The 72,089-nt window shown below is 34.9% G+C and overlaps 1 pseudogene; it reads right to left on the bottom strand.

The window, feature by feature from the left end:
- Window positions 1-14,418: 14,418 nt before the first annotated feature.
- Window positions 14,419-60,370, bottom strand: LOC149204742 (phytochrome pseudogene; annotated as a pseudogene).
- Window positions 60,371-72,089: the final 11,719 nt, after the last annotated feature.

Below are 72,089 nucleotides of genomic sequence, written 5' to 3' on the forward strand. Positions count from 1 at the left end.
GCTGAACATTCCTAAGGGTAGATGCTGCTGGAATTAGGACTCCCTTGTAAAGCTTGAGAGGAGAGATTCCCATCCTTTCCTAGCCTTATTTGAGAGTGGGTGAGCTGATCAAAGTAAAGGAAAACTCTTGCTGGACCCTAGGAGGGACTTGCACAACACCAAGGCTCAGGTTGTAATGGTTCCTTTTGTTACCTTTTAATGCAAATGAACTTATTTTTCTCAACAAATTATTATTCATGGTTTGTTTCATATACTCCTTGGTCTATATGATAGATATGTATTGTTTTATGAGTTTATCATGTGCTATTTAATCTTTTGGCTTGTTAGTGAATGCAGGTTTCGAAGAGAAGGAGGAGCTCATCCGGATCGGCGAGGCTGGACTACTACAAAGCGTTGGACTAACGGTATGTTAAAGATCCCCTGATTACTTGTATTTGCAATGCATTTTTAGAGAAAGGTACGATTCATTTGTCTTGTTTGTCACTAGAAAGCTTTTGCTTCTAGTGAGGTCGGTTGTGTCCGCACTAACGACTCTTTCCGCATGACATGGTGGTTTGTCCAACTTTACAACATTCTCTTTTACACTTGTTGGTGATGATCTAGAGGGAACACTTAATGGCATTGTTGAGGTGGTTACTTGCAAGCTTTTTCCTTCAGCTATGGTAGCGCATCACCTACTTTTGATAAAGAATCTTGATGAGTTTCTAAAGCTACACTCTTGTGAGAACTTTCTCCTTTTGATGGATGGATCTGCCTATCCAATATTACATTTGCAGTTTGCATAGATGCACTTGTTTGTAAAGATTGATTTTGCAGTCTTTGCAATAGTTGGGCTGGTGGAGCCAGTCTAAGTCCAAAACCCTGAGGAGAGAGAGGGCTTGATGACTGGTTATGACCAAAATGAGTAACTGAAACATAAGGTGAAGCAGATTCGTTGGGGTCAACAAATGCATTCTGCTCACTAAATACAGTGTGCTTTAATGTGTCACTTTCATTTGGATTATCTAACTTGCTTAGAAGGTTAAGAATGTTTTGGCTAGACAGAAAAAGTTTATATGCATAAATTGAACATCTCAGTATATTGTAATATAGAAAACTAGTAAAAGTTGGTGGAACAACAAATAGACAAATTACTTAATAACAAAACATGAACCAAAACCTTTCCCTAATAAAGATGATGGTTTTTTTGAACCAAATATGTTTGTGGGGCTGTCAAATACATATGAGTTTTCAGAAGCATAACCTATAGAAAAGTCCCTCGGATGTCCTCCTCCCTAGATGTTCTCTTAAATTGGTTTGCAAATTTGAATTCAGAACATCCTGCAAAAGAAACAACTACTTACTACAAAAGGGTTGCAAACAAATCAAGTATATGATATCAATCTAAGCGCGAAGTATTTTCGATTGAGATAAAAGGATGCACAATACTGAGAAAGTGAACTGCTTACAAGGATCCACAATATTCATAGATTAGATATTTCTTTCAAGTCCAAATAATGGTAATAAATTTAATACCTCTCCTCTATTCATAGTACTGTTTTGTGAGCCTTTCCTAACCACCATTGAACGCATAAAGTTTTCTTGTTCAAGAGCCTTTTTCCCTTGAGAATACATCTGCACTATTCCTCTTAGAAATGAGTCTTGTTTAACACTTTCTGCATGCCACTGGTTCATTGAATCCATTCCTACTGCCTGCTGGAGCATGTGCCTAGGGGGCATTCTCAGCATATCATTTCCAGAACTTTCACCAGAACCAATACTCAATCACTGGGACCTAAGTAAAATGAGTCTTGTTTAACACTTTCTGCATGCCACTGGTTCATTGAATCCATTCCTACTGCCTGCTGGAGCAAGTGCCTAGGGGGCATTCTTAGCATATCATTTCCAGAACTTTCACCTGAACCAGTACTCATTTTACTTAGCTCCCAGTGATTCATATTACTTTAAGATTGCAAATCATCTTCCCTTTGAGGACTTTTCTTAGTGTAATCACTTTCAGATTTTACACTCTGATTAGAATTCCCCTTGCCTGTTATCTGACCAACACTTGTGCAATCATTTTGACTATATTGTGACCTATTTATATCATTTGTATATCTCTGAGAATTGTCACAAATTGGGAAATGTATTTAAAGCTATTGAACTATTTCCCTGCTGATAGACTGAAGTGTTCCCAACACGTTTATTTTTGGCACAAGAGTCCCAAATAACATTGTTATAATTCAACTGGTAGTTGCTTTCTATTTCTTGCTCATATTTTTCTACATTTCTCTCTTGATTATCTACATTAGGATTCCTAGTAAATCTACCCATGTGAAAACCTTCTTGCTATATTATCTGCCCATTCTGGCTTGAATTAATGTTTGGATCCTGATGCTAGAATGACACGATTGTGTCTTTGCCTACCTCATTTCTTCCGTGATATGTTTGATCCTCAACTTTTTTCACATGACTACCCAGTTTCTCCAGTTCTAAATGTGTGATATTATCATTTTCATTCTTATCATGCCCTTTGTTGGCATTTACTAAAAGCTTATTCTGTTCAGATCCTTGTGCTTCACTTTTTCTCCAACAACTCTACTCCTTGGATGTAAGATGAAAGATTCTGTCAGATTCAGACTTTACCTTGGTCCCCTAATGAGTTATATTGTTGCCTCCCATCAAAATTCATATAGTGGGAAGATACCCTACCATCAGGAGGAAATTTTTCAATATCCTGACTTTTCCAAGAATTCTGTTGTTGGTCATCAAAATTAGTGTGAGAGTGAATATTGCGACTTTTTTCAGAAGGTTGATAAAGAGTCTTTTCTTGCAATCCACCAGCTTTCTTAGGTGTTTCTTGAAGAAATTGGGAGAAGGACAATTTAACATCGCATTCATATCTCCTTTTAAGTTACACCATCTTTACATGCCTCAGAACTTATAAAGGAAAGTTTCCTATCAAACGAATATGATCCAATGTTCGGCGTAGACCATACTGAACTACAGCTGCATTACCCAATCTAAAACCTTCTCCATATGCTAGTGATGTGTCCGCTGAAATCTGGTGCATGAAGAACTCCCCAAGTTTCTTTTCAAATTGAGACCTATTTTCCTTTTTTGATGAAGAGGAAGAAGCTTCCATTGATGTTGAAGCTACATTGCTGCTTGATCCTGCCATGACCTCTGACTCTAGCCACATATGAGAAAGCACTTGACAGATTCCCTCCTCAACCTCAGGGTTGAGATTACGAAAGCCTATAAATGAAACATGTTATAGCAAGTAAAATTCTTTGAAGCAACAATAATATCAATCTTAAGAAATGTCAAATAGATTACAGTTCTTATTTTGCTTCAACAGGAAAACAAATAGAATTCCAGGAACATATAAAGATAACGTTACCACAAACCAAAGAAACAACAATTGTATAATGTGGTGAAGGGAAGATGTAGGTGACAGAAAACACTCTGCCTACTCCAAAAGTTAAAACGAGAACATGCATACAAACTATTTGTGGTCCATATCAACATATGGATATTGCATGTGTTTGACCTCTTAATATAGTGGACCATGACCAAGGAGATCACAAAAGGGTGGTTATATGATTGATGATGTGTCTTTTTGCAATTTTGGCTGGTCACTTACATAATAGAATGCAAGTGACAATATCTGCTTCTTTGACTAAGAGTTGGGTTGTAGTGGGATGCAGACTTTGATGAATGGAAATAATCAATATTTGCTATTTGATACAGTTTTACTTTATAGCTACATACAGAAATGTAGATGAGTATTATTGGATGCATTCAATATCTATTGTACCACAACGTAAATACTCATAATGATTAGCAGAAGCCCTAAAACTCTAAAAGTTTATGGCAGAGTTTACAACAAAATACTCAGAATGGACCTTTAAAAGATAACTGAATGTCAGATTCTTTATTTCATATTCCTGAAGAATAACATGTGGCATCTTAATAGATACACAACATCTGAATTATGAAATATTCAGGTGAAACCTGGTCAAACTATCCCTGGATTCCAAACATTGTATCTCAACCAAAGAGGACCATACACAATATGCTTCAAGAAAGCAAAACACTAGTAATAATAATTCTTCCTTGTCATCTATAGCATATATATAAACTCCCTTTTGTGGACACATTGGAATTATGACCCTAGCTAAACTTCACACAATTTATTGCTTAAGAGCCAAACTGCCAATGCACATGATAAAATTGGGCACATTTGGACCACATGAAAAAATATGCACTCCAGTAACACAGGATGTAACAAGATTGTGTAGCACAGAGATATGTGTGCAATAAAAATTCTACATTCTTTGAGCATCTTGTGGGTATATTGTGCCCCTTAAGGATTCATTCTAGACCTGAGGAAGTTGTGGGATTACACTTGAGAATGGCAAGGTTAGGTTTCTGTCCTCTGCAAGTTCCAAAGGGTTAGGTATCAGGCCATTCGATTAAAATAAGTTATGGGAACTGCAAGATGGGGTTATAAGCCTATGGAAACACCACAACGTTAGATTTTAGGCCATCAGGCTGCATACATAAAAGAAGACAGGGATCAGTTAGTTGGAGGCCCCCATGTTGTACCACAAGATTAGGTTGCAGACTGACAGGTTGCAGAAGACTAAACACCCCATAAGGTTGTGTTGCAGGTTAAAGGATGCATCACAGGGTTTGTGAAGATTGAAGAGAGTGGAAGAAAAAATAGATCAACAGGAAAATGAAGTGGAAGAGATCAAGAGGGAAGCTGAAGAATCAGAAGTTGAAAAAATATATGTAACAGATGTAATTTGTAGTTGATATGTAATTGCAGTGTATTTATAGAAAAGCTTTTGATAGTGAATATGTGAGAAACAATATGATTGTGTTGCGTACTTGCCATCAATGAAATATTGAAATGCATATTTTCACTGATTCTCAGTGTTCCATGTGATGTTTTTTACTTGGATAGAATGTTCTTCAATTGTTAAATACAGATGTTGATGTGTTCTGTAAGTGAATTTTCTTTAACAAGCTAAGGATGGGTACACTGTCATGGGAAATCACTTTTGCATGAATGTGAAGAGTATAAGTTGAAAATACAATTGTATTGCTCGTCTTGCTTGAATGAGAGTGAACACAAATTGGGAAGCTATGACATTTATCCTCATCCTTAAGGTGAGAAACTCGAGTGATGACCTTCATGTTAGAGAAACAGGGCAGTGAAATCTGGCACACCATGCCTAAACTCCATAGTCAATTTTTTTACTAATCAAGTTAACATATTTAGAGATATAATTTGGATAGGAGCACAATATCAACAATGAAAGGAGATACTCACACCAAAAAATCGCAAGAAGGCAAGCTTGAAAGGAGATTTCTAGAACTGTATACATAGTTTTCACTCATTTGCATTACTATATCTAGGGTACAAAAGTGTGTGGAGTGTGATCAAAGTTGACAGCGTCTTACAATAAAATACAATGAAGTGGGTGAGGGATCAATTTAAAATCCTACTAAAGTACATAAAAAGTACAATTTTAGTATATAGTTCACATGTTCATTAGACCAAGTCTCATCACAATTTCAGTTTAACTTATTGCCCTGTTACTTTCTTGTTACCAGGCTGAAAACAGTAGCCTAATATCAAAAGAAAATAGTTATTCCATTCAGTGTTACAATATACATTCAAGGGCCAACAAGAAGCTTGAAATTATCTGTTATATATGCTAATGTGCAATCAAAAGTGACTTTCTTGTCCCTATCTTAAACTGTGGTAACCTACTGTGCAGATTTTGTACCCATGGTGTCGCATTGGATCAACTGCTTAGTTTTTATATTTTTACATTCAGTTACATTTAGTAAATTACTATATTTAGTATATTCCACCTTCTTCTATACAAAAAATGCACTAGCACCCCAGGCTTGTAAATGGGCAAGAAAATTACAACATATATTTATCTAAATTCCATATAAGAATTGTTGGGTTGATAGTCTGCCACTATAAAATTATTACTTTTAATGGCCATATGAGACATCAAGCCACCCAAATGCATAAATTTAGACACATTATGCATTGAAGAATGATAGGGTGATGGAGAAAATTGGTTCCCTAAACTTTGTTTGTCACCAGCAAGAAGATGTAGTTTTTGTTGCCCAAAGTGTTGTTCTAACTGTTGCGCTTGTTGTTGTTGAGCATGATTCTCCAACTGGTGTTGTACATACTACTTTAAGAGTTGGTCTTGATGTTGTCTAGCATGCTCTAACTACAGGGCTTGCTACTGTTGAGCATGCTCTAACTGTTGGGCTTGCTATTGTCGAGCTTGTTGTTGTAACTATTGGAATTGTTGCTAGGAAAAGGGTGCTTAAACTTTAAGAGGTATCATTGGGATGGCTAGGAAAAGATAACAAAACCTAAGGCTAGGGGAGATTGGGGATTGAAGGATATTTTACCTTTGGGTGTTCATTAATGGCTAAATCTATTCATTTCCTCTAAAATACTTTGGAAAAAATTCTTGTGCAAAATTATATTGCTCTTGGTTCAATGACTAGATCCACTAGGAGCTAAAATGATTTTAGGGAGGTTCTAATCATTGGAAATATTTTTCATTAGTGTTCCCTCTTGCAAAGAAATTTCTAGCTTAGAGGGTTGGGAATGGTTCAAAAATAGATTGGGAAAAGATACTATTATGTGTTATAGTAAATACATACTTTTGTTAGATAACCTGATTTGTCACCTACATGAATCCAATTATTTCATGTTAAATCAAATCAACAAACTAAAGTGCAGCAAAAAATGTAGCATGGTATGTGCACTACCATATAAAATTCCCATTTTAGAGAAGGAGATATTTCAGAGCCATGACCATTAGTCCTCACTAGGGTGCACTGCCCAAGCTAGGGCCAGCACATGTTCCTGGTTCATCAATGTGATTTAAGTTTACAACTTGGTAGTTTTTGTGTGGCAATGTTATTTTGTATGCTGTTTTGCAAAATTTGCATGTGAACTGGGACAACTTTCCACTAGACATCAGCTGCTGCATATTGAAACATGCATGTTGTATTTCATCTGAATGGTTGCATAGACCAGTAATGTGGAAATTCCCTGTAGATTCTAGGAGTAGATTCTTAGGTTGAAAGCTACATGGGAAAATTTCTAACATTGGATTAGAAGCTAGTTGGTGTTGTTTGGAGATCTGCCCTAGGTCTTTTGAGGCTTGAGATTCTCTACTCATGGTCATTTCACTCTTGTTCATAGTGCTAACAATCAAATCCATTCACAGTTGCAGAGCATTGATGAGGGCACTATTCCACATAAAAAATAGGGCAGAAATGAGGGACCAAGTTCTGCCCAAGTTCCTCTCCAAAGCCAAACTTTTTGAGCTCACGGGTTTTTGAAGGCCCTTTAGGAAGATTCATGTTGGACATATAACTGAAAATAACTACTAGACAAGCATGGATGTGATGAAGAAGAGAATTTGATTGCATCTAATCAATCTTTGATAGCAGAAGCTGAAGCCAAAAAGGAGGGCATTAATGGTGTCTCAGCTAGAGATCTCACTTTCATGGCTCAAAAACCTCTCTTTGGTTCCAACCTGAATGAAGCCATGGCCAAAGTCTTGTTAAAAATAATAGCGAGAAAGGGTTCCTTGATTTGTGCCTTAATAAAAGGAACCCCAATGAGTTTCTTCTTGTGCATGCATGCTCTAGTTCCTAGAAATTAGGAGATTCCCTATAAATCCGGACGAGTTCCTAAACCACAAGCAAAAAAAATTCCCTTTTCCAGTGTTATTGACCTCTTTATCCAGTGAATAATTAGAAAAATTCCAAAATTTTGGCTTATTTCTACATTTGGAACTATTATCTTACATGTATTCTAACATTATAAATTATGGTTTAAATTTGAATTATGTCAGTTTTGACTGAAAGCAATTTACAAGAAGGAAAAATTATGAAATACTTACAGTTTCATTGGTTCGTATGTTTCCACCCTGTGATTTTTGCCCAGTTGTTGAAGATGGGAACATGCCCTCGCTCCAAGTTTGTTCCCAAATATTTGGCATCTGATACCCTCATCTTCCTTGTTAGATTGTTCTTCATGGCCAGGCTTTGCACCTTTAACAACAGAGGCACCCTCAAAATAAGATGTGTAACCAGTATCTTGTTTAGTATTCCAGTTCCTGAACTTTGGAACATGTGTTGGCCGCTGCTGTAAACAAATACAACAAAAACACCCTAAAAATGTCAATCTATAAAAACACATACAATAAAACATCCATAGATATCAAAGTTCACAAAAGAGAGGGGGACTCTAAAATCCCTTGCCTTCACCTTTTAGGGTACCATTGTTGTTTGTTTGTTGTAATCCTTCATGTTCCATGATGCTCTTATTTGATCTATGAAGTATATTTGCAACATTTCTCAACAACCAAAAAAGAGAGGAAGACCTTCTATGTGACAAAAGAATACTTCAAACTATGTCAATGGAACTAGGAGGACAACATTTGACAATAGCAATAAGGAGTGCCTAGAGCATCTATCAACCAGTTCTAAAATCTAAGAAGAATGAAAGAAGAGTAGATAATAAAATAGAAAAGGAACGGAACCCAAAAGAGTATCCCTAGAAAGTGGAATTGATAATAGATAATACTTGAGAGAGAAAATCCTCCAAGTCATGACTAGTCCTCTCGAAATAAAAAACTATGGAGGTGAGGAAGAGAAACATCATTACTAGCATTTGAAACAAAGGCGAGCCATCACCATCCACCACCGTAAATGTGTCAATGTTAACATGGTTATCCCTTGGTTTCTGCAAGAAATCACAGGGCTAATTGAAGGTCTAAAGGATTTTTAATGACTTTCATAAGGTGAATGAAAAAAATATGCAAAAGGGCATATGACTGGTATGGTTCTCAATTCAAGTCAAGCAGCACAAATGGGTTAAATGTGCATAAATAAAGTTACATGGGCTATGTTTCAAAAGTGACTTTGCAGCGACACTTGCAGAGTTTTCATGGCATACAAAACTTGTGATTGGAGGAAGTTTGATGCCATAGCAGAATTCAAACAAAGACTTTCTTAATGTGGTCACAAATGTTCTGTGTGCTTGGATAGTTTGTTATGAAGTAGAGAATGATAATGTCCATATCAAACCAAAAATGAAAGGTCTACAGGATACACTTATATTACAGAAAAAAGCATTCTTCAGTACACAAGTCAAAGTCTGACAGAAAAGCCCAAACGAATAAAAAAAACACCAGATTGGATATGGTGTATATAAAGGAAAGTGACCTATGAAGCACCTGAAAAGAAATAAGGTGAAAACACCTGAAATTTCACTTGAATCAGTATAAAGGGATGCTATTAATGTGTTCTGGGCTACTTTCAGCCACAACACAAAAATACTGCTCTCTTGAAGCATGAATTTTGGTGTGATATGTTGTAATGAAGTAGGAAATTGTGGCAAAGCCTTTCCACAATGAATAATGCTTGGATCGGATGCAAACTCAAGCCTCCTCGGGGATATCAAAAGTCTATCTAAAATATGAAACCAGTAATCTGTACCTATTCCAGATTTTGTAGCAGCAAGGTCAGACACTTCTATTTGTATTCGTCAAAAGGGCCGCTTAGGTTTTATATATATATATATATATATGTGCATCAACCACTTAAAGGAGTAAGGTTTGACCTATTTGAGCCAACCTACAAGCTGTATTGAAACATATTTCATGGAGGACCAATTTATAATGTGTTTTGAATCAACTATTCTATATGGATCCGGCCCACGTCATTGCAACAATTAGGTGTTGACCTCTGTTTTGGGTGGATTATAGATATGAGAAGTAGAGCTAAAGCCTATTTGGGAGTATTGTTGGCAGATTTGTATGTTGAGCATTCACCTTAGAATATTTTTCCCACATTGGTGGACACTTGGAGGTCTCATGTACATGATAAGAATAGTTGTCCCACCTCTTGAAAGTTAGATGTGTCCACTTTGAAGCCCCTGTGCTCATTTTGTAGGAGGGTTTGGGATCATTCTTGATAGGATTGGAGGAGAAGACCCACCACTAAGGGTGGACAGTTTACTTTGGAGCCCATTCTTTTACTTTGGATGACACCTAGGGAGTTTACTGGCTGATTTGTAGAGGAGAAGTACCTTTGAAGGGCCTTTGGAGGCTGGATGCTGCACCAAAACCTTTTTTCCCCTCATTTGTTGGAGATGGGTCACTTTTTTGGGCCTACTACCTCTCGTGTAAGCATGGGTACATATGAACACTTCGCAATATTTATCACCATTATTGTAAGCCCAAGGTCATGTTACCCCTCTTTCAGCAGGGGTACTCCAAAAAATATTGGACACACCATATAAGCCCAAAGAATGTGCCTTATAGCCTTGTAAAGTCATGTGGGTGTGTGTTATTTTGTGAAAGTGACTCTAAGATCCCCATTGGTGTGGATGTTCATGGCTACTTTTAGTTTTGTTTTATTCATGGTATGTCTAGATCTGTGGCACTGTTGACTTCCCCTTGGTGGGAAATAACTCCCTACCTTGATGGGTATCATTGCAATATTTCTTTTCAAATTTATTTTAATTTCCAAAAATGTATTCTGTGAAATTTTAGGAAAAGAACATAATCTTGCAAGAATTTGAGTGATTTGAATTTTAAAATCAATAATTGCAAAGTTTGTACACAAATTCTATTGTAAAAATCAACTCCTGGTTTGAATCAATAGCAACACTAAAAACACATAAACATGTTCAACTTTCAAAGGCCCCAAATGAAAATGACCAGATTTATTGTAAATACAACCTATCTTATTCAAAACTAATTACTGCTGACCTTTGGGGTGGCTTGTTACAAGATGGAGTTTCTGATAGTATTATTGGAATTTTGGTTGTTCCTCTTGTCTTCTTGTCTTCCCGTGCTTTGTTAAATATAGGGTTTCTTTCACTCAAGGCTCCAACACTAGGGATAGGTGCACCTCTGCCAAGCTACAGCATGTTGAATAACCTTTACATCAATGAAATATAGAGTTGTTCCTTGGAGAGAGTTATTGATTTATGAAATCTTATGTTAATGCCATGAACCTTGTAACAAATATTCATAGTGCTCAATCAATTTGCTTCAGCCAAGAATCTGCCTAACCAAATGCTAATGGATTCCTCTCACCTATCAGATAATACACAACAATATTTTAATGTTTTCCTAGAAGTATAGGTATAATAAATATCCATATTATAGATTATGATGCAAAATTAGGCCCTGCTAGTACCTAACTTAAGAAGGCTTCACAAAGACCTATATTGTCTCACAGAAGGTGCAAAATCATTGGAATTTTTAGAATAATGAGTTTGAACAATAGATGGTGAGAAATGTCCTCAGTCAACCTAAAATCTTTAATTTCAAATGTTACAGATGGAAGGGCCTTTATTTTAATCAACCTATGCCATTAATAATTTCTCAAATCAACTGTGTGCAGACTTGGTTCATAAGTACCTAAGATTTGTATTCATGGCTTGCAGGACGTTGACAAATTTTGCATGCCCATTCTCCACAAAGCATGTAATTTCATGGCTTGATTTCTAAAATCTGCATGAAAGTAATAGCATACCTTGGTCCTAGACACACAAATTGGGAGTATATATATATATATATATATATATATATATATATATATATATATATATATATATATATATATATATATATATATATATATATATATATATATATATATATATAATAAATTATTCTATTTAGACAGGATATTTATCAATCCAAGATCATGGCTATTCAAACCACAAGAAAAAAATAATGCCCTTTTCCAGTGTTATTGACCACTTTATCCAGTGACTAATTAGAAAACTTCCAAAAATTTGGCTTATTTCTACATTTGGAACTATTACCTTAACAGGTATTCTAACATTATAAATTATGGTTTAAATTTCAATTATGCCATTTTTTACTGAAAGCAATTTACAAGAAGGAAAAAATATGAAATATTTACAGTCTCATTGGTTCGTATGTTTCCACCCTATGACTCTTGCCTAATTGTTGAAGGTGGTAACATGCACTCTGCTCCAGGTTTGTTCCCAAATCTTTGGCATCTGATACCCTCATATTCCTTGTTAGATTGTTCTTCATGGCCAGGCTTTGCACCTCTAACAACACGGGCACACTCAAAATAAGATGTGTAACCAGTATCTTGTTTAGTATTCTAGTTCCCAAACTTCGAAACATGTGTTGGACGCTGTTGTAAACAAATACAAGAAAAACAACCTAAAATTGTCAATCTATAAAAACACATACAGGAAAGCATCCATAGATATCAAAGTTCACAAAAGAGAGGGGAACTCTAAAATCCCTTGCCTTCACCTTTTGGGGTACCATTGTTGTTTGTTTGTTGTAATCCTTCATGTTCCATGATGTACTTATTTGATCTATCAAGTATATATGCAACATTTCTCAACAAAAAACAAGAGAGGGAGACCTTCTATGTGACAAAAGAATACTTCAAACTATGTCAATGGGACTAGGAGGACAACATTTGACAACAACAATAAGGAGTGCCTAGAGCATCTATCAACCAGTTCTAAAATCTAAGAAGAATGAAAGAAGAGTAGACAATAAAATAGGAAAGGAAGGGAACCTAAAAGAGTATCCCTAGAAAGTGGAATTGATAATAGATAATACTTGAGAGAGAAAATCATCCAAGTCATGACTAGTACTCTCAAAAGAAAAGACTATGGAGGTGAGGAAGAGAAAAATCCTTACTAGCATTTGAAACAAAGAGGAGCCATCACCATCCACCACCATAAATGTGTCAATGTTGACATGGTTACCCCTTGGTTTGTGCAAGTAATCACAGGGCTAATTGAAGGTCTAAAGGATTTTTAATTACTATCATAAGGTGAATGAAAAAAATATGCAAAATGACATATGATTGTTATGGTTCTCAATTCAAGTCAAGCAACATGAATGGGTCAAATGTGCATAAAGAAAGTTACATGGTCTGTGTTTCAAAAGTGACTTTGAAGTAGCACTTGCAGATTTTTCATGGCAGACAAAACTTATAATTGGAGGCAATTTGAAACTTTGGTGCCATAGCAAAATTCAAACAAAGACTTTCTGAATGTGGTCACAAATGTTCTGTGTGCTTGGATCATTTGTTCTGAAGTATAGAATGATAATGTCCATATCAAACCAGGAATGAAAGGTCTACAGGATACTCTTATATTATAGAAAAAAGCATTCTTCAGCACACAAGTTAAAGTTTGACAGAAAAAGCCCAAAGGAATTAAAAAAACATTAGATTGGAAATGGTGTATATAAAGGCAAGTGACCTATCAAGCACCTGAAAAGAAATAATGAGTAAACACCCAAAATTTCACAGTGTTCACAGAACTGGAACTGTGGTTGTCAAAATAGGACAAACCTCTCCAAGCATTGATCCACTCTCAGTTGTTAAAGAAGAATTGTCCCTTGCAAGTCTAAGGTTTGATGAAGCTGCAATCAATTTCAAAGAAAACACTCCTTCCCATACTAACTTGACTACCTTAGGTTTTAGTTTTTGAATTGAATGAAATATCTCACATCTCTCATTATAGATTCATAGAATGGATTTCGATGGTTGTGCTGTAGGAAACATCAAATATTCCCCACAGTCACCAAATGTGCAGGATAATGAAGTTTTGTGCAGCATTTGTGAGATTTTCTTGGTCTTTGACTTGGTGATGCATCTATGAAAATCCAAGCTGCCATTATGTATAATTTTCTTAGTGAATGAAGATGAGACAATGGTGAAGGAACTAGTACAAATGGCAGATCTACATGAACTCTATTCATAAGAAAAGGTTGTTGAGGAATCCATAGAGGAAGACTAGTTTTGCTAGCTGCTTTCTTCTAACCATGCCATGTTTCTTGATCCCTTCTATTCTTATTTCTCTGATATTTTTATTTCTATCAGTGATGTTTGATGATTGATGTTTGTCACTGTCCTTTGTTTTTTCATGGGTTCTTAGTCAACAAAATTGGCTTGCTATGAGGGCAACCTTTTCAACATGAAATAATAATTGAGTCTCCTTCGACATGCAAAAAGGAAAGCATCTTTCACTACACCTTTGACTACGAATTACAGTTTTGACCATCAGAATCTTCATATGTGAATTTATCATCCTTCTCTACAGAGAAAAGGATCATCTCTGAGCAGGTCAACACAATGCTTACACAATTCTTCCTCTGATAAATGATATTTTATGTAGCTTAATGATGCTCCTTCGTTTGCTGCCAAGGGTTCCTTTAATGAGGGAAATTATGCCACCTATTTAACCAGCTGTCATTTTGATTGATATATTTATGCCCTTCAAATCTAGAGCTGTGGATTGTATGCCTTGAAACTCTACTCATAAAAATGCAATCCAAAACTTTGGCAGCTTTAAAAGTAAGAATTAGAGCCTCTTTGTCTCCAGGGTGAATTCCACTCAGAACACCATCCACATTCATATGTTCCAAATATGGGAGGAATTAGGGGACTTGGATTCTAAACTATTGTCTTGTAGTCACCTTGAATGCAAGTGAACTTGTCCATAACGATCTTCTGCCCGGTCACATCTTGGGCAACAAAGCACACTCCCACAACATTCTCCTTCAGGTCCCTGCTTGAGAAAGCATTAACGAGTAAAACTACTGGACCTTTTTCCTCCTCTGAGCCATGTCTTTTTAGCTCAATTTAAACATTTTTCTTTTCAACTCCTTGTAAAGTCAAATGTAGCATCATTCTCAGCTAAAGTTTCCTCGACGATATTGATTAGAGGCTCCGCCAGGACCTCTTCCACTAACAACCATGTAAGTTCGACAACTTTTCTATTCCATCCATTTACTACTCCATAAGCATCGACTTACAAGATTGGAGTCTTTGTTGTTTCAATCAGTCTCACCATCTCATTTGTCACTGCATTCAATTCATCCATTTCCTGAAGTTTCAAATCAGTGAGTTACCTATTTATCGAGATATTTTTTCTACTGTCATCAATTTCTTTCTAGGAACCTCACAGTATTAACTGCAATGAATGGATGGCATCCATCTCAACATCCTCCCAAGGCAAACTCCTCATTTTTTACATTTCAAGGAATGCATCAAACGAAGATCATGGATGCATTTTCTTACCATCGTCTCTGTCCTGCAGGTCATGTTTGGCACCTCCCCATTTGATTTCTTTTGCAGTATGGGATCTGAACCAAAACAAAAGTATTTTGAATTAATTCTCACCATGGCAATTCCACAAACTGCATTCCCTAATGATCCCGCTCTGGGATAGCCTGCATAAACAAGACTATCTATGCTCAAACCTGTGGAATCCATGTGATGCTCAGACAACCATGCAACAATATCTTGGATCTGAGCCTCAGTAGGAGTTACCCCTAGAAGCCAAAAGTTTTCTTCATAGTAAAGGGAAACACCATCACATCTGACAAGATCCATGATGTTGGGCTTCCGAGTGACAATTCCCAAGGGTGTGTCGCGAAGAAGCATGTCGCAAAGAAATGCTTGAGTGCACAGAATTCACTTTTCTCTCATCTGAGCAGCCAATTCAACTTCCTTGTTTAGCTGAATTCCAAAAACTTGCATTAAGAACTCACATGCAGACCTCAAAGGAAATGGAACATAACATTGACTAGTGTGATGACAAACCTCCGTCTAGTTCCTTCTCATTGATTACTACAACCATTACTAGAGATGCTATAGAACCCATGTTGGCCATGTATTAAGCATGGAAACCATGAGGTGCTATCAATCTAGATCCATAGAAACTTAGGTCTCTAGGCAATCTCTTGTCCTGAATCACTGTTATAGGTTGTGTATAGCAATCACAAATCATTCTTACTCTGTTCCTCATAAAAAAAAATCTTGAAACCTGAAGGACATCAGTTGCAGGTTAGTGAAGACACAATAAGGTTCTAAATCATATCTTGTAATCTCGGATATCACCTCACCATCATCATCATCATGAAATTTATAAGACATAACATGGTCATAGCCTATAAGGTCACACACCTCTTGTACAATCATGTCACACAATAGCCCAATATTTCCACCAGGGATAGATTTCCAACCGTGATATTTCCTTTTGCAGCAAGATTATAGGATTGTAATGATCTCATTGCAGAGGTGGAAACATATGAAGTCCCAATAGGCTCAAAATCTATCACCAACGCCACATCAATTCTATGGAGTATAGCATAGAAGGGCTTACCGGAACTCTTGGAATGGACCAAAACAAGATTCAGAAGATTGAGTTCTTCAAACTTGGAAGCCTTCTGCAATGCCATGGTGCTCGAAGGAGTGAACAAGGTCTTTGCATCACTGCCAATACAAAGAATTTGTTGGTCCTCCATGCTGGGAACTGCATGAGTTGATGCTTGAAACATATCTGGGGGGTTTTCACTGTAAGAAATCACTTCAAAAGTCTTCTCATTCACTGCAACCATGCACCCAAATGGATGAATAAGCTTGATCCTTTGTATTTGCTGCAGATATGCACTAACTGCAACTGATGGAACAATCTCTAAATCCTTGTTATCTGTTCTAGAGTCACAACTTTCAACACCTTGAATTTTAGGCCAGACATCCCAGCTTTAAGAAATTTAAGAACTTGTCTCAATCCCTCATCTCCCACATCTGCATCATCATTTTTCTCTGTGTCAGTATCTGAGTCTTCAGTAGATTTAAGTGATAATGAGAAGGAAGCATCTGTAGATTGTCCATTCCGCTGCAAGTAGACCACCTGCTCCTTGTATTTCTGATTTTTGTTAAGAAAATTTCAAACATAGGAATGCCTAGAGCTCCTGCAACCTTAAACACCAACAAAATTTGCCCATATAAATCATTTTTAACAAAAAATTATATGTGATAACACGACCAAACGTGTGAGAGAGAAGGCGCCAAGGGCTGGCCTCAGTCCCAGACTTGCAGAGTAAGAAAGCATGGCTTTGGGTTCACAATGTTGGCCTTCTTCGCCTCCTAGAGAATAGATCTAAAATATGGTGGTCATGTTAAGCCGAAAGTGGCATCGACCCTCGATCCTTCCAAATGCGCCCTTCCTTCTCCTTCTTCCTCATGGACAAACCTTTCAAATGGAGGGAAATAAACCATTTTGATATTTGGACAAAACTTTCAAATGGAGGGAAATAAACCATTTTAATATTTGAAAGAAACAAATCCATGAAACCTTAATGAAAATTAAATGAAATGCTCTTCTATTTATCAAGGGAATTAAATAAAAGGTTGAGTCTACCAAAAGATAATTTTGTTAGAAATTTGAAAAACAAACATATAAATATTAATTTTTCTTGATAGTTGTTAGATAAATAGATGTTCGTGATTTTTTTTCTAGAATAAAGATTTAACGACAAACAAAACCTTAGAGCTGCACAAGCTCAATGTCCAACGAGGCTCTAGATCTCATAGGCCAAATCTAAAGAGATAAGCCAGATCTAAAGAGAAAGATTATAAACTAAAAAGGATACCAACTTTAATTCTGAGCAAAGCTTCAATGCACCTTCCAGAACTTCAGTTCTCCTTGCCATTTTTCATGGAAATCATGGTTGTTGTTTCTCAAGACTTTCTGCTAGAGGGGAAGGCAGAGCTGCAAGGTAACATGCGTGTTAATATGCCCTGGAATTGTTAGAGGGTGTTTAATATGAAATTAAGTCTCTTCTTCATTTATTACAAATACAAATGATTATTTTTACATCTTTATATAAAATTAAGAATCATTTTATAGGTTATTTAATAAATAAAAGGTTGATTCTTTTCTTTTGTTTAATGGGAGCTATTTTTTATTATAAATAATTATTAATTTATGAAAAAAATTAGGTTTTTGTGTCACTAAATATCAATTGAGGGGGGTTTTGGTTGATTTATCAAAAGTGAATTATGGTGATATCAAAACACGTTTTGTGTGGTTAAAAGGTGAAGAAAAGTACTAATGTTATGGTAATGATCAATCATTATTTCCAATTAAATGTTTGGTTTAATAAGGATAATTCAATGGTGAGAGAGCTTTGGTAGTGGTGGCGCATAACAAAATACCCAATGGTGAGAGAGCATTGGAAATGTTATAAAAGGACAAGAGACTATTGAATAAGAGTAATATTAGAAAACATAAAACAATATGAAAGAAAATTTCTTGATTATCAGAAGATGAAGAAGATAATTGAGCTTGGGCCAGTTGGTAATGAAGTTCTCTTGCCTCAATTTCAAAGAGACTAGTTACTAGAAATTTTTCTCCATCAGATCTGTATTGGGAAATTTCATCCCATATTTGAGCAGGTTCATATGCATTGGTGAAATTTTCCAAGATCTTCTACTGATATATGGATTTTGGATTTTGTGGGAAATTTGTAGCTCGATGACCTTTCTTCTTACATATATAATGGTTAAAATTATTTGAAGGAATCTTCCTTCATTTAAATAATGATTTTTCCCTGGTTGAGATGATGTTTAATAGAGGGAGTCAACATGGGAAAGGTAATACTTTGGCTCTCACATGTTTTAGAAAATTGATATCTCTTGATATCTCTTTGTCCATAAACATTAGGGGTGGAAAAATAGCATAGCTTCTAGAGCTAAGTTTGTTCCAACTTAGTTATATCTTGAACCACAAATTAGTGTTGACCTCATGGATATGATAGAAATTTTGTGGCTTGTATGGTAGTATTGTCATAAAATAAGAAGGGTAGACATCAAAATAAGCTTTGTGTGGTCAAGTGAAGTAGTAATGTCATAAGATTAATGATAATTTCAAATGAAATGTTTGTTCTAGTGAGGATAACTAATCTATGGTATTTTCCATGATGTTCAATAGAGGGAGTCAACATGGGAAAGGTGATAGTTTGGCTCCCACATGATTTAGAAATTGATCTCTTTGTCTATAAACATTAGAGGCAGAAAAAAAATCCTAAGCTCTAGAGCTAAGTTTGTTCCAAATTAGCTATATCTTGAACCACAAATTGTTGTTGACCTCATGGATATGATAGAAATTTGGTGGCTTGTAGGGTAGTCTTGTCATGAAATAATGTTGTCACTTATTATCTAGTCATATATTTTAATCATAGACTAAATTAGTCATTTATTTTAGTCACTTTTAGTTTAGTCACTTATTAGCTAGTCGTATATTTTATCCCTAGACTAAATTAGTCGTTTAAGTTAGTCATTTTGAATTTGGTCACTTAAAATTGCTCAAATTTAGTAGTAATTTACTTGAAATAATTGAGGTGACTAACTTTTTTAGTCACCTAGTCATTAATTTCATCATTTTCTACTATTGATTTGGTCCCAAGTCGTGATACTATTACCCTCAAGGCTCATAAACTACCAGAGAGTTGCATCCTTCAAGCTGGAAGGTAAAGGATTGAGCTTTTTTCTCATCTTTGGTATAGTGACAAGTTCTGGACACAACAACAAGCTCGAACATAAATGTCTTAGGATCCTCTGTGACTAGGTCATAGAAGTGTGGAATTACAGATCGATTACTATTTTTATTTTTTTCTTCTCCATATGTCTCTCTAATGGATAATACAAACACTTCAAGATACATTTCTTCAGCCATACTAGTATGGGTTGAAGGATTTTCTCCCTCAACAAGCTCAGATCCTTGCTTCCTTACTCGAAAAGGCCTCAAAGATCCCTATGTATAGATAAAGAGACTCACAATGAATTTAAAATGTCTACATGTCAGTAGAAGTGGGTTTTTTGGGTAAAAAGTAGTTTGTCTTGCCCCTAGGTCTACGAGGCATAAAATAAGAAAAATTCTAAAAAAAGGAAGAAAAATTATACAAAATGTTCAGTTTTTGTATTTTCTAAAAAATACTATTTGTTTTTCTTTCCTCAAAAGAAAAAATAAAGAAAACAAGTGAATTAATCACAAAAAAGGTAGTTCATACCTTGACACCTCCATGACAATGGTGCCACAAAGTGATGGCCCTTAGTATTGCAACAACAATTCTACAATTACCAAGAGTCTTAGATTTTATTATCAACCTGGGGTTCATACAAACATAACATGGGTCATAATTAGATGTGCAGAAGGCATTATCTCTTTTCTTTTCTAATCCTCATGTAGGTGAGAGATGTTGTAGTGTTGGTTGGATGAATAGAATTCCAGACAAGTTTCCAAGCTAACTAGGAAATTGAAATTGAATAAATAACTTGCAGGAATGAATGGAACACACCTATGTTGATTGTAGGAAGTGGAAATAACACTTTGAATGAAAATAAAATACTTAGAAAGTAGGCCTAAAGTCTATGTTGCAAAAGCTAAAAAGAATAGTTATAAAGCATGTAGTAAAAACATCTAATGGAAACTTCATGAGTTCTTTACTCTTCCAAAATTAATCCTCAACATCCTAGACATGTTCTAGTATCATAAGGAAAACAAATCAAGAGTTTATTGCTAAATTGGATGAAAAATATAGGACATTTATTTCCTAATTCAAGATACCATGTTTTTCTATAGGAAAAAACAACAAGTTAGAAAAATTTCTAAAATGCAAATCTAAGATGAGACAAGGGGTTACGAATGATGGGAAGTGATATTATTCATCTAGGAAAATGATGGAACAATTATGTCTAAGATTTAGCACTATGAAGCCAAGTTCTATTTATCCATTGTAATTATAATCCTCGCTACAGAGTAAAACACTAAAATTATAAAAATTATAATAGAAAAAGTAATGAAATGGAAAGTGACTTGATAATGCAATGTTAATAAATATTAGTGATCTAAGATGCTGACATATAATATAAATTCCATACAAAAAAAGTTTTCTCATAAAACAACCTACTTAACCAAGAATCAAGCTATCAAACTATAATTTCCAGAAAATTTGAAAGTAAAGAAAATGAAAAGCATCAAAATAATAGCAACATAAATACAAGAGGGTTTTGAAGCTCCTGGGGTGGGTCGAACCCAAGGATTCTCAAACTCCTTAAATAGGAACCAAGATAGAAAGTGAAAGGAGGAACTACTTCGATTAACTTAAATTCTATCTTAAATTAGGAAATACAATGCTACAAAACTTTCCCAAAATATTCATAGCCTAAGCTCTTTCTAATCTAATATATTCCTATTTCGTTAAGGGAAAGCTTGAATCTCTTATTTATACATCAGGAAGAGGATCAACCTCCTTAAGAGGAGGGTTGGATTTCCCCCAAAAAATCTTAATAATAAGGGATCTTTCCTCATATCTAACTTGCAACAATAGGAGGTATTAAATGCTTTCATATAGTTATGCTTGTGTTTTAATTCAACAAGTAGAAATCCCTATAGTATCTCCAATGCAAGATTCTTCAGAATCTAGTCAAAATATTTATAAATCCTACAAAATAAATATATTAACGCACATAAAGAATGAAAATCACATTTAATCCTCGAGGAACTCATTAAGCTAGGAAAATATACCATTAAGTGAAAAATGTGGGGTAAAACAATATTTTTGTAACACACCTATGGCTCTACTTTTTAAACATTTATTATTTTTAGACATTGAACTATTATTGGATTTAATGGTGATGGAAGTCATGATTAGACTTATGTGATGTTTTAGTTATTTTATTATTATTTGAATTAATAAATACATTGTCTGGAAATATTTAGAAAAGAGCACTAGAGTTTCGAAGGCTTCTTGCCATCTCAGAAAAATTTGTTGGTGGTTAAGTTGACATGATGGACCTTCCCTAAAAGTCTCCCAAAAAATCCCTAGGAGAAAATAATTAAAAGAAATTAAATTAACAGAAAGGGAGAGAAATATTATGCTAATCACTTAGTTGGATAAAAATACTAAGTGGGGTCGAATAAAGCATTACACGAGAGAAAAGTGTGCTTTAAAGAAAAAGAAAAATAAAAATAAAATAAAATAAAAATACCTAGGAAAAAGGCTAGCAGACATTAAAGAAGGACACTGCAAAAATTTGTTGGGAAGAAATCTATAAGAGAAACCACATAGGGAATCAAAGGGTGGTTGGTTCCTGAAGGCAAGAAGATCTTAGCTTAGGGGGGACTATTGGAGTTAGTTCATGGTTGGGTGGAACATTCCCTGTTCCCGGTTTGGGGGGTCTACTGCTTCGTTCAATGGTTCATCTTTGATAACATTGCCTCAAATGAGTTGTGCCTTATTCTTTCTTCTAAGTTCCCATTCAAAGGCATCTAGGAAACACATCGTTAATTGTTCAAATTCATCTATGGTAATTAAAATATACAAAAAGTGGTACTAGTTTTTATTTGTTTCATACGCTAAAAGACAACTCACCTTCAACCTTAGAAGAACTGAAATTCACAGCCAAAAATAGAAATGAGTTGGAATTAGATAAAAAGATAAAAAGTAGGTAATCGTCAAATTTGCGAGAAGAAAGTGCACATCTTGAGCAATTATAGTATGTTGAAAAGTTTGATGATATAGGCACAAGACTAGAAATAAGGTATAAGACACCAAAAGTTTTGTCAACAAAAGAGAGTACTTATGTATATGCCAACACAGAACACTAGGAAATCAGAAACAATGAAGCCATAAAACCAAGTACTGAACTTGCAATCATGGATATCAAAATGTCTGTTGCTTGTCACAGCTGTAAAATCACGACTTTGGTGCAATCCACATAAATGCATAGCAAAAATTTCTTCATGCTATATTCAAATTTATTTTTGTTGATTCGCATAGAATAATCTACCCAGCAATTCACAAATGTATGCATGTATTGTTGAGGATACAGATTAAAGATAATATGGCTATTATGAAAACTTCACCTGCCATCAAACATGTAAGCAAGTGCTAATGTAGCCATGAAGCATGCCATCTTTGATCATGATGATGAACAAAGATTCACAAGTGCTAGAACCCCTCCCTCTTCAACTATTCACCAAGCATTCCCAACATTGAATGCCAGACTCCACAATGCTCCAGCTGCAGTCTCGTGCACATTTTAGAATCAGGATATTCATGGTTATTATGTATAATTGTTCATCCTATCTCTAATAAAGCACACAAAGTGAAACACAGAAGAGAATCTAACATTGCACAACGAGAAAACGATAGAAAATACACTAATGAAAAATCACTCAGAGAGTGAGATAATCATGAAAAAATTCAGATGTATAATAGAACAGAGAGAAGACAAAATCAAGCAAAATATCTTTGTTAGGTCCCTATAATACTAGTGATGCCCCCATTACTATTGTTGTTGTATCCCTTATTAATATTGTTGTGCCCCTATTGTCCCCATAGAATCCCTCTATTGTTATTTTTGTGCCTTTATATTATTATTGTTAGGTTGGCTTGGTTATATTGTGAACCCTTAGACTCCTATATATAGAAAGGAGGTTTTCTCATTTGTATCATCCAAGAATTGTTGATTTGTGTAATGTAAAGGAGGTTTGCCCCCTGGAAGAGGCTGAATTCTAAGGCATTCAACTATCTTTTCTATCTTTTTGTGCGCTGATTTCATAACATTTGGTATCAGAGCTTTGGATTTTAGGGTTTCGCTGCTCCAAATAGGTCATCGTGGAATTTTCGCTATAATTTTTTTTCTATGACATTTCGAAAGCGAAACAAAAAACCCATTTGAGACAAAATCGCGCTAAATCTCGGGTCTGAATTTTAGAGCTTTTCGCACTATATTTGCGGAGATATTATCTAAGGAAGTTGGCCTTTTTGTAGACTCCTGAATTACATTCCAAACAGGTGACCTTGGGAAAATCGTCATAACTTTTGTTCCGAGCATCAGATTGAAATTTCGTAAGAAGTTACAGAAAGAGGACAGACTTTAGTTTCCTATGTATATTTTTTAGATACTAAGGTCAAAACAGTGACATTTGGCACTTCATACAAGTTCGCTCTTCTGGAAAGGTCTATAATCAGGTCATCTTGGGAGATTGTGCATAACTCTAGCTTGGAAAATCTAAATTCAATCAGACTGGTGGCATTGGAAAGAGGACATAGAGGGCTACTACAAACCGCAATTTCAAAAATGGATGATCTAAAATTACAGAGATACATCAGATTCAATATCGAGCTCCTACAAAGTGAAAAAAGGTCTGTAGTTTTTTTAAATTTTTTAAGCTTGGTTTGAAAAATTAGTTTGAAGGAATTCAAAGGGCATAGCAAAGCATTATTATTGGTAATTGATGCCCTAAGGAAAGAAAATGCTAACACCTAGGAAGCAACCTGAAAGTTCTAGCATGACTCATGAAGAAGAGGAAGAAATGCAACATGATATATCAAAATTATGAGACCAAGTGCAACAAATGTCACTTGCACAAAAAGTAATAGAATCTAAGATGGATGGTTTAAAGAAAGATGTAGAAGCTAAGATGGATGGTTTAAAGAAATGCGTAGAATCTAAGATGGATTGTTTAAAGAAAGGCGTAGAAGCTAAGATGGATGGCATGGAAGCTAAGATGAATGACATGGACGCTAAAATGGATGGCATGGATGATAAGATGGAAGAATTGAAGATAAATTTGAATAAGTTGCTACAAGAAATGGTCACTAATGGTGAAAGGGTAGTAAAGGAAACTCATGATGAGAACGAAAGAAATGTTAATCATGATTTCATAGACTCTAATGTTGGATCGAAGACCCACCATATTCCAAAAATTGATATGAGGAAGTTTGATGGCAAGGATCCCGCAACATGGATACTACAGATGGAGCAATTTTTCGATCTCAATAATTTGCAAAACACACAAAAGGTACATATTGCAACTTTATATTTGGAACCAAATCATTTTGTATGGTATCAATGGCTTTGCTCTTGTAAACAAATTATCACTTGGGCAATTTTTACGGAAGAAATGATAGCACATTATGAGGATACAAAAAGCAACACTTTTTTTAGCCAATTGATAAGTCTCAAACAAAAGGGTTCAATGATGGAGCACATTGAGGAGTTCCAAAAATTGCACATAAGGGTAAAAAATATTCCAGAGGAACATAGGATTGATGTGTTCATGGGGAATTTAAAGGATAATATCCAATATGATGTTCGCCTTTGGGAACCTAATTCATCAGAGAAGGCATTCAGGTTAGCAAGAAAAATGGAAAGCAAAATTATGGCAACCAGGAAGCCTACCTGTTATGAAACCAGCTCACAAAAAGATAGAAAAGAGAGATCCATGCCTTAGAATTCAGCCTCTTCGAGGGGGCAACCTCCTTTACATTACATAAATGAGCAATTCTTTAATGATTCAAATGACAAAACCTCCTTTCTATATATAGGAGTCTAAGGAGTCACAATATAACCTAGCCGACCTAACAATAATAATATAAAGCCACAAAAATAACAATAGAGGGATTATATGGGGCACAGCAATAACAATAAGGGGACAATAGGGGCACAACAATATTTATAAGAGATACAACTACAATAGTAATGGGGTAATCACTAGTATTATAGGGACCCAACATGCCCCTCTCCTTAAAAAAAGTGTTGTCCCCAACGCTTTAGTAGTTCTGGATGCTTCTGTATAAAATTCTCGTCCTCCCATGTGGAATCTTTAGCGGATAAGTTCTTCCACTTGATAAGATACTCCAAAATTGATCAATTTCGTAACTGTCGAGTTCTTGTTTCTGTGACTGCTTCTGGTTCCAATATAATTTTTCCTTCCTCGTCAAGTTCTGGCAATATTGTTTGAACTGGGAGATTGTCGCCTATAACCTTCTTTAAACATGAAACATGGAAAACTGGGTGCAATCGAGAAGCTGCAGGAAGCTCCAATTTGTATGCCATAGTACCAATCTTTTGCAACACCTTGTACGGACCATAATACTTTGGTGATAATTTATTATCCTGCTTAGCTTGCTTGAGGGACATTTTCTTATATGGTTGTAGCCGTAGGAATACCCAATCACCTACATCAAAACTTCTTTCACTACGATGTTGATCTGCCTGTTGTTTCATTCTATTATGTGCCAACACGAGGTTATCCTTTAAGAGTTGGAGGACATGTTGTTGATGTTCGATGTGATGTTCCACTACTTGAACCTTAGAATTTTCTCTTAAATATGATGTGATGGATGGCGGCTGATATCCATAAAGTGCCATAAATGGGGTCATTTTTGTTGCTGTATGGAAGGAAGTGTTATACCACCATTCAGCCAGAGGCAACCATTTGACCCATTGTGTCTGTTTATCAGATACAAAGCAACGAAGATATCCTTCCAAAAATTTGTTTACTATCTCAGTTTTCCCATCCGATTGAGGATGATAAGATGAGCTATGAGCTAACTGAGTACCAAGACAAGAAAATAATTTTGCCCAAAAATTTCCAGTGAAAATGGGATCTCTATCACTTACAATAATCTTTGGGTTTCCACGTAGCTTTTGAATTGTTTCCATAAATGCAGTAGAAACTGTACTGGCTTTAAATGGATGTGATAATGCACAAAGTGTGCATACTTGGTAAGTCTGTAAACTACCACCATGATGACACTCTTTCCCTCAGACTTGGGTAAACCTGTGATAAAATCCATCGAAACCTCCTCCCAACGTTGGCTTGGAATGGATAAAGGTTGTAATAGACCCGGTGTCTTAATTGTTTCAACTTTATTTTGTTGGCAAACCAAACATTCCACCACAAACTTTTGAATATCTGATTTAAGGCCCTCCCAAAAAAATTCCTTCTTAATCCTGTGGTAAGTTTTTAAAAATCCTGAGTGCCCTCCTAAGGGAGAAGTGTGCAATTCCATAAGAATATTTTTTTTTAGCTGGGAATTCTTACAGAGGTATAAGTGATCTTTGTACCATAACGAATCATTTTGCCAGCTAAATGTATCAGACGTACTGGAGTCTTGTTGTAACTTTCAAATAAGTGCCCACAGTTCTTTGTCATTCTTCCTTTCCTCCCTTGCTTCGTTTATCCAATCTGGTTGGATAATAGAAATGGCGCACAACAATGCTTCCACATCCTCATCCTTTCTTGAGAGTGCATATGCCACCACATTTTGCTTCCCTTTTTTGTAGATGATTTCAAAGTCATAACCCAACATCTTTGTGACCCACTTTTGGTTCTCTTCAGATGATAATCTTTGTTCTAAAAAGTATTTAAGGCTATCATGATCCGTTTTTACCTTGAATTGTCTTCCCATTAGGTAGGGTCACCATTTCTTAAGTGCATGGAGTATTGCCAACATTTCCTTCTCATAAATAGCTTTGTGTAAAAACTTTCCCTTGATTGGACGACTTTCGAAAGCAATGGGTCTTTCATCTTGCATTAAAACAGCACCAATTCCATTTCCTAAAGCATCACATTCCACAATAAAGGTTTTTGTGAAGTCTGGTGTAGCTAAGACCGGTGCTTGGCACATTGCCTCTTTAAGATGCTCGAAGGCCTTTGTTGCTTCTGGAGTTCATGAAAATGCATCTTTCTTCAATAATGTTGTTAGAGGTGCTGCTATTCTCCCATAATTCTTAACAAACTTGCGATAATACCCTGTGAACCCAAGAAATCCTCGCAGATGCTTTATGGATGTGGGGATTTTCCATTCCTTAATGGCTTTAATTTTGCTAGAGTCTACCTTAACTCCTTCATGAGATACAATATGACCCAGATATTCCACCTCTTGTACTCCAAAGAAACATTTGGATCTTTTTGCATATAATTGTTTCTCCTCCAATAATTGTAGCACCCTGTCAACATCTTCAACATGATCCTTCCAAGACTTGCTATAGATTAGTATATCATCAAAAAATACTAACACAAATTTTCTAAGGAATGGTTTGAAAATGGAATTCATCAAACCTTGAAATGTTGAAGGTGCATTGGTAAGGCCAAAAGGCATGACCAAAAATTCATAATGACCCTCATGAGTTCTAAATGTTGTTTTTGGAATGTCTTCAGTCTTCATTCTGATTTGATAAATGAAGATCCAACTTGGTGAAGTAAATTGATCCATGCAAATCATCCAGTAATTCATCAATGTCAGGAATGGGAAACCTATCTTTAATAGTGAGCTTGTTGAGCTCCCTATAATCCGTACACATGCACCATGATCCATCCTTCTTGTGCACCAATACTACTGGAGCAGAGAAAGAACTTTGACTCGGTTGAATTATACCAGCCTCTAGCATTTCTGCAACCATACGTTCAATTTCACTCTTTTGGTCATAGGGATATCTGTACGGCCTGATGTTTGGAGGAACACTTCCTGGAATCAGATGAATAGCATGATCATGATCACGAATAGGTGGGAGACCTTTGCGAGTCTCAAATACCTTGGAATGATTGTCCAAAACTTTTTGGAGATCTGGAGAAATAGATGATTCCAATGTGGAAACATCTAGCGAACATAATTGTGCAGTTACACCTCTTTGTTCCTTTTTTAGAAGCTTTGCCATACCGTTAGAGCTTATTATCTTTCCCGATTTCCCTGCAATACCCCTTAATTCAACTTCCTTTCCTTCCACAGAAAATTTCATGAAAATTTCTTGAAAATTAAAAGCTATTGTACCCAAGGATTGTAGCCATTGGACTCCTAGTACAACATCAGCACCTCCCATTGGAATGGAAAGCATTGGGCTAGTCAATACATATTCTCCCATGGATAGCTTGATATTATGGCACTTTCCAGAGCAATTTATTGTTCCTCCATTTGCAACCATCACTTGACACTCTGGTGCTGGATATAAGAAGAAATTCAATTCTTTTGCTACCTTACAATGAATAAAATTGTGGGTACTTCCTAAATCAATCAACACTATTACCTTTTTCTTCTTGATTTGTCCTTCTATCTTGATGGTTTGAGGAGTGGTAATTCCTACCAATGCATTACAAGATATGGTCGGATTCATTTCTTCTTTATCTAGGCTTTGTTCCTGGAGTATATCCTCTTCTTTTGACCTTTCTTCCTCCTTTTCTTCTTCCTCTTCACAATCTATGTAGAATAATTTCTTCTCAGCACACTTATGACCTTTAGTGTATTTGCTATCACAACTGTAACAAAGCCCTTTTGCTCTTTTTTCTTCCAATTGTTGTGGTGTCAACCTTATAGGTTGTGGAAGACTAGGAGCAGCAACACTTCCATCTTTATAGTTGTGAGTGGTATGCTTCCTGGTTGCCATAATTTTGCTTTCCATTTTTCTTTCTAACCTGAATGCCTTCTCTAATGAATCAAGTTCCCAAAGGCGAACATCATGTTGGATATTATCCTTTAAAGTCCCTATGAACACATCAATCCTATGCTCCTATAGAATATTTTTTACCCTTATGTTCAATTTTTGGAACTCCTCAATGTGCTCCATTATTGAACCCTTTTGTTTGAGACTTATCAATTGGCTAAAAAAAGTGTTGCTTTTTGTATCCTCATAATGTGCTGTCAATTCTTCTGTAAAAATTGCCCAAGTGATAATTTGTTTACAAGAGCAAAGCCATTGATACCATACAAACTGATTTGGTTCCAAATATAAAGTTGCAATACATACCTTTTGTGTGTTTTGCACATTATTGAGATCGAAAAATTGCTCCATCTGTAATATCCATGTTGCGGGATCCTTGCCATCAAACTTCCTCATATCGATTTTTGGAATATGGTGGGTCTTCGATCCAACATTAGAGTCTATGGAATCATGATTAACATTTCTTTTGTTCTCATCATGAGTTTCCTTTACTACCCTTTCACCATTAGTGACCATTTCTTGTAGCAACTTATTCATATTTATCTTCAATTCTTCCATCTTATCATCCATGCCATCAATTTTAGCATCCATGCCATTCATCTTAGCTTCCATGCCATCCATATTAGCTTCTACGCCTTTCTTTAAACAATCCATCTTAGCTTCTGCACCTTTCTTTAAACCATCCATCTTAGCTTCTACATCTTTCCTTAAACCATCCATCTTAGATTCTGTTGCTTTTTGTGCAAGTGACACTTGTTGCACTTGGTCTCGTAATTTTGATATATCATGTTGCATTTCTTCCTCTTCTTCATAAGTCATGCTAGAGCTTTTAGGTTGCTTACTAGGTGTTTGCATTTTCTTTCCTCGTCGCATCATTTACTGATTCAAACTAATTTTTCAAACCAAGCTTATGCAAAAATTTAAAAAAAAACTACACACCTTTTTTCACTTTGTAAAAGCTTGATATTGAATCTGATGTATCTCTACAATTTCGGATCATCCAGTTCTGAAATTGTGACCTGTAGTAGCCCTCTGTGTCTTCTTTCCAATGCCACTAGTCTGATCCAAGTTGGATTCTCCAAGGAAGAGTTATGCACAATCTCCCAAGATGACCTGATTATAGACTAGTTCAGTAGAGCGAACTTGTACGACGTGCCACAAGTCACTATTTCGACCTTTGGATCTGAAAAAGATGTACGAGAAACTAAATTCCGTCCTCTTTTTGTACCTTCTTACTGAATTTCAATCCGATGCTCAGAGATAAAGTTATGACAATTTTCCCCAGGTCACCTGTTTGGAATGTAATTCAGGAGTCTGCAAAAAGACCAACTTCCTCAGATCATATCTCCGCAGATATAGCGCGAAAAGCTCTGAAATTTGGACCCGAGATTCACCACGATTTCTTCTCAAATGGGTTTTTTTTTAGCTTCTGAAACGTCACAGAAAAAAAAATTTATAGCGAAAATGCCATGATGACCTATTTGGAGCAGCGAAACCCTAGAATCCAAAGCTTTGATACCAAATGTTATGAAACCAGCTCACAAAAAGATAGAAAAGAGAGATCCACGCCTTAGAATTCAGCCTCTTCGAAGGGGAAACCTCCTTTACATTACATAAATGAGCAATTCTCCGATGATTCAAAAGGCAAAACCTCCTTTCTATATATAGGAGTCTAAGGAGTCACAATATAACCTAGCCGACCTAACAATAATAATATAAAGCCACAAAAATAACAATAGAGGGATTATATGGGGCACAGTAATAACAATATGGGGACAATAGGGGCACAACAATATTAATAAGGGATACAACTACAATAGTAATGGGGTAATCACTAGTATTATAGGGACCCAACACTACCTCTCACAACTATAAAGATGGAAGTGTTGTTGCCCCTAGCCTTCCACCACCTATAAGGTTGACACCACAACAATTGGAAGAAAAAAGAGCAAAAGGGCTTTGTTACAGTTGTGATAGAAAATACACTAAAGGTCATAAGTGTGTTGAGAAGAAATTATTCTACATAGATTGTGAGAGGAAGAAGAAAAGGAACAAGAAAGGTGAAAAGAAGAGGATATACTCCAGGAACAAAGCCTAGATAAAGAAGAAATGGATCCGACCATATCTTGTAATTCATTGGATGGAATTACCACTCCTCAGACGATCAAGATAGAAGGACATATCAATAAGAAAAAAGTAATAGTGTTGATTGATTCAGGAAGTACCCACAATTTTATTCATTGTAAGATAGCAAAAGAATTGAATTGCTTCCTATATCCAGCACCAGAGTGTCAAGTGATGGTTGCAAATGGAGGAACGATAAATTGCTTTGAAAAGTGCCATAATATCAAGCTATCCATGGGATAATATGTATTGAATAGCCCAATGCTTTCCATTCCAATGGGAGGTACTGATGTTGTACTAGGAGTCCAATGGCTATAATCCTTGGGTACAATAGCTTTTAACTTTCAAGAAATTTTCATGAAATTTTATGCCGAAGGAAAGGAAGTTGAATTAAGGAGTATTGCAGGGAAACCGGGAAAGATAATAAGCTCTGACGGTATGACAAAGCTTCTAAAAAAGGAACAACGAGGTGTAATTGCACAATTATGTTTTCTAGATGTTTCCACATTGAAATCATCTATTTCTCCAGATCTCCAAAAAGTCTTGGACAATCATTCCAAGGTATTTGAGACTCCCAAAGGTCTCCCACCTATTCATGATCATGATCATGCTATTCATTTGATTCCAGGAAGTGTTCCTCCAAACATCAGGCCGTACAGATATCCCTATGCCCAAAAGTGTGAAATTGAATGTATGGTTGCAGAAATGCTTAAGGGTGGTATAATTCAACCTAGCCAAAGTTCTTTCTCTGCTCTAGTAGTATTGGTGCACAAGAGGGGTGGATCATGGCGCATGTGTCCGGATTATAGGGAGCTCAACAAGCTCATTATTAAAGATAAGTTTCCCATTCCTATCATTGATGAATTATTGGATGAATTGCATGGATCAATTTACTTCACCAACTTAGATCTTCGTTCAGGATATCATCAAATCAGAATGAAGACTCAAAACATTCCGAAAACAACACTTAGAACTCATGACGGTTACTATGAGTTTTTGGTCATGCCTTTTGGCCTTACCAATGCACCTTCTACATTTCAAGGTTTGATGAATTCCATTTTCAAACCCTTCCTTAGAAAATTTGTGTTAGTATTTTTTGATGATATACTAATCTATAGCAAGTCTTGGAAGGATCATGTTGAACACGTTGACAGGGTGCTACAACTATTGGAGGAGGAACAGTTATATGCAAAAAGATCCAAATGTTTCTTTGGAGTAAAAGAGGTGGAATATCTGGGTCATATTGTATCTCATGAAGGAGTTAAGATAGACCCTAGTAAAATTAAAGCCATTTGCTATTTTATATATTAATTAATTAAAATAAATATTTAATATAGTTTACAGGTTTATTAAATGTTAATTAATTGAAGTTAAATAAATAAATAAAATAATTACAATAAAATAATTTTTATATAAATTTAAATAACTGATATAGCTAATATACATATTTTACAAATTTCAAAATTTTACAAAATGTCTAAACCTCGATGTCCTTGCCTCTTCTGTAATATCTGAACTTTGTCTCACTGTTTCTTGAACTCGGTCGAGTACTCGTGGGTATTTATATTTTTTGTTGCCTATGAATGAGCCGACATGAGCAATAGTTAGTAGAAAAACAATGTGAAGCTGACTTATAAGGTGACAAAGGATGACTTGATGGAGGAGGTAGGAATTTAATTGATATTTAGATAATAAAAAATCTATCATGTTTTTAAGAAAATCTATAGTTTTTAAGAAGGGTTTATTATATCAAATTTTGACTTTGACTTAATAGAAAAATCCTACTATGGAAGCCTGATCTATGACTATTGACCCAAGCATGAAATCCATGCTTTAATAAGTCAAATTAATAATAACAAATTTCTTTTGACAATTATATTACATCATGATTCATGTACAATTATGAAGACCGACACTAGTTACATTCTTCACCACTCCCTCTTAACTAGAGAGGTATTCATAATTATATATATATAGAGAGAGAGAGAGAGTGTGTTGGGTCCCTATAATACTAGTGATTACCCCATTACTATTGTAGTTATACCCCTTATTTATATTGATGTACCCATGTAGTGTCCATATTGTTACTATTGTGCCACATAGAAGCCCACTATTGTTATTGTTGTGCCCTACAATATTATTGTTATGTAGGCTTTGATTGTATTGGGACCACTTAGACTCCTATATATAGAAAGGAGGTATTTTCATTTGTAGCATCCAAGAATTGTTCATTTATGTAATGTAAAGGAGGTTGCCCCCTCGAAGAGGCTGAATTCTAAGGCGTGGATCTCTCTTTTCTATCTTTTTTTGAGCTGGTTTCATAACATTTGGTATCAGAGCTTTGGATTCTAGGGTTTCGCTGCTCCAAACAGGTCATCGTGGCATTTTCGCTATAACTTTTTTTCTGTGACGTTTCAGAAGTCGCAAAAAAAAACCCATTTGAGAAGAAATCGCGCTGAACCTTGGGTCCAAATTTCAGAGTTTTTCGCGCGATATTTGCGGAGATATGATCTGAGGAAGTTGGTCTTTTTGCAGACTCTTGAATTACACTCAAAACAGGTGACCTAGGGAAAATCGTCATAACTTTCTTTCTGAGCATCAGATTGAAATTTTGTAAGAAGGTACAGAAAGAGGACGGACTGTAGTTTTCTTTTATATATTTTTCAGAGTCAAAGGTTGAAACAGTGACACGTGGCACATCGTCCAAGTTCGCTCTACTGAACTAGTCTATAATCAAGTCACTGTGGGAGATTTCGCATAACTCTTCCTTGGAGAATCCAATTTGGGTAAGACTTGTGGCATTGGAAAGAGGACACAGAGGGCTACTATAGGTCACAAATTCAGAACTAGATAATCAGAAAGTACAGAGATACATCGGAGGCAATATCGAGCTCCTACAAAGTGAAAAAAGGTGTGTAGATTTTCTTTAATTTTTGCTTAAGCTTGGTTTGAAAATTTATTTTGAAGGTATTCAAAGGGAATATTAGAGAATTATTATTGGTAACTGATGCCACGAGGAAAGAAAATGCAAACACCTAGTAAGGAGCCTGAAAGCTCTAGCATGACTCATGAAGAAGAAGAAGAAATGCTATATGATATATCAAAATTACAAGAACAAGTGCAACAAGTGTCACTTGCACAAAAAGCAACAGAATCTAAAATGGATGGTTTAAGGAAAGATGTAGAAGCTAAGATGGATGGTTTAAAGAAAGGTGTAGAAGCTAAGATGGATGGCATGGAAGCTAAAATTGATGGCATGGATGATAAGATGGATAAGTTGCTACAAGAAATTGTCACTAAGGGTGAAAGAGTACCAAAGGAAACTCATGATGAGAACAAAAGAAATATTAATCATGATTCCATAGAATCTAATGTTGGATCGAAGACTCACCATGTTCCAAAAATCGATATGAGGAAGTTTGATGGCAAGGATCCCGCCACATGGATATTACAGATGGAGCAATTATTCGATCTCAATAATGTGCAAAACACACAAAAGGTACGTATGGCAACTTTATATTTGGAACCAAATCAGTTTGTATGGTATCAATGGCTTTGTTCTCGTAAACAATTTATCACTTGGGCAATTTTTACGGAAGAATTGATAGCACATTATGAGGATACAAAAAGCAACACTTTTTTTAGCCAATTGATAAGTCTCAAACAAAAGGGTTCAATAATGGAGCACATTGAGGAGTTCCAAAAATTGAACATAAGGGTAAAAGATATTCCAGAGGAGCATAGGATTGATGTGTTCATAGGGTCTTTAAAGGATAATATCCAACATGATGTGCGCCTTTGGGAACCTGATTCATTAGAGAAGGCATTCAGGTTAGCAAGAAAAATGGAAAGCAAAATTATGGCAACTAGGAAGCATACCATCCACAACTATAAAGATGGAAGTGTTGTTGCCCATAGTCTTCCACAACCTACAAGGCTGACACCACAACAATTGGAAGAAAAAAGAGAAAAAGGGCTTTGTTACAATTGTGATAGCAAATACACAAAAGGTCATAAGTGTGCTGAGAAGAAATTATTCTACATAGATTGTGAAGAGGAAGAAGAAAAGGAGCAAGAAAGGTCAAAAGAAGAGGATATATTCCAGGAACAAAGCCTAGATGAAGAAAAAATAAATCCGACCATATCTTGTAATGCATTGGCGGGAATTACCACTCCTCAAACCATCAAGATAGAAGGACAAATCAAGAAGAAAAAGGTAATAGTGTTGATTGATTCAGGAAGCACCCACAATTTTATTCATTGTAGGGTAGCAAAAGAATTGAATTGCTTCCTATATCCAGCACCAGAGTGTCAAGTGATGATTGCAAATGGAGGAACAATAAATTGCTCTGGAAAGTGCCATAATATCAAGCTATCCATGGGAGAATATGTATTGACTAGCCCAATGCTTTCCATTCCAATGGGAGGTGCTGATGTTGTACTAGGAGTCCAATGGCTACAATCCTTGGGTACAATAGCTTTTAATTTTCAAGAACTTTTCATGAAATTTTCTGTGGAAGGAAAGGAAGTTGAATTAAGGGGTATTGCAGGGAAACCAGGAAAGATAATCAGCTCTAATGGTATGACAAAGCTTCTAAAAAAGGAGCAAAGGGGTGTAATTGCACAATTATGTTCGCTAGATGTTTCCACATTAGAATCATCTATTTCTCCAGATCTCCAAAAAGTCCTGGACAATCATTCCAAGGTATTTGAGACTCCCAAAGGTCTCCCACCTATGCGTGATCATGATCATGCTATTCATCTGATTCCAGGAAGTGTTCCTCCAAACATCAGGCCGTACAGATATCCCTATGTCCAAAAAAGTGAAATTGAACGTATGGTTGCAGAAATGCTAGAGGCTGGTATAATTCAACCGAGTCAAAGTTCTTTCTCTGCTCCAGTAGTATTGGTGCACAAGAAGGATGGATCATGGCGCATGTGTCCGGATTATAGGGAGCTCAACAAGCTCACTATTAAAGATAAGTTCCCCATTCCTGTCATTGATGAATTACTGGATGAATTGCATGGATCAATTTACTTCACCAAGTTGGATCTTCGTTCAGGATATCATCAAATCAGAATGAAGATTGAAGACATTCCGAAAACGGCATTTAGAACTCATGAGGGTCATTATGAATTTTTGGTCATGCCTTTTGGCCTTACCAATGCACCTTCAACATTTCAAGGTTTGATGAATTCAATTTTCAAACCATTCCTTAGAAAATTTGTGTTAGTATTTTTTGATGATATACTTATCTACAGCAAGTCTTGGAAGGATCATTGATAGTGTGCTACAACTATTGGAAGAGAAACAATTATATGCCAAAAGATCCAAATGTTTCTTTGGAGTCCAGGAGGTGGAATATTTGGGTCATATTGTATCTCATGAAGGAGTTAAGGTAGACCCTACCAAAATTAAAGCCATTAAGGAATGGAAAATCCCCACATCCATAAAGCATTTGCGCGGATTTCTTGGGTTGACAGGGTATTATCGCAAGTTTGTTAAGAATTATGGGAGAATAGCAGCACCTCTAACAACATTATTGAAGAAAGATGCATTTTCATGGACTCCGGAAGCAACAAAGGCCTTTGAACATCTTAAAGAGGCAATGTGCCAAGCACCGGTCTTAGCTACACCGGACTTCACAAAAACCTTTATTGTGGAATGTGATGCTTCAGGAAATGGAATTGGTGTTGTTCTAATGCAAGATGAAAGACCCATTGCCTTTGAAAGTCGTCCAATCAAGGGAAAGTTTCTAAGAAAAGCTATTTATGAGAAGGAAATGTTGGCAATACTCCATGCACTTAAGAAATGGCGACCCTACCTAATGGGAAGACACTTCAAGGTAAAAACAGATCATGATAGCCTTAAATACTTTTTAGAACAAAGATTATCCTCTGAAGAGCAACAAAAGTGGGTCACAAAGATGTTGGGTTATGACTTTGAAATCATCTACAAAAAAGGGAAGCAAAATGTGGTGGCAGATGCACTCTCAAGGAAGGATGAGGATGTGGAAGCATTGTTGTGCGCTATTTCTATCATCCAACCAGATTGGATAAATGAAGCAAGGGAGGAATGGAAGAATGACGAAGAAGTATGGGCACTTATTCGAAAGCTACAACAAGATTCCAGTACGTCTGATACATTTAGCTGGAAAAATGATTCGTTATGGTACAAAGATCGCTTATACCTCTGTAAGAATTCCCAACTAAAACAAAAGATTCTTATGGAATTGCACACTTCTCCCTTAGGAGGGCACTCAGGATTTTTAAAAACTTACCACAGGGTTAAGAAGGAATTTTTTTGGGATGGCCTTAAATCAGATATTCATAAGTTTGTGGCAGAATGTTTGGTTTGCCAGCAAAATAAAGTTGAAACAATTAAGACACCGGGTCTATTACAACCTTTACCCATTCCAAGCCAACGTTGGGAGGAGGTATCAATGGATTTTATCACAGGTTTACCCAAGTCTGAGGGAAAGAGTGTCATCATGGTGGTAGTTGACAGACTTACCAAGTATGCACACTTTTGTGCATTATCACATCCATTTAAAGCCAGTACAGTTTCTACTGCATTTATGGAAACAATTCAAAAGCTACATGGAAACCCAAAGATTATTGTAAGTGACAGAGATCCCATTTTCACTGGAAATTTTTGGACAGAATTATTTTCTTGTCTTGGTACTCAGTTAGCTCATAGCTCATCTTATCATCCTCAATCTGATGGGCAAACTGAGATAGTAAACAAATGTTTGGAAGGATACCTTCGTTGCTTTGTATCTGATAAACAGACACAATGGGTCAAATGGTTGCCTCTGGCTGAATGGTGGTATAACACTTCCTTTCATACAGCAACAAAAATGACCCCATTTATGGCACTTTATGGGTATCAACCACCATCCATCACATCATATTTAAGAGAAAATTCTAAGGTTCAGGCAGTGGAACATCACATCGAACATCAACAACAAGTCCTCCAACTCTTAAAGGATAACCTTGTGTTGGCACAGAATAGAATGAAACAACAGGCAGATCAGCATCGCAGTGAAAGAAGTTTTGATGTAGGTGATTGGGTATTCCTACGGCTACAACCATATAAGCAAATGTCCCTCAAGCAAGCTAAGAAGGATAATAAATTATCACCAAAGTATTATGGTCCGTACAAGGTGTTGCAAAAGATTGGTACTATGGCATACAAATTGGAGCTTCCTGCAGCTTCTCGATTGCACCCAGTTTTCCATGTTTCATGCTTAAAGAAGGTTATAGGCGACAAGCTCCCAGTTCAAACAATATTGCCAGAACTTGACAAAGAAGGAAAAAATATATTGGAACTGGAAGCAGTTATAGAAACAAGAACTCGACAGCTACGAAATCGATCAATTTCAGAGTACCTTATCAAGTGGAAGAACTTATCCGCTGAAGATTCCACATGGGAGGACGAGAATTTTATGCAGAAGTATCCTGAACTACTCAAGCGTTGAGGACAACACTTTTTTGAAGGAGAGGGGCATGTTGGGTCCCTATAATACTAGTGATTACCCCATTACTATTGTAGTTATACCCCTTATTTATATTGATGTACCCATGTAGTGCCCATATTGTTACTATTGTGCCACATAGAAGCCCACTATTGTTATTGTTGTGCCCTACAATATTATTGTTATGTAGGCTTTGATTGTATTGGGACCACTTAGACTCCTATATATAGAAAGGAGGTATTTTCATTTGTAGCATCCAAGAATTGTTCATTTATGTAATGTAAAGGAGGTTGCCCCCTCGAAGAGGCTGAATTCTAAGGCGTGGATCTCTCTTTTCTATCTTTTTTGAGCTGGTTTCATAACAGTGAGAGAGAGAGAGAGAGAAGTAGATGAAAGATCTAGAAATGAACTACAAAGAGTTCTAGCACACTTAGTGTTGCGGACCTGAGGGTAATCTATTTGGGTGGGACTAAGATGGACTCAAGATTTCAGCTAGTCTAGGTACCATCAGGATTACTTGCTAATCATCAACCTAGTGATCTAGGTATGTATCCAAGGTCGAAGCTCCATGTCCAATGCCACCATCCCTCTTCGGGACCTAGACATCAACACATAGGCTCACAAGATGTCCTCCCAAGCATCCACCATTACATTCTTCAACTCTCCCTATCAAACTAGATATATCCATTTGTCCAAGCATGATTCTAAAGTGTTCATCCTTTGTATGGAGATATTTACCTCCACAAACACAAACCCCAATCAATAATAAAATTTTCAAATATATGTAAACATAAAACTTTGGGGTCATTAATCATTCTCATGCTACTTTCATCATCAAGTTATCCATATACAATTTGTCGGAAGATTTCTTCTCCTTTTATTTATTTAGCATCAACAAATACATCTTCAATACACTACAAATCTATTTGTAGTACTTTCATTCATTCTATGATTTCATTATGTCTTCAAGGTGTTCATCATGACTATCATAATATGCCCTCCCTCTCAACTGAGGAGATGTACAGTCTCTTTTATTCATACTCCCTCTCAACTTAGGGAGATCAACAGCTTTATAATATCATGGAAACTTCGTCCTTTCAAGTCTTCAATTATTTTTAGGACATCAAGGTTTTATTAATATATAACTTCCTTCATCATCTTGAATATCATGTACCTGCAAAAATTTAATAGCAAGTACAACCAAGTAAAAGTATATGAAGCCAACCTTTATCAAATCATGTCATAATAATCAAAACAATCAAGCTTTAGACATCAATACTTAAAGCTAGTTAGGTTCATAATCAACAAGGGTTACATCTTTTATATTCTAGAGTTCAACAACTTGGTAGGGCTTTATTACAAACCCTAGACTTATTTTTCAAAACATAAAGCCTTAACAATCAAGTTAACATTCAATCATAATACTATATATCTAGGGTTTCGTCGTCACATACTAGAAACTCGTATCAGTACTTACTTAGATAAACGCTAAATACAAACATCGATACATCAATGTTAGATATACAACAATTTTAATCAAGCTAGGGTTTTGGTTATGCAAAATAACACACACCTAGGGGTTCATTCCTAGAACCTCATATTTGCTATTACAAGGGCCTTATAAATCCTAATTTACCAAACCCTAAAAATTTAGGGTTTCGACTTTAAAACCTTTAAATATATAGGGTGTTGGTTTAACTTGGACATTAATAGTGAACCCTAAAATACTATGGTTTTATAACAATGCCAAAACCCAAAACATCAAAAGAATATAATTTCATCATTGGTTCTAGACTCTATTAACAAACCTATAGGAATAGGGTTTCAACATTATTGACATACCCTAAGCACCAAAAGGATAGGGTTTTATAGTGAACCCTAAAAGTTTAGGGTTTCACAAAATGGAATAAATGACAAGAGATAGTAAATGAGCGTAGATTCAATATCACGATTAATAACCCTAACAAGAATCTCTATAATTCAAAGACCTAGACATGAAAGAGTAGTAGCGTAGAACAAACCTTTAAAATGATTGCACCTTGTAATATGAATAAATATTTATGTATACCTTAAGTTACTTCTTTTACAAACCTCATAAGTTTAATGAAGGGCTTCCTGTGAATCATTTTCATCTCCTTATTTTTCAATTAGTGTTTTAAGGATTTGAGTTGCCAAGTCACCATATACTTACAATATTTCTCGAAAAGTACTAATAATATACTATATTTAACGCCACAAATATATTATCTTGAACAAATTAACTAATTTTATAAAGAATGGTCATATACCTATAGAACTTAGATATTAATATTTAGAGATTTATAGAAGGAACAAGCAAATAAGATAATAGTTTTTTTATTTGTACTATCTAGTGTTCGCAATAACTAGCCAACCCCCCATATAAGTATCCAAACTCTAAAAACAAGATATACATACCTCAGGATTACATACCTTTGACTATGATGTTTCATTGAGCTTGATGCCTTTACTTGCAAACTGAAAAACATATTGTTAGATTTTAAAAGATAAAGAACAACAATAATACTTACTTGAATTTGACGAGATCCTTAAGTGCACTTTCACAATCTGGTGTAAGAAAAACAGGTTTGTAGACTTCTTCTTTTCTTTTGACAAAGATGCTAAAATTGCTTATCAAGGTCTTCCTTTTTGCAAAACAGAAATTATCTTTGTCAATTTTTTTGTTACTTATAGTTCTAGGTCTCCATAAATATGTATAGGTATCTTTATGACTCGTACCTTAGATTACTCCATTTACTAGTGTCTTTCTCTAGATGAATACAAATTTATTTTAATAATAATTGTATACCTTGAGGTGACTGTAGCTTCTTTTGCTTCAATTTCATATAAGATTTTCCACCGATCTTTTAATTCTTGAATTTTAATTTCCTTTTTAATAATTTTATGATACTTTAGTGAAGTCCTCACAAAATATTGACTGTAATTTCACCATAGGATTTTCAAAGAAGAATTTCTATAGACTATTCTCCAATATAACATATCTTATATTTTTCTTTTAGGTCGTCTCTTTCACTTTATAGACTTGGTCTTTGTATGTATATGTATTACAGGACTTCCAACTCTGTTTCAGATGCCTCGATTTTTATTTCACTATATTTGATGAATACAAGACAACAAATTAATCATGTACATGGTGACTCTTCTATGCATACAATATCCATCCTTTTGTAGATGCTTTTTCTCCAAACACTTATGTACGAAAATTATATATTGATTTTTCATTCGATCATCCATAAATAGAACAAACTTTTGATTGATACTTACAGACCTTGTAACTCAGATCCAATACCTCATTCTTTACAATAGGATTATCGGCCTTATGTAGGATACTAAATCATTTTATCTGTCCTTCAGAACTGGGTTTATATGATCTTCAACAAAATTTTCTTTTCCTGTCACAATCACTGTAAATAGGGCTTGTGATTATGCCCAGAATTTGGAACTTATTTTTTCGTTAAGGATCTCAATCCTGGATGATTATTTTCCTTGCTAGTTTTGAAGCCAAAGTGACCTTCTTCCCACCGTTAAGTGAACCAAACTCTGATACCATGTTGAGAAATCTAGGGCATTATATTTCTCTTAGATCTTTCACATTTACTTGTGAAAATATTATGTTCTTGTTAGTTCTTATTTATATTTTTTCTTGAATCAAGATAAATTCCAACCAATAAATAAAAGGTGGACACAAGATGTAGGCACACAGTGAGTGAAAAACCCCTAGGTAGGGGAAAACACAGTCAATAACTCTTCCTTGAGTATATTCATATCACAGTGAGACAACCAAGATCTTAACCTAAAATTCTCTCTATCCATCAAGTTAGCCTGTTGCTATGAAACCAGCTCACAAAAAGATAGAAAAGATTGATCAACAAATTTAAAATCAACCTCTTCGAGGGGGAAACCTCATTTACATTACACAAATGAACAATTCTTGGATGATACAAATGACAAAACCTCCTTTCTATATATAGGATTCTAAGGAGTCACAATATAATCAAAGCGAGCATAACAATAATAATATAAGGGCACAACAATAACAATAGTGGGGTTCTATGGGGCACAATAATAACAATATGGGGACATGAGGGGCACAATAATAACAATAAGGGCTATAATGACAATAGTAATAGGGAAATCACTAGTATTATAGATACCTAACATGCCCCTCTCCTTCAAAAAAGTGTTGTCCTCAATGCTTGAGTAGTTTTGGATGCTTCTGTATAAAATTCTCATCCTCCCCTGTGGAATCTTCAGCGGGTAAGTTCTTCCACTTGATGAGATACTCCGAAATTGATCGATATTGTAGTTGTCGAGTTCTTTCTTCTGTGACTGCTTCAGGTTCCAATATGATTTTTCCTTCCTTGTCAAGTTTTGGCAATATTGTTTGAACTAGGAGCTTGTCACCTACAACCTTCTTTAAGCATGAAACATGGAAAAACGGGTACACTCGGGAAGCTACAGGAAGCTCCAATTTGTATGCCATAGTACCAATATTTTGCACCACCTTGTATGGACCATAATACTTTGGTGATAATTTATTATCCTTCTTAGCTTTCTTGAGGGACATTTGTTTATATGGTTGTATCTGTAGGAATATCCAGTCACGTACATCAAAACTTCTTTCACTGCGATGTTGATCTGCATGTTGTTTCATTCTATTCTGCACCAAATTGAAGTTATCCTTTAAGAGATAGATAACTTGTTGTTGATGCTCGATGTGATCTTACACTGCTTGAACCTTAGAATTTTCTCTTAAATATGATGTGATGGATGGTGGATGATATCCATAAAGTGCCATAAATGGGGTCATTTTTGCTACAGTATGGAAGGAGTGTTATACCACCATTCAGCCAGAGGCAACCATTTCACCCAATTTGTCTATTTATCATAGAAAAAGCAACGAAGATATCCTTCCAAACATTTTCTTACTATCTCAGTTTGCCCATCAGTTTGAGGATGATAAGATGAGCTATGAGCTAACTGAGTACCAAGACAAGAAAATAATTTTTTCCAAAAAATTCCAGTGTAAATGGGATCTCTATTTCTTATAATAATCTTTGGGTTTCCATGTAGCTTTTGAATTGTTTCCATAAATGCAGTAGAAACTGTATTGGCTTTAAATGGATGAGATAATGCACAAAAGTGTGCATACTTGGTAAATCTGTCAACTACCACCATGATGACTCTCTTTCTTTTAGACTTGGGTAATCCTATGATAAAATCCATTGAAACCTCCTCCCAATGTTGGCTTGCAATGGATAAAGGTTGTAATAGGCATGGGGTCTTAGTTGTTTCCACTTTATTTTGTTGGCAAACCAAAAATTCCCCCACAAAATTTTGAATATTCGATTTAAGGCCATTGCAAAAATATTCCTTCTCAACCCTGTGGTAAGTTTTTAAAAATCCTGAGTGCCCTCCTAAGGGAGAAGTGTGCAATTCCATAAGAATCTTTTTTTGAGTTGGGAATTCTTACCTAGGTATAAGAGATCTTTGTACCATAACAAATCATTTTTCCAGCTAAATGTATCAGATGTACCAGGATCTTGTTGTAAATTTTGAATAAGTGCCCAAACTTCTTTGTCATTCTTCCATTCATCCCTTGCTTTGCTTATCCAATCTGGTTGGATAATAGAAATGGTGCAAAACAATGCTTCCACATCCTCATCCTTTCTTGAGAGTGCATCTGCCACAACATTTTTCTTCCCTTTTTTGTAGATGATTTCAAAGTCATAACCCAAAATCTTTGTGATCCATTTTTTATGCTCTTCTGAAGATAATCTTTGTTATAAAAAGTATTTAAGACCATCATGATCCTTTTTCACCTTGAAGTGTCTTCCCATTAGGTAGGGTCGCCATTTCTTAAGTGCATGTAGTATTGCCAACATTTCCTTCTCATAAATAGCTTCGTGTAAATACTTTCCTTTGATTGGACGACTTTCAAAGAAATGGGTCTTTATTCTTGCATTAAAACAACACCAATTCCATTTCCTGAGGCATCACATTCAACAATAAAGATTTTTGTGAAGTCCAGCGTAGCTAAGACCGGCGCTTGGCACATTGCCTCTTTAAGATGTTCAAAGGCCTTCGTTGGTTCTGGAGTCCATGAAAATGCATCTTTCTTTAATAATGTTGTTAGAGGTGCTGCTATTCTCCCATAATTCTTAATAAACTTGCAATAATACCCTTGTCAACCCGAGAAATCCTCGCAAATGCTTTATGGATGTGGGGATTTTCCATTCCTTAATGGATTTAATTTTGCAAGTGTCTACCTTAATACCTTCATGAGATACAATATGACCCATATATTCCATATCTTGTACTCCAAAGAAACATTTGGAGCTTTTTGCATATAATTGTTTCTCCCCAAATAGTTTGAGCACGCTGTCAACATGTTGAACATGATCCTTCCAAGACATGTTGTAGATTAGTATATCATCAAAAAGTACTAACATATTTTTCTAAAGAAGGGTTTTAAAATGAAATTTATCAAACCTTGAAATGTAGAAGGTGCATTGGTAAGGCCAAAAGGCATGACCAAAAATTCATAATGACCCTCATGAGTTCTAAATGTTATTTTCAGAATGTCTTCAGTCTTCATTATGATTTGATGATATCCTGAATGAAGATCCAACTTGGTGAAGTAAATTGGTCCATGAAATTCATCCAATAATTCATCAATGACAGGAATGGGAAATTTATCTTTAATAGTAATGTTGTTGATCTCCCTATACTCTGGACACGTGTGCCATGACCCATCCTTCTTGTGCGCTAATACTACTGGAGCAGAGAAAGAACTTTGACTAAGTTTAATTATACCAGCCTCTAGCATTTTTGCATCCATACGTTCAATTTCACTCTTTTGGGCATATGGATATATGTAAGGCCTGATGTTTGGAGGAACACTTCCTCAAATCAAATGAATAGCATGATCATGATCATGAATAGGTGGGAGGCCTTTGGGAGTCTCAAATACATTGGAATTATTGTGCAAGACTTTTTGGAGATATGGAGAAACAGATGATTTCGATGTGGGAACCTCTAGCGAACATAATTGTGCAATTACGACTCATTGTTATTTCTTTAGAAGATTTGTCATTCCGTTAGAGCTGACTATCTTTCCCGGTTTTCCTGTGATACCCCTTAATTCAACTTCCTTTCCTTCCGAAGAAAATTTCATGAAAACTTCTTGAAAACTAAAAGCTATTGTACCCAAGGATTGTAGCCATTGGAAACCTAGTACAACATCAGCACCACCCATTGAAATAGAAAGCATTGGACTATTCAATACATATTCTCCCATGGATAGCTTGATATTATGGCACTTTCTAGAGCAATTTATGGTTCCTCCACTTGCAACCATTAGTTGACACTTTGGTGTTAGATATAGCAAGCAATTCAATTCCTTGGATATCTTAAAATCAATAAAATTATGGGTACTTCCCGAATCAATCAACACTATTACCTTTTTCTTCTTGATATGTCCTTCTATATTGATAGTTTGAGGAGTGGTAATTTCAGCCAATGCATTACAAGATATGGTCAGATTCATTTCTTCTTTCTCTAGGGTCTATTTCTAGTCTATATCCTCTTCTTTTGATGTTTCTTAATCCTTTTCTTCCTCCTATTCATAATGTCTATAAAGTAATTTCTTCTCAGCACACTTATGACCTTTAGTGTATTTTCTATCACAACTGTAACAAAGCCCTTTTTCTCTTTCTTCTTCCAATTGTTGTGGTGTCAACCTTGTAGGTTGTGGAAGGCTAGGGGAAACAACACTTCCATATTTATAGTTGTGAGTGGTATGATTCTTTGTTGCCATAATTTTGCTTTCCATTTTTCTTGCCAACCTAAATTCGTTCTCTAATGAATCAAGTTCCCAAAGGCGAACCTCATGGTGGACGTTATCCTTTAAAGTCCCTATGAACACATCAATCTTATGCTCCTCTCGAATATCTTTTACCCTTATATTCAATTTTTGGAAGTCCTCAATGTGCTCTATCATTGAACCCTTTTGTTTGAGATTTATCAATTGGCTAAAAAAGTGTTTCTTTTTGTATCCTCATAATGTGCTACCATTTCTTCTGTAAAAATTTCCCAAGTTACAATTTTTTTACGAGAGCAGAGCCAACGATACCATACAAACTAGTTCCAAATATAACGTTGCAATATGTACCTTTTGTGTGTTTTTCACATTATGGAGATCGAAATATTGCTCCATATGTAGTATCCATGTTATGGGATCCTTGCCATCAAGCTTCCTCGTATCAATCTGTGGAACATGGTGGGTCTTCAATCCACCATTAGAGTCTATGAAATCACGATTAACATTTATTTTTTTCTCATCGTGATTTTTCTCTATTACCTTTTTGCCATCAGGAAGCCTTTCATGTAGCAACTTTGTCAAACCTTCCTTCAAACCTTCTACGCCTTTCTTCAAATCATCCATCTTATCTTCCACGCCTTTCATTAAACCATCCATCTTAGCTTCTATTACGTTTTCTAAGAGTGAAATTTGTTGCACTTGGTCTCGTAATTTTGATATATCATGTTGCATTTCTTCCTCTTCTTCATGAGTCATGCTAGAACTTTCAAGTTGCTTACTAGGTGTTTCCATTTTCTTTCTTCGGTGCATCAATTAATGATAATTATTCCTCACTATGACCTTTTAATTCCTTCAAACTAAATTTTCAAACCAAACTTATGCAAAATTTAAATCAAAAGTACATACCTTCTTTCAATTTGTAGGATATCAATATTGAATCTTATGTATCTCTGAAATTTTAGATTTCCAATGTCTAAAATTGTGAACTGTGGTATCACTCTGAGTCATCTTTCCAATGCCACGAGTCTGATCGAAATTGGATTCTCGAAGAAGGCGTTATGCCCAATCTCCCAAGATGGCCTAATTATACACTTTTTCAGTAGAGAAAACATGTACAAAGTGCCACGTCTCACTGTTTCAACCTCCAGACCTAAAAATGATGCACATAACACTAAATTCCATCCTACTTCTATAACTTTTTACGGAATTTCAATCTGATACTCAGAGAGAAATTTATGATGATTTTCCCAAGGTCTCTTATTTGGGATGTAATTTGGGAGCCTACAAAAACCCTAACTTCATTGGATCATATCTCTGAAAATATAGCAAGACAAGATCTGAAATTTGGACCCGAGGATCATCGATATTTCGGATCAAATTTTTTTATTTTTTAGCTTCTGAAATTTCGCAGAAAAAAAAGTTATAGTCAAAATCCCATGATGACTTGTTTTGGAGCAACAAAAACCTAGAATCCAAAGCTCTGATACAAAATGTTATGAAACCAACTCACAAAAAGATAGAAAAGATAGATCAACGCCTTTAAAAGCAGCCTCTTTGAGGGGGAAACCTCCTTATAATTACACAAATGAAAAATTCTTGGGTGATACAGATGACAAAACTTCATTTCTATATATAGGAGTCTAACGGGTCACAATATAATGAAAGTCGACATAACAATAATAATTGAAGGGCACAAAAACAACAATAGTGGGGTTCTATGGGGCACAGTAATAACAATATGGGGACGATAGGGGCACAATAATAACAATAAGGGCTATAATGACAATATTAATGGGGGAATCACTAGTATTATAGGGACCTAACATATTCTTCTTCCAAAACAAATCTTCAAGTTTTTATCCTTCTTGACATCTCATGCAATTCCAAAAATTTCAACTTCCTGCAATCATAGAGACTTCGGTTTTCTATTATTATAAACTTCAAACTTTGGCTTCCTGTAATAGAGTTTATTTCATATACTTCAGTCCTACAATAATTTCTCGGTCCTGTGAAACATCGTCGTCCTTTTCTCTTCTGTAATATCCGAACTTTGTTTGAATGTTTCTTGAACTGGGTCAAGTGCTCATGGGTATTTCTAGTTGTTGTTGCCTGTAAATGAGCCGACATGAGTAATATCTTATATAAATTTAATTTGAAGCCAACTTGTAAGGTGACAAAGGCCGACTTGATGGAGGAGAGGTAGGACTTTAATTAACACTTAGATATTTTTTCTATCATGTTCCCAAGAAAGGATTATCACATCAAATTTTGACTTTGACTCAATAGAAAAATCCTACAATGGAGGCTTGACCTATGACTATTGACCCAAGCATGAAATCCATGCATTAACAAGTCAAATTAATAATAATAATAAATTTATTTTGACAAATATATTACATTATGACTCACGTATAATTATGAAGACCGACACTAGTTATATTCTTCAACAACATGTAGAGTTAATAGACATAAATCATATCCATCATCATCCATGAACTTATTAAATATTACCCGATATGTTCTAGAAATTGTTGTATATGAAATAGTAAACTTCGTCAGTAATCAATTTCAAGAAAACAAGGTAATCAAGTAAATTATTATATTGAATTATACTGTAAGCATGACCACTACTGTGAGCAGACATATATAGCCTTGATAGGGATGTATTTTAACCCTTTTATATGCTAGTGTCCCATATATTAGAAATAAATAGATATTTAGAAGATCATTTCAAAAACATATTTGGATGTCAACTGGAGATCATTGTCCTAGATTAGTAACCGGCTTATGACAGTGCCATTCACGAGACTTAACAAAGTGAATAAGAAAGCTCGTGATGAGACCTCTTGTCCTTAAACCTTGCAATTGAAAGCCATTACCTTGGCTTGGTGATGAGTAGTGGTAGTGTCACTATGTTAGGGCCTAAGATCATGGTAGGTCAGCTCATGATGATACCTCCTACCCTCTAGTTAACTATTTTTTTTTTAGGTTCAACTATGGTTATGTTAATCTCCAAGAGATTACCTAATAGATGGGGAGGTGTTTAGATCCTTAAGAGCAAGGGATGACGCAAAACAATTTAGGTAACTAATATTTATTTGCCAAGTATTGCTTCCCAAGAACTAATTACGCTAAAGTAACTATTCATAAATATATTTTTCTTTCTAAGAATTGGGATTAAGAGATAGTTCATTAGATAAGGACGGAAATATTTAAGCACAATGTGTCATAATCATCATAAGTTTTATAAAATCAGAGACTTGACCAGTTAGGAAAGTTGAAAGTAAGTATAATGGCATCATCTTTGTAGAAATATTCCTTAAAGATAAGATTTCGTTTATGGATAATAGAGGATAAACCAATTGTCCAATAATCATGCTATGTAGAACCTGAAAACATTAAAGTATTCCCCTATTTAGTTTTATTAAAAAATGAAATGAAAACAAAATCTAATCAAACTAAAGAAAGGACCTAAAAATCAAATGTTGGCAAATAGCCAAGACAATGAACCATGAAAGAATTTTGATAAGATAAAATATAGGGCTTAACATAAAAGTGTGTAAACGATGATTTTGTTAAGATTATTAGTTCTTTATCGTGTAAAGAGATACATCAATAAGGGTCTTCTTCTAAAGCATAGTTGTAATTTAAAGTTTGCATTTAAATGCTTTAGTATAAATATTCATTCTTTCACAAATCTTGCTTGAAAACTAAACTTGCAAGTCTTTAAAGATCAACTTTAGGAAGAATAGTAACAACCAGTTTCAAAAGAACGTGAATAAATAAGAAAATTTTGAAATAGGAGAAGGAAACTCCTTGAATTTGTTATGATGATTGTTCTTCACAACTGCTTTCGCTAACAAAATTAAGTCCCCAAATAAAACCAATAAATATCCGCAAAAGGAAGAAGACAAAAGTAAGAAACAAAATATAACTCAAAAATAAAACAAAGGATGAAACTAAGGGGAGATGAAGGTCAACATGTACACATATTTGGAATAATATGAATACAAGTTTACCTTGTAAAGTTTTACACCCTCTCATTAAGTGTATATAAAAATAGGCAAAAGAAGTTGCATTTTCGTCGAAATTTGTATATGTTGAAAATCATCAATTTAATCTAAACAGTATAAAAGTGCTACAAGGATTCTTCGAAAAGAAAAATAAAAAACATGATATGAATAGAAGGTAAGAGATGATATTCAGTTCCAAGATTCAAATATTATCCTGTAAACCCTTTTATTAATTAAGCCCTTATTTAGAATGTAAATTCTAATCATGATGCAATTATGCTTACATAAAATAAGAACGAGCGACATGTTCAATTTATCATCTTATTATATGATTTTTTCCATTATAAATTAATGATAATGATCAAATAATATGTTTGACAAATGATAACCCATTATAATAAAAATGGTAGCCAAAGTAATTGTGAAGAATCATTCCTATTTATAAAAAAAACCATAATTACTTTATTTTAGAAGAAAATACAATCAAGCTAAACTAAGCTAAATCTATTCCTACTCTAATTCTATGAGGAAAAGTATGACTACATATAGTCATATGTCCAATGCAACCATTGAGGCACTTTATTTCCTGCACAAATATATACAATAAACATCAGTAACAAGAGCAAAAAGAGGATTAAACTAATAAATATAAACCTGACCATAATATTTACATCTATTGCTAATGTATCTACAAAAATAATTTTATTTGCAATTTTCTTTTCTTCACAAGTGTCCTCCAACTAAATCTCTATTGCATCATAAAAATATGGGTGAATATTGATTAGAGATTAGAATAAGTCAGATGGAAGAATGGATGGACAAATGTTAGTGCAACTGAAACTATTATAAATCTTCTCTTAAATTGAACTTTCCAAGCAACTTTCAAATGGATCTTGAAAGTAAAGATGGAAATTTAATGAATAATCCAAAATATTTTAGGTTGGGCTAAATGGTTGGTCATATTGTGATATTAAATTTTCAAGTGTTAATTCTTGTGGAAAATGCATCTGAGAAGGAAAAAATGAATTGATAGGACATGAAAATCCAATAAATATGAATGATAAAAATCTCTTGATGGTCATGACCAAGTTCTTGAATTTAATTTTCACATTAAGGTAATGCACTTTTTGAGTGTTCAATACTCAATATGCCAACATACGCTATCCAAAAATTGAAAAATAAAAGAAATGTATAAATCTGAAAATGACTATAATAAGTGAAGCAAAAACAATAGAAATAGATCATTTTTTACAATATTGCTACAACTAATGTCACAATGCAGTTCGAACTTCCTTCCCACAAGTATCAGATGGAATAATATAATTAAGATCAATGCAAGCTTCTATTTGTGGAAATAATGGAAGCTCAAGATCAGGATAAAAAATGGGAATGGAAAAATGTTAGTGTCGTAAATAGGAATGGAAAAGTCATCATGATTATATAGGGTTTCAAAATGAAACTCTTCAATGACAATATCGATAAAAGGAGAGTCTTCATTTTGAAACATATAGGAATTATCAAGAGTGTGAGGAATTGAAAATGATTGAGTTGATTCATTGTCCTCCAACTCTAAATAATCATCATAAATGACTTGATTAACATTATCTTCCCTCTTTACAAATAATTCATACTTAGAAAAATGATAATTTTTAGCAACATGAGAAATGTGATATATTAATAATTTATTCTCCTAATAAGATTTGAATAACAATTCATCATTAATCATATTTGTAGTAATTCCTCTATTTGTGATTAAATCACATGTGTCGAGAGGAAATGTTGAATGATTAGTAAAATAATTGTGCTCATCAAATAAATCAAAATAAAGAGAAAAATTATTGTTTAAAGATATGAATCTGGAAAGTTCTCTACTAATAAATTCTACATTATCTTCTTTAAAACAAATCTCATATTCATCTTCAAGTGTTCTATCCACATATTTTTTGTAATGAACATTAATATTTTCAAAGATTTTTGATTGCATATTAATAACATGAGAGAGAGTATCACAATATTCATTAGCTTGTATATTATTAGATTGTTCAAGGTGAATTATTATTTGTAAATTGGTTAAATTATTATAAACAACATATTCAACTTCAACATCCTCAACAAATTCATTAACAACTTGTTTTAAGAGTTCTTTAAAATCATTTCCATTAACACTGTAGGAAGTATTTATAATTTGTATGAATCTGTCATACATAGATGATGCAACTTCATCATGATTAACATGTATATCCTCATTAGGTGAATTTTCAATCATGTTAATAGAAACACTAGGTGACTCATCAAAGCTTGAAATTATTTGATTATATGGATTTGGAATCCAAGGAAGAGAAAATAAATTTCTAAACAATCATATTAATTGAAACTTAGGAGGTAAGTCTTTGGATTGAAACCAAAAATAAATTAATTTAAATCTAATTAGGAAATTATCTAAAGACTCATCTTCAAATTGGTGAAGTACTTAAAGTTTATCACAAACCTTTTCATAATCGTAATTCTGGAAAGCATGAAAGAATATTTTTGTGAACTCTTCCCAAGTGTGTATAAAGGCAAATGGAAATGGTCTACACCAACCTTAGCTAAGCTTGTCAAAGTGAGGGTAAACATCCTGCATATCACGCCTTCTTCAATATTATAATTGTTACAATTTAAAATAAATTGAAGAACATGATCAAAACCATGAACATTTTCCTTACCATTGAAATTTGTTTTTGACAAGACCTTTACTACCTTTAAAGAAGTGGTGGAAGGTGGAAGTCTAGTGAAACGACTCCAAATAGGAAATTTAAAAGGATCCATTGTAACAAGATATAACTTTCAAAACACAAAATATTTAAAATGAAAACTTATCATTGGCCCTCCTTATATTACTAAAAATGTTGATGTCCAAAAATGACCTCATCAGCATTTGGGAAGACCACCCAATTAGAGTCCCAAATCATACCCTTATCCATTTGTAATGACGACTCCAACTGGTTCTAATGGGTCCAGTAACCTCCTTACTCTCGTTGTTGACTGGTGTTGTTGCTAATTGACTATCAACAAGAAGAGAGATATGAAAATTACACTCATGTTGCTAGCTTGCAAAGAAAGCAATCCTTACGCTGAAATAAGGGCTTAACCAAGCCACAAATGTAATTGCTCGTGCATAACGAGACTTTATGAAATGCACTAAATTAATTTAAATGAAAATCTACACTACAATGCAAGCAGTAAAATAAAACTAATCTATCCTATCTTGATTAGGACAAGATATAGATCTTACCCAAATCAAGAGAAAAGTGATTATAAGAATGAGGATTTAACATGTTATGTATTATAAATACCAAACTATTGAATAATTTCTAACAACTCATATTTTGAGTATCATACATGTTTTATTTTAGAGATTTAAAACAATGAATTATTAGTCTACAAAACTAGGAAATAGTTCAGTTAATTCCAATGGTAATTAAAGCTATTTTAAATGACAAAATTCTGAGTAAATGGTTACTCAAAAATTTGATTGAAGCACAAAATAAATTTGATAAATCAATAACAAATCCACACAACCACAATATCAGATAGCTAGTCAAATAAACAATCATTCTCATATCCAAGAGAAGTGTATAACATGAAACAATTGACATAAATATACCATTGAAGTAGACATAATTTGAATTAACAAATAATATTACTTCAATACAAATTAAACCTAAAACCTTTTTCTATATTTTACATCTAATCTCATCAACATTCCTTCCAAGATCATGAACTCTGACACTGAAGAAAATAACTCCAATAGTGCAAGCTTTGTCTCAAGGAAAATGACTAGATCTTGAAAAGAAAATCCCCAAGAAAATCATATCTTAGTTTCCCTCTTCACGTACAACTACTCTTTACAAAATTACTAATAGCTTCAAAATTACAGAAAATAGGAACCCCTTCTTCATTCTCAAAACTGATATTTATAAATTACAAAAAGAATTTCGTAAAATGAGAACGTTGCTGGAAGAATGGCTCAGATATTTGATTTTGGTTGGGTAGCATTCCTTTCTCCTTTTTTCTAGTTTAAGCCTATTGATTTCAAATCTCTTTTCCTCATCTCTCCAAAAAATTCCCTACCAAAATAAAATTAAAGCCAATTAAAATTGCACAACAAGATTGGAAATACAAATTTGGGAAAACAAACTCTCAAACAAAAATTTAATTAAATATATTAAATGAAAAAATTGATGCTTCAAATTGATCTCTGTTAAAGATTCTCTGGTCTAAGAAGACAATCCTCGAATGGATTTGTAATAGAAAAAAATGTCTCATGAAATTCCAAAAACAAGATTTAGAAAATTGGTGTTTTTGTTGCAAATTCGAAGCTCCAAATTCTACTAAATTTTAGGCATCGTAAATGTTCAAATTTTCTTAATTGAATTCATTCATGTTATTCTCCATAATTTTAGATTTCCATTGAGTCATCCTAGGCCTCATTTAGCTAAGTAGAACTCCAGATAGAGCTCTCCGAAGTCAAAATATCAAAATTATTAAAAAACTTAAAAATGCAAATTATAAATACAAATTTAGACAATTTATTTAATATTTGACTTAATAAAAAAAAATTAGTTTTCTAATAAATTTTAAAATGTTGAAGTCAAATCAAAATAACATACAATATAAAATTAAATAAAATAATTTATAAACTAAAAAAAAAAAAACTTCAATAAAATATAAATAAATAAAACGGTTTGAGTTCAAACAATTATAGGTGGTGGATGAATTAACAGGAGGTATAAGGGATGAAGAGTGAAGTGTGTTGGGAGGATGATAGCCCACGTAGAGTGGGTCCTCTCCATTATATAATAAAAGAAGATGAAAATAAACAATAATTATGGCTGAAAATATGAGAGAATGAGAATCACATAACTATTGCAGCATGCTATTTTGCCCCTCAAATCTAAAAAAATTACAAAAATAAGGGGCTTGACAACAAGGATCTGTATGCAGCTTTAAAACAAGATATTTTCGTGTACTCTCAACGGGGAGAAGTTCTTTTAGTAGGGGATTTCAATTCTAGAACAACAAATAATCAAGCTAGCATTCTTTGTTGCAAAGAGGATACCAATCCTATTTGGCTCACCAAAGAGGAGAATCCCGAATGGGTGAGGTGTTAAGAAGATGACAAAGTTAGCAATCATTTTGGAGAGGAGTTTCTTACACTATGTGATGCTTTCAACTTAATTATTTCCAATGGTATAGAAACATGGAAAAGGTTTGGGAACTTCACTTGCAACACATATAATGTGGCAAGTGTCGTTGACTATGTGATGTGTTCACAAAGCTTGATAGAAAAGATAGATGAAGTTAATATTGGAGAGCATATTTGGGACTTAAAATCAAACCATAACCCAATTTATATAAGATTATCATGGTTAGAAGAAAGGAATGATATGAGGAAAAGCCATTTCTCTCGACAATCACTATTAAGGGGGAAAATTATTCTAACACAAGAAAATTGTACTATCTTCAAGACAATGTTCGAGAGATTAATTCAGAATGAGAAAAATGGTTTCAAAACCTCCAACAGTCATGAGTTAACAAATATAATTCAAAGTGCACTTGAGAATTTCAAAAGAGAAAAAAATAAGAAATCAAAATCAATTGTTTTCCTGTAAATGCTTGGTTTGATGAGGAATGCAAAATGGCAAGGAGAACCTTCAAAAAGGTAGGAAAGGAGAAGATCAATGTAAAATTACATAAGCAGATACTAAAAAGGAAAAAAGATGAGTTCATGCAAATAAGGAGAGAAGAGTTAATATATTTAAGCAATAATAATCAAATGTTTTTATGGCAAGAACTTCAACCAAAGAAGAAGCAAATTGAAAATAATATTACAGTCAATCAATGGTTTTAATATGCAAGATAACTCTATGTGAAAGAATCTGAGGCAGAGCCCCCCTAGGATCAACACAACTTCAAAGCTCTTCGCTTTACAAGAGGTGGAGAATGGAATTAAGAAGCTGAAAACAGCAAAGGCAAAGGACTTGGTTGAACTTGAAGCAGAGTATCTAAAATGGGGAATGAATTCCCTTGCACCGCACATCAAGGAAATATTCAAGAAGATCATTCAGCAATGATTCCCAAGAGACTAGACAACTAGCCTAACAATACCCCTTTTTAAAAGTGGAGACATTAATAATCCAACCAACTATAGAACAATTATGATCAATATTTTGTTTGCAAAGCTTTTCAGCAACATGGTAGAAAACAAAATTAGTGAGTGGGAAGAAGTAAAAGAAAAGAGGGCAAGAGGACAAGCGGGTTTTAGGCCAAAGCATTCTACAATGGATCATGGTATCACATTGAGACACATTGTTGAAAAGGTTTGGGAGGACAAAGAAGAAGTATTTTGTTGCTTTGTTGACTTCAAAAAAGCATTTGACACAGTCCCTAAAGATAATTTGTGTCGTAGTATGGAAGAACTTGAAATTCCTGTGCATTATAGAGTTGTTGTCCATAGACTTTATGAAGAGGTGAAAGTCAAGATTAGAACCTCAGCAGGTATTTCAGAAAGCTTTAGAAGTGACATTGGAGTCAAGCAAGGTTTCCCTTTATCCCCTACTCTTTTTGGTTTATATATTGATAAATTGGAAATGGCTAAATCTGCAAGGTGGAGATGGTGTTTGGTTGGGGGATTTTGTGACAAAGCTTCTTTTATATGCTGATGATATTGTATTGATTTCTAAATCAGCCCATGGATTGTAAATGCACTTATATGCCCTTGATAATTTTTGTAGAGCAGTGAGGATGCAACTCAATACTAGCAAGACCAAAATAATGATTTTTCTTTAATAAAAGGAAGTAGAGCCAACATACTTTCTTCTTTGAAGACAACATTATTGAAGAAGTAAATGAGTACAAGTACCTTGGGATTGATTTCAACAACAAACTCAATTTGGAGGACTGCAGAAATAAGAGAATTTTAGGAGGGTGGAAAGCATTATATGCTCTTCAAAACAGATGTAGAGAGGGAGAGTTATGGGATTGGAAAACGTTTAAAGTGCTTTTTGGACTCATAGTTTGTCCAGTGATGTTATATGGGTGCAAATTGTGGGCGAGCAACACCCTCGTCTCAAAATGGAAACAAATTGAGAAAATCCAAAAGCGCTTGATCATGAGCAAGTTCAAAATAAAAATTTCAGTACCTTATGAGATAATGTTGAGTGAAACAGGAGCAACTCCCATCAAAGAAATTGCTATGGTGTGACTCATAAGATATCTAAATAGAATTGATCAAATGAGATTATGTAGATGGCCTAATGTTATATTCAATGAAGGTATGAGTGAAAGCAAGAAAACAATGATGAAACAAAACTACACATGAATGCAAAAATGAAATATCTACCTCAATGTCTGTCTCACAAATAGAAAGGAGCTAAAGGAGTTTGTTATGGAGAAGTTTCGTAAAAAAGTATCGGGAAAAGAGTTGGGTAGAAAGAAGAAGTACTACATTGAAGAATTCAATGTAGCTAGCATTTTGTGGAGGGAAAAAGTTCTTATTGCTCAATTAAGGACCAACTCACATCAACTTCGGTGTGAGACATGATGGTGGAAACGGCCTAAAGAAGCCTGGGAAGAATGGTTGTGTACATTTTGCACATCTGGGATAGTGGAATCGAAAAAAAAATCATTTTGGAATGTGATGCATTCAAAAACATCAGAGAAAGTTATGAGAACATGTTAGCATCATTTTCTTGGCATTGTATTTTTAGCGAGGGGATTGTTGGAAAGTTGGGCCAACTCATCATCAATTTGAATCGGAAAAGGATTGAATTGCAAAAAGGTAAAAACAGGGAACTAATGGTCTCATAGACTAGTTTTAGTCTCGTGGACCTTAAATAACATTTCATTTCATTATATATATACATAATTGTTTTTTCAAACAAGTAAAAGTCTCCATCCTATTAATATAATTAAGCTTGTGAACCCCTCTCATTACGTAAGCTCGGAGTTGAATAAGCCTAGTTTTGTTAAATGCACATTTAAATTTTGGGAAATGAAAGGGGTAGGAGTGGGATGAGGTTTGTTTTAGATATATATATATATATATATATATATATATATATATATATATATATATATATATATATATATATATATATATATATATATATATATATATATATATATATATATATATATATAATAAAAAAAATAATTGAATAATAAAAATTAATATTTACAAATTACTTATATTAATTTAATTAATCTAAATTACTTAAACAATAATATTCGAGTTGTTTTTAGTGAGATTTTTTTGGAAGTTTTCCAGTCAGATTTTTTGGTCTAATTTCTCTAAAATCCAATAGGAATTTAGTGAAATCACAAACTTGATGGGTAACCCTTGCAAAATCGAAATGCCCTATGGGTTTTTTTAGGGCGTTGAATCCATATATATAGTCAAAAAACCATCTTAAATAACACAAATCAAGATTCCACCTGAATTTTTTATGTCGGATTCCGACACCGGAAAGTACAAAAAGTCGCACTAAAGTCAACTCCAATAATATTTACATTTTAAAATTAGTTTAATTTAAAATAAATTAAAATATAATTTTAACATTTTTTAAGCCTAGGCAATGAAAATCACTCAAACTTTAGACAGAAAAATTTTCAAACCGTAAATATAAACTCAACAAAATTAGAGTCATTGGGAAGTTGGAAAAAACCATACACAATGAAGTGATCAAAGGAGAAAACCGAGAAAAATGAAAATCCGACAAAAATTAAAGATATCAAAACATGAAAGGTCCCTATTATTATGAAGATAATAATGTAAAATTGAGAGTTGTTTTTCCACAACAAGTGCCAAAATATGGTTTAAAATAACCAATGCTTGCACCATCAGGGATTCAATTCCATTTCAAACTTTTTTCTTTTCGTCCAACACATTGACTTTATGAATGTCTTCTAAGTGAATTCTGTAACAGGTCCGTTTCTTGGGTATGCGGAAAAAATTTATTGTGGAGAAGTGTGGAACTTTTCACTCTCGCACAATAATTAATAAATGTAAATTCCCAATATTTGTGTAGGAACTTTGCAACCAATATTTGTTTAGGAGTTCTGTAACTCAATATTTGTGTCGAGGTTGCATATTTAATATAATATTTGTATGTGCGGAGTGTAAAATCTATTGAAGGCAATGGAGAATATCCTAGAATAGTGTGAGTTGGTTCACGTGACCTCAGGATAGGAATTAGTTTCTATTTCTTAGGTTATTGTTCTAACTTCCCTAAAAACCATGATTACTATATAATGTGTGATGTACATGAACAATGTAGAGTGTTCTGCAGAGCCAGACTCTCCTGGTTCAGACTCTATTTCATAGAGCTGAACATTGGGCTTTATTTCTTTTAATACAACATTTCCATTTTTATCATGGTATCAGAGCGTCAGGGCTGAGGTACCTGTACGCTGAGAGGAGGGTGCGACTAAACTGAAATCGTCGCAAGTTTTCGGAGAATAAACGTGATGATTACTCAAACAAGCTTATTATCACCGTCTCTGATATTAGGCGTATAGCTGCGACAACATCGCAGATAAGTGGTGTACATCTGCGACGACGTCTCAGATAAGTGGTGTATATCTGCGACGATCATGTAAACAACAAAAAGGCTTCCTGGAGGCTGAGAGAAGGCTTCATCTTGGAGAAGGCTATAGAGGCTGACAACAGAAGGTTGTCTGGAGGCTGTGAAGGAAGCCATAGTGATCTGCGAGTGTGCTATGAGATCAAACAACATTGAAGATCAGTGATCTCTCTTTGTCGCAGATCTAGGGTAAATCTAACATCTTCTTTTACCTGTCGAATTTTTCTTTTGTGTAGATCGCCAAGATGAATAATAATATGTTTGAAGCATGCTTGAAGGAGCATAACAAGCTCAATTGTTCCAATTATGAAAATTGGAAATTCAAGATGCAGACTCTATTAGAAGTGCAGAGTGCTTGGATGATTGTAAATGGAGATGAGCCGAAGCTAGTTGTTGGATCAGCATCGATCCCAGATTGGGAGAAGCAAGAAGGTAGAGCAAAGACGTTGTTGAAGATGTCAGTGAAAGACTGCATCATACCACACATCAGAGAGTGTAAGATAGCTAACGAGATCTGGGGAATTCTGAAGGATCTGTATGAGATCAGGAATACAAATCATCTTTTGTTTCTAAAGAGCAAGATCTTATCCCTGAAGATGGAGGAGAATGAAATAGTTTTTGCCTTCATAGCAAGGATCAAAGATCTAAAGAACAAATTGGCAGATATTGGTCATACAATTGACGATACAGATCTTGTAACAATTACCATGAATGGTGTGACTGATGACTACCAAATGTTCATCACTGGGATAAATGAGAGAGAGAAAATCCCGAAGTTTGAAGAGCTGACAGGAATAATGATGCAAGAAGAAGAAAGAAGATTGACTCTAAAGCCCTAGAGTACTGATCTTGCATTGATGGTGAAGAAGAACTTCTTCAAACGGAAAGGAAATTTGCAACAGCAAAACGGAGGACATTCACAGAAAAGACTGAATTAGACCCAAGGTATGCATCCGAATAGAAACAAATCTGAAATTAAATGTTTTTATTGCGGAAAACTTGGCCATATTTCCAGGGAGTGCAAGAAGAAGAAATATCATGAAGAACAACAGAAGCAAAAATGACATGTAGGTCATCTCACGAATTAAAATCATGTGCAGAATTTCAGATTGTTTATAGTAGATTTTGATGAGAATGTTGATGCAGACATCTGGTATGTAGATTTGGGAGCATCAACACATATGATAGGGAACAAGCATTGGTTCGAAGATTTTAAAGAAATCAACGAAGGAGCATAGATTTACCTAGGTGATGATAGAAGTCATCAGATCAAAGGGTGTGGGAAAATTTCTGTCATTCTACCTAATGGTAATGTAAAACAAATTCATAATGTCATGTATGTGCCCGGTGTAACAAAGAACTTGATTTCTATATCCATGATCACAGATCAAGATCTTAAAGTTGAAATTTTTAAATCTAACTATTATATTAAAGATCTGCTAGATGGCATGAAGACAATTGCTACGAATCTGAATAGGAGGTTTGTACAAGCTGGATGTAAGAACTGCACTAGTTCGAGCTTTGATAGCTGCGAGTTTGACTACAGAAGAGCTATGGCATCAGAGATTTGGTCATATCAACTACAATGATTTGTTGTTACTATAGAAGAAGGAAATGGTAAGAGATATTCCTATGCTAAAGCAAGTACATAATGATTGTGATGCGTGTACATTAGGAAAAATGCATAGAGAAGAATTCCCTGTTCGAGTAGAAAAGAAACAGAGGGATATACTTGAATTAGTGCATACAGACCTGTGTGGACCCATGCAAACAAAATCATTTGGAGGTGCACTATATTTTTTGCTATTTATTGATGACTGTACAAAGTTTTTTTGGGTACATTTCTTGAGCAGGAAGAGTCACACATTTGAATACTTTAAGCAGTTCAAAAACATGATTGAAAGGCAAACAGGGAAACAGATAAAAACTCTCTGGTCCGATCAAGGGGGAGAATACATGAAAGATGAGCTTATCAGGTATTATAAAGACCATGGAATATTGCAGTAGTTCACAGTACCCCATACTCCACAGAAAAATGGAGCAACTGAAAGAAATAACAAAACACTAGTGGAATGTGCTAGGAGCATGTTGAAAGGTAAGAATCTTTCGAATGGTTTTCGGGCTAAAGCATTGAATAATGCAGTTTATTTGAAAAATAGGAGTCCTACAAAGAGTCTTGGGTTTAAAACTCCTTATGAAGCATTATATGGATTTAACCCTGCAGTAAAACACTTAAGAGTATTTGGATCTAAAGCATTTTCCCATATTCCAAAAGAAGATAGAAGAAAACTAGATTCAAAAGCCATCATATGTACTTTTATAGGGTATTGTTCACAACATACAGCTTACAGTTTATTTAATCCCTCTACTCACAAGATTTTTGTTAGTAGATATGTCAAATTCCATGAACAAGATCATGAAGAATCTGATGAGCACAATGAGGAATGGGATATTCCATACTTGGTGGAAGAAGAAGCAGAAAACAATCAGGATCAGATCAGGAGAAGACAAAGGCAGAAGATGAACAACAACAACAACAGCAGATATAGTAGATACAGTAGCAGATACAACAGTAGTTGTAGCAGCAGCGAAAAGAAAAAGAGAATGATGATCAAACAAGGTTTGAGGCTACCCCACCTCTTAGGGGATCAGGTATGAAAGCTCAATTGCCTGCAAGATATAGGGAAAATGCTTTTATAACTAGTATGATGAATGTGGTTGAACCTTCTAGTTATAAAGAAGCAAATGAATGTAGAGAATGGAAAACAGCCATGGAACATGAATATGAATCAATAATCAGGAACAACACTTGGGAACTAGTTGAACTTCCTAAAGGAAAACAAACTGTAGGTTATAAATGGTTATACAAATTGAAGATCAATGCAGATGGAGCCATAGAAAAATTAAAATCTAGATTGGTAGCAAAGGGGTATTCACAAAAGAAGGTATATACTATGAAGAAACCTTCGCCCCTATAGCTAAACTAAACACTATCAGCATGTTAATTGCTTTAGCTACTAACAAAAATTGGATGATACACTAACTAGATGTAAATTCATTTTATTTAAATGGAGAACTAAAAGAGGAGGTTTATTTAGAGCAACCTGAAGGCTTTATCTAGAAAGGGAAAGAACATTTAGTCTGTAAATTGAAGAAAGCACTTTATGGACTAAAGCAAGCATCGAGGTCTTGGTATGAAAAGATTGACTCATTTTTTCTGCAAGCTGGCTACAACAGAAGAAAAAATGACCCTTAATCTTTACACCACGCAAGATGAACAAGGGCGCATAGTGATGATTTCTCTATATGTAGATGATTTTATCATTACAGGTAATGCTACATATTTGATCAAAGAAATCCATTTGGTATATTGTAATACATGTGATAATGTTGCAGACATTTTCACTAAGCCTCTTGGCATGATTAAGTTTAAAATGTTTAGGGAGATGTTAGGCATATTTGTGAACCCCTTCTCCATTAAGGGGGGGTGTTGAAGATAATGGAGAATATCCTAGAATAGTGCGAGTTGGTTCACGTGACCTCAGATAGGAATTAGTTTCTATTTCTTAGGTTAGTGTTCTAACTTCCCTAAAAACCATGATTACTATATAATGTGTGATGTACATGTACAATGTAGAAAATTCTGCAGAGCCAGACTCTCCTCGTTCAGACTCTCTTTTGTAGAGCTGACCAGTGGGTTTTATTTCTTTCAATACAACATTTCCATTTTTATCAGAATCCCATGTGCAAAGTTTGAAGGTGTGACCTTGTTTCTTCCTCTGCACATGGGCTCCTCCGAACTCAGGGCATGGTATTTTGTGACTCGTTGTCATCAAACTTATGTTAAATGATGGGATCTAAGTGCACAAGTAACACTCGAATCACATCTTTGAAACCCACAAGTAACACTCGAATCACATCTTTGAAACCCACTGTTGATTTAGTGGAAGATTGAATCATATCATTATAATGAAAATGTTTTTAATAAACCATGTTTTCTCATTTAAATTATATTTTAAAATACAATTACCAAAAGTAATTCAAATATATCTTATCAATCATTGACGTCTCTCATGTAATGGAAAATGAATTTTAATTTGAGTTCAACAATGCAATTCAAAAATTAAATTTCTTGTGAATGATATGGCATGGCTTCATGATATCTCCACACACTAATTTAGAAGACGATCTTCTTGCAATCGACTGATAGCAAGGTGAGGATAAGGAATTGATCAAAATTCATTGGACACTTCTCACTAGACAACTAATGAATATTAGTGTTGATCTATACAAAATATTCGACACATTGTCTAATAAATGTACCCTTTTACTTGTCAATTTCTTCATATATTTGTTACATACTCTCCTATACCATTGAAAGAATCTTTAATAAAAACATCATTTTCAAAAAAAATTGCATGCGAAGACGTAGGATCCATTGAAGCTATATAAAACAAATAAAACAATTCCTTTAGAGAAATTGTAATTCAATGAACCAGTAACTCTATCAATATCCCCCTTAATTATTAATATCAATGCAATATTTATTGTGAAGTTCATTGTGATTGTTTCCTATTGATAGATGTATAAAGCTACTTTCTCTGTTGCTAAAGATTTTGTCTCGTGGCACAGGTGCGGCTAATGTGAAGAGGAAACATGTGAGGCCATACAATCCCTACCTTAGACACTATACGAGATGCTATCGAGAATGCTTCCCACCAACAAATTGTTAGCGAGATCTAGAGGCTAGAGAGGAAGTCCACCTAGAGTATGAGGAATGGTACCTGCCTAAGAGTTATTAAAGAGCTCTAGATCAATAAGTTGGGAGAATAGAAAAAGCTACAGAGGAATAAGCATTATTGCTAGCTTTGATTAAGTGAATGCAAGTCCCACTACTGCAATTAAGCATAAATCACATTGATATCTCCTTCATACTAAGCAAGAAATAGGGTGTTTGCAGGTAAGTAATGGCATTGAGGATTTCAAACGAAGGTGTCACGATGAGAGATCATATGATCCGAATAGAAAATGGCATCAACCCATGGTATTCATCCACCCATGGAATTTACCCATGGTATTGTAAGTAGCATCCACCCATGTTATTTATCCGCCCATGGTATTGTAAGTGACGTCCACCCATGGTATTGTGACATCCACCCATGGTATTCATTCACCCATGGAATTGACCCGTGGTATTGTGACATCCACCCATGGTATTCATTCACCCATGGAATTGACCCATGGTATTGTGACATCCACCCATGGTATTCATTCACCCATGGAATTAAACCGTGGTATTGTAACTAAAAAATACTACAAGTAACAAGTCACATTTTGTAAAAGGACAGATGGTCCACCACAATGTAGTCCTTACATTTATTATCTGTTTTAATAAAAAAATTCTTTGTGGTTTTGTTTATTGGGCATTCTACTTATTTTCTTCTGGTAATTTCAAATTTTCAGATCTTGGGGACCTCACCCCCAAGATCCATTTCAATTTTTTAGATCTTGAGGGCCTCCCCCCAAGATCCGGATCAGTGGTGTCGGAGCATGTTATGATTCCATGGGAATAAGGGTTTCATGCATATTTTAATTTCAAAATTTTTCAGCAATATTCAACAAACTTTAGGCATGCGCTACAACCTCCACAGAGTACTTTCTTGGACCAAACAAGAAGATTTTTTCTTTTTTTTTTATTTTTTTGCAAGAATGTTTTTTGGGCAGCGAGTTTGCAAATCAAATCTTAGATCTGGATTCCTTGCGAAAAAATACCCAAATTCAAAAAAAAAAATCAGCTGAATCGGAGTCTAGATGAGGGAGATATCACTGATTTAAAATCAACTATGTTGTAGAATTTTTTCCGACGACAACTCATGGACAACGACTCCCCTATCATTTTTTGAAGTTTTCTGTACATAATTTCAGAAAAAAGGTTGTAGATCTGAGCTCCTCTTGAAAAATCACCCAATTTCAAAAAAAAAAAAAGGGTCGAATTGGAGTTCAGATGTGGGAGATATCGCTGATTTAAAATCAACTATTTTTTCAGAACTTTTGTGACGGCGGAAAACTTGCAGCGCGAATCTGAGATTCTAGAATGTCCAGATAAGGATTTCCAACACATGGGAAGATGCAAAATAGTTCGTCTGCTTTGAAAAACAGGTTATAATAAATATTCTGAGTTATATTGACCTAGTTATGTCCATTCTAATTATGGGGTAGCATTCAAAGCAGGTTCCTGTTTGAGATATGCCTTCCCACCCCACTTTAGTAGGCACCTGCTTAACATTCATCAGTTTCAGCATAATAGCATCTGGCTTGGGTTATTTGGAGATGTGCCCTCCCACCCCAGGCTACGTAGGCACCTACTACTTCGTCAACAACCAACATCACGGTTATGGGTCAACCGCACAAAATCCTTGTCATCGATGTCCATTTACTAGGCTGCACACTGTTAGTATCACAGTTGGTCACAAGCATTACAGGGTATCTCTATCCTCGGATCTTCGTTCATCATGGTTATGGGTCATCCACAAACCCACACTTCATCGAAGTCCATTTGCTAGGCCGCACACTGTCAGTATCACAGTTGGTCACAAGCATTACAGGGTATCTCTATCCTCGGATCTTCGTTCATCATGGTTATGGGTCATCCACAAACCCACACTTCATTGAAGTCCATTTGCTAAGTCGTACACTATCACTATCACAATTGGGCACAAGCATTACAGGTATCTCTAGCCTTGGATCTTTGTTCATCATGGTTATGGGTTAACCACATAAAACCCTTCTCTTTGGTGGCTCTTCATATTCAACAAAGGCTTCGCATGAGGGGACTTCACGCAATGGGGACCATTACTTCTTAAGGAGGGAGGAATGATCCGAATGGAAAATGGCATCAACCCATGGTATTCATCCACCCATGGAATTTACCCATGGTATTGTAAGTGGCATCCATCCATGTTATTTATCTGCCCATGGTATTGTAAGTGACATCCACCCATGGTATTTATTCACCCATGGTATTGTGACATCCACCCATGGTATTCATTCACCCATGGAATTGACCCGTGGTATTGTGACATCCACCCATGGTATTCATTCACCCATGGAATTGACCCATGGTATTGTGACATCCACCCATGGTATTCATTCACCCATGGAATTGACCCGTGGTATTGTAATTGAAAATTACTATAAGTAACAAGTCACATTTTGTAAAAGGACACATTTTGTAAAAGGACAGATGGTCTACCACAACGTAGTCTACCACAACGTAGTCCTTACAGTTATTATCTATATCTATTTTAATAAAAAAATTCTGTGGTTTTGTTTATTGGGCATTCTACTCGTTTTCTTCTGGTAATTTCAAATTTTCAGATCTTGGGGGCCTCACCCCAAAGATCCATTTCAATCTTTTAGATCTTGAGGGCCTCCCCCAAGATCCGGATCATCATAGTGAATCCGTTTAGCTCTATTTTTCTTTATGCATTTTGATGTTTGGTATTTTTATTTTTCTTGAGAAGAAAAATTATCCATAGAGATGAAAATTATATGCATATTTCATCCAAGATCTGAATAATCATAGTGAATCCCTTTAGCTCTATTTTTCTTTATGCATTTTGATGTTTGGTATTTTTATTTTTCTTGAGAAGAAAAATTATCCGCAGAGATGAAAATTATATGCATATTTCATCACTTGAACCTGGTGAGAAGGAGAGGATTATGCACATAAGGAGAAAAAAGGTTGTTCGTCTATGAATATGTTCCCAATGGTTCCCTAGACACCCATCTATCTGCCACTACCCAAGTGGAGTAAAGAACTATACTAGATCGCATTAGGGAAGTTCAATGCATTAATTAGTTTGGGGACTATGGATTGTAGTTCCGTCTAATCATGTTCTATAGCTTCTAAACACCCATCGTTGTTCTATAGCTTCTAAACACCCATCGTTGTAATGTATTGATGAATGATGTACTAAGCAGGTGTTACTGGTGAGAAGGAGAGGATTATGCACATAAGGAGAAAAAAGGTTGTTCGTCTATGAATATGTTCCCAATGGTTCCCTAGACACCCATCTATCTGCCACTACCCAAGTGGAGTAAAGAACTATACTAGATCACATTAGGGAAGTTCAATGCATTAATTAGTTTGGGGACTATGGATTGTAGTTCCGTCTAATCATGTTCTATAGCTTCTAAACACCCATCGTTGTTCTATAGCTTCTAAACACCCATCGTTGTAATGTATTGATGAATGATGTACTAAGCAGGTGTAAGCTTCCTTCACATACTGAAAGTTCTACTTGTTTACTGGTGAGAAGGAGAGGATTATGCACATAAGGAGAAAAAAGGTTGCTCATCTATGAATATGTTCCCAATGGTTCCCTAGACACCCATCTATCTGCCACTACCCAAGTGGAGTAAAGAACTATACTAGATCGCATTAGGGAAGTTCAATGCATTAATTAGTTTGGGGACTATGGATTGTAGTTCAGTCTAATCATGTTCTATAGCTTCTAAACACCCATCGTTGTAATGTATTGATGAATGATGTACTACGCAGGTGTGCAAAGCTTTCACTCTGCAAAGTAAGCTTCCTTCACATACTGAACGTTCTACAAGGAAACATAACAATATATATGGGAGATTCTTTTAGCCCCTTGTTTACTTGTAGGACATAGTTATAGAATCATTGGGTAGAGCAGTAGAATGGCCACTCATTTTTTTTATTTTATTTTTTGAAACAAATTTCCATGCACTAACAAATATCAAAAATAAAACAATTTCCACTAAGGCGATTATGTCCTATAGCATCCAGCTCAGCCAATTGAAAATTAGAAATAAGATTTCTAGAAAATTAGAAAATTATTTTTGAATTTACAAAAGAATAAAGATATTAAGAATTTTCTTGAAACTTTGGTTAAAATTGAAAAATCACAACAAAATAATGCAAAGTCAATTCACTTTCACCATAAGGTGGATGTTATAATCCACAGTCTCTTCCTATATGCATTGAAAACTCCACACAAAGCTCTTCTCGTAGTGAAAATTAACTCTTGCGACTCAATATTTGTGTGAGAGTTCTATAATTTACTTCTGCACTCCACACATAGGCTCTCCAAACTGGGCACACAACATTTTGTGACCTCTGATCAACTCATTTCTCTAGGAACCTTCAATTACAATGCCTTCAACTCTTCACTTCTTCACTCAGTTAATATTCACATGCGATTGGCATAAAATTTCTAAAAAACCAAACCATAGCCCTTGCAAAGCATTCCTCCTTGCTGAAGTTAATATCTTAAAAAAAAAGTTATGTTAATGCATGTTAATGAAACAAATTTACAATACTTCAACAACATTGATAGATTTATCCGTCATATCTGGCATGGTTTGATCCATCGGTCAATAGTATGCCAATGGCTTTGTATGTAAAACAATTCTCCTAACACACAAACAACATACATAGAAAAATGATAACAGAGCATACACATGATTTAAAAATAGTAAAATGAATTGCAGAAAATACTTTGAGTAAATATTACAAGAATTAAAACTTAGTTCACAAACTTAACATATGTGAAGATGAAATCATTGCAATTGAAGAAAAATGCATAGAATACATCTAAAAACAAAATTTTACTATTGATTTTTCTTCTATATCTCTACTTATGTATAACACTTCTGGGAAACAAATGTGAAATAAATCAGTGAGCATAAAGGAATGGCCATAATTCAGTGAAGAGAATGTTAATGTTCCATGGATGGTTTCAAGTTTTTCTAATCTGAATGCTTCCTTCCTAATCGAACCCATGGGCCTTGATTATCCTACAACCCTGCTGGACTTTCCTTTTGGGCGTGGGGATAGATTTTTCTAGTTCTATTGGCAGCCTGTCGACCTAATGACTGAATTCGCTTTATGCAATATCGCATCCATTTCTGACATAGATAGCACGTATTGTTTTTTTAGTAGAAAGAGAAAATAGAGTTCCCTATCTCTAGTTTCCCCTCTAGATTAACAGGCACTATGTAATGATCAATATATAGAGAATCCAAATCACAAAGGAAGTGATATATATTTCGTAGAATAATCTATTCCACTTTGATCTTCTCCCCAAAATCTGTTAAATTACCATTTGGGAAAACAACTTTTACTGTTTGGCATTGAATTATTAATGACATAGAGTTGAAGCTACTCATTATGATGGAAGGATGTTGTCACTAATGAATTTGAAATCTCTCTGTTCATGTAATGAGATGTGGGTTCCAATGAATGTGAGCCACAAGATTTATAGAGTCTAGATGACCAATATAGTACATGTGGAATTAAAGAAACCATCAGCCATATCTTGCATGCAGTTCGCTCTTCGTCGAGGTGGCTTGCAATTAGGTTGAAGGTAAACTGTAAATTATATAAGTTAAGAAATATAAATGAAGACAATTTGATCCCTAACGACCATAATTAAGTTAAAATACGTAAACCTCCACACAACGAACCTCCGCACAGACTAGGAGTAATAAATCGTACACTTCGCCTAGATGTGGAGTGCAGAGCTCCACACTTGCATTCATGGAAACATAAGAAAGTATCCAGGAATGGAGATTGTAAAATCAAAATTGTTATTTATTATGAAATATAGCGTGAAAGGTAACTAGAGTTGGATCTAGAAAGAAAAAAAGACACGCAATTAAATTAAATTAAAAATTCGACGGGAGGAAATACACATTCGTTTGTGAAACAACAACTAATGAGTGAGAAAAAGAATTAATAGGCCCTTTTCATAGTAACTTGGAGCAGTTTGTAGTGACATGTCAAGATACAAAGGCAGGTGATAATCTTGGTTGAGATATGATAATTTGCAAAAAAGTTAAAAAAGAATTTCCTAGGACAAGTGATAGTCCTGGTTAAGATATGACTATTCGTTGAAATGGGAGGAATTTTTCACAAGAGGATTGACACAAATCAGAATGCATATAAATCACCCATCGAGAATCATTCATACATACATGTAACCAAATAAACTTTATTGAAATTAATTTTGAATTAAAAATACAAGAATAAGTATTTGCTCTGCAATGAATGTACAATTGCCAGTTTATCATACTTTGATGGCAAAATTGTGTACTCCACATACTACAGCAGGGGCAACAAACTACTTTGCATGATTGCCAAAGGCCGACTTAACATGAAATGTACAAAATGTTACTCCTACCATTGATATGTTATGAATTTAAGGATCACTAGAAGTAATGGTCTTAGATGGATTTATGTACATGTTCCAAGCTTCATTAATCAAATTGGATGTTTTCGTCATTGAAAACCAGTCAAGATGTAGAGTGTCAACGTAAATGTTGGAAGAGGTTTGACGTTCAAGCTAGGTTGCAAAGAACGAAAGCTCCAAGCATTCATCTAGCTCACATCTGGTCTACAACCCTTCCCAATTGAAAGATTCTAAGATGACACTATACATTTCCTTTGTGAATGGAAGATATTTGATGGAGGAGCCCTTATAAATTCCCGAAAGTTTGACAAAGGTTTACCTGGTGTTGGAGAGCCACCTCATGAATATTTCAGAAGAATCCGTTAACAATCCATGAAGTCCTCCACATCTGTCATCTTGAAATCGAGCAACGTGACAGACCAACTCTCCACAAGCTCCTCCATCTCCCGAATTCTATTACATGAAAACCAAACAATCTCACAAATCACAATAGAGAGTGCCAGGAGCATGGTTTAAAATAACAGACGCATGTGTACTGTGTAGGTCGAATAGGTGAATGAGTAAAGAAAAAAAACATTTGCAGTTATACATTAACCAAGAAAAGAATATAACTG

Source organism: Pinus tabuliformis, chromosome 1_2 (assembly GCF_031772625.1).
Source record: "Pinus tabuliformis cultivar Carrire ecotype Pingquan chromosome 1_2, CPIR1, whole genome shotgun sequence".
NCBI lineage: Eukaryota > Viridiplantae > Streptophyta > Pinopsida > Pinales > Pinaceae > Pinus > Pinus tabuliformis.